General features: G+C 46.9%; 1 long non-coding RNA gene across 5 annotated transcripts; it reads right to left on the bottom strand.

Annotated features, from left to right (window-relative positions):
* Window positions 1-23588: 23588 nt before the first annotated feature.
* On the bottom strand, window positions 23589-69101 carry LOC132210156 (uncharacterized). Of its 5 annotated transcripts, none has more exons than XR_009446393.1 (5): window positions 69033-69101; window positions 68044-68175; window positions 58638-59421; window positions 54530-54849; window positions 49326-53018 (listed from the first exon to the last, which is right to left on the bottom strand). It is a non-coding gene; the product is annotated as an uncharacterized LOC132210156 (long non-coding RNA). The 5 variants fall into 5 exon arrangements; XR_009446391.1 differs by having other exon boundaries at window positions 49326-54849; window positions 58638-59202; window positions 59311-59421; XR_009446390.1 differs by lacking the exons at window positions 49326-53018; window positions 54530-54849 and adding an exon at window positions 23589-23803.
* Window positions 69102-72089: the final 2988 nt, after the last annotated feature.

Raw genomic sequence — 72089 nt, 5'->3', positions numbered from 1 at the left:
CCACTTCCCTCGCTCCTCCTCTGTACTTCGCTCCCTCCATTGCATACCTCTCTGTGTCTTTGTCCCTCCCACCCATCCTTCCCTCCTACCTCCCACCCTGTTCCTCGCACCCTCCCTGTCCCTCGCTCCCTAATCCTTCCCATGCTTCCTCGCTGTCCCTCACTCCCTCACTGTCCCTTGCTCCCTTTCCATCCCCCGTTCACTCCCTGTCTGTCCTTCCCGACACAACCCTCACTCCCTCCCCATCACTCGCTCCCTCGATGCCCATTGCTACTTCCCCATCCCTCGCTCCCGCCCCTTCCCTTGTTTCCTCTACTTCCCTTGCTTCCTTCCCGTCCCTTGTTCTCCAGCCGCCCATTGCTCCCTCCCTAGCTCCCTCTCAGTCCCTTGCTCCCTACCTGACTCCCACTCCATCCCTTGCTCCTTCCCACCCCGTCCCTCACTCTCTCACTCCCTCCCCATCCATCATTCCCTCGCCTGCTCCCTGTTCTTCATTCCTTCCATGTCCATCTCTCCACTCCCATCCCTTGCTCCCACCCATCCCTCCCTCCATGCTCCCTCTCTCCGTTTTCCCTCGTTCCCTTGTTCCCCATCTATCCCTCCATGTCCCTCACTACCTCCCCATCCCTCACTTCCTCAATGTCCTTCACTCCCTCCCTGTCCCTCGCTCCCTCACTGTACTTTGCTCCATCCCTCCCCGTCCCTCGTTCCATCGCCATCACTTGCTTCCTCACTTTTTCTCATTCACTCCCAGTCTGTTGCTCCCTACCCTTCCTTCACCGATTCCCCGTCCCTCGCTCCGTGCATGTCCATCGTTACCTTCCTGTCCCTTGCTCCCACCTCGTCTGTCACTCCTTCCGTGTCCCTTGCTCCCTCCCTATCCCTTGATCCCTCGCCTTCCCTTGCTCCCTACCTGTCTCCCAGTCTCCCACCACCCCTCGCTCCATCCCTCTCTCTGACCCCGTCCCTTGCTCCCTCTCTGTCTCTTGCTCCCTGCCTCAATCCCACTCAATCCCTTGCTCCCTCCCACCATGCCCCTCTCTCGCTCACTCCCTCCCTGGCCATCATCCCTCGCTCACTCCCGGTCTCTCACTCCTTCCATGTCCATCCCTCCCACCCCATCCCTCACTCCCTCCCTATTCCTCACTCAGTCACCTGTCCTTGCTGCCTCTCAGTCCCTCTCTCCCTTGCCATCCCTTGCTCCCTCCCTGTCCCTCACTGCCTCCAACCATCTCCCTCACTCCATCCCTGTTGCTCCCTCAATCGGTCCCTTCCCATTGCTCCCTCCCTCGCTGCCTCCCCATCTGCATCTCCCTCCCAATACCTAGTTCCACACCCTATGCATCCCTCACTCCCTATCACTCACTTCCCAGCCCTCCATCGCTCATTCCCCATCCCTCCCTTGCTTTGTCTACCCGTCTCTTGCTCTCTCCCTCTCCCTGTACCTCCCCATTTCTCGCTCGCTCCCTCGCTCCCTCCTTGTCACTTGCTCCCTCACTCCTTGTCTCTCGCTCGCTCCCTCCCTTCCCCATCACTCGCTCACTCTTCCCCATCCCTCGCTACCTCGCTCCCTCCTCTTTCCTTCATTCCCTCTCTCACTCCCCATCTCTCCCTTCATGTTCCTCGCTACCTCCCCATCCCTCACTCCCTCCCCATCTTCTGCTCTCTCTATGTCCCTCGCTCCCTCCCTATCCGTCGCTCCCTCCCTGCTCCCCTCTCCCTCCATGTCCATCGTTCCCTACCCATCCCTCGCTTCCTCCCTCGCTCCCTCACCATCCCTCTTTCGCTCACGCTCTCCCCCTGCCCCCTTGTCCCTCGCTCACTCCCTCCCTGTGCCATGCTACCTCCCTCCCCATCACTCCCTACCTCCTTCCCAATCCTCCATCTTGTGATCCCGTCCTGTCTTTCACTCCCTCACTCCCCAACTCGCTTCCTCCCTCCTTGTGCTGTGCTCCCTCCCTCCTTGTCTCTCAATCGCTTCCTCCCCATCCATTACTAACCTCCCCTTCCCTCACTCCTTTCCTGTCCCTCACTCCCTTGCTATCACTCGCTCCCTCCCTCCTTGTCCCTTGCTCTCTTCCTTCTTGTCTCTCACGCAGTCCCTCTCTGTCCATCACTCCCTCACTCCCTCCTCCTTCCCTTTCCCCATAACTTGCTCACTTCTTCTGCATCCGTTCCCACTCACTCCCTCCCCTTTCCTACATTCCCGCCCTTGTTCGCTCACTCCACGTCTCTCCCTCCACTTCCCTTGCTTCCTCGACGTCCCTCGTTCACTCACGGTCCATCAATCCCTACACATCCCGCACTCCATCCCCGTTCCTCGCTCTCTCCATGTCCATCACTACCTCCCCATCCCTCACTCCCTCTATGTCCATCACTCCCTCCCTGTCTCTCGCTCCCTAACTCTTCCTATACTCCCTCCCTGTCCTTTGCTCCCTTGCAGGCCTCGCTGCCTCGCCATCCCTCATTCACTCCCTGTCCGTTGCTCCCCACCCAACCATTACTCTCTCCATCGCTCCCGCGATGCCCATTGCTACCTCCCCATCCCTCAGTCCCTCCCCTCCCCTCTTTCCTTCCACTTCCCTAGCTCCCTTCCTGTCCCCTGCTCCCCAGCTGCCCATCTCTCCCTCCCTCGCTCCCTCTCCATCCATTGCTCCCTACATCACTCCCACTCCATCCCTTGCTCCCTCCCACCCCGTCCCTCACTTTCTCACTCCCTCCCCATCCATCTCTCCCTCGCCCACTCCCTGTCCTTCACTCCTTCAATGCCCATCTCTCCATCCCCATCCCTTGCTCCCTCCCCGTCCCTCCCTCAATGTTTGTCGCTACACCCTCATCCTTCGCTCCCTCCCCTTCCCTTGATCCCACCCTCTAACTAACTTCCTCATGCTCTCCCCGTCCTTCACACCCTCCCTGTCCCTTGTTCCCTCCCTGTCCCTTGCTCCCTGGCCGTCCCTTGCTCCTCGCCGACCCTCGTTCACTCCTCATCCGTCACTCCCTAACCATCCCGCACTTCCTCCCCGTCCCGCGCTCCCTCCCTGCCCCTCACACCACAATTCCCCATACGTCACTCCCCATCCTTGCTCCCTCACTTCCTGTCTCACCCTTTACGTCCCTCGCACTCTTCCCATCACTCATTGTTCCCCTGCTCCCCATCGCTCCCTCCCCGGCTCCTCGCCCCTCCCTCCCTATCCCTCCGCCCCTTCCCTCCCCAACCCGCCCAGCCCCTTGCTCCCTCGCTCCCTCCCTGTCGCTCCCTGTCACTCTCTCTCTCCAAATCCCTCACTCCTTCAATCGTTCCATGCCTGTCCATCACTCCCTCGCTCCATCCACGTTCTTCCCTCCCTCTCCATCCCTCACTCCCTCACTGTCCCTCCCTGTCCCACGATCCCTGCCCCCATCCCTCTCCCTGTCCCCTTCCGCTCCGTCCCTCACTGCCTATCCTTGCTCGTCTCCCTCCCAGTCCCTTGCTTCCTCCCTCTCCTTCCCACCCTTTCCCCCTCCCTGACGCTTCCTGCCCCCCTCCTGCCCCTACACCCCGCCCTATCCCTTTCACTCAATCACTTTAACTGTCCCTCACTCACTCCCTGCCCATCCTTGTCCCTGCCCCGCTTCAACGATTTTCATCCCCACCTCCCTGACCTGTCTATCTTCTCTCCACCTATCCGCTCCTCTATCCATCTTCTATCAGAGCCTCCCAATCTCTCTATTTACTTCGGAGAATCCTTCCTTTCTCCAATTTCTGTCGAAGGGTCCAGACCTGAAACATCAGCTTTCCAGCTCCTCTGATGCTGCCCGGCCTTCTGTGTTCATCCAGCTCCACAACTTGTTACCCCACACCCTGTTACCCCACACCCTGTTATCCCACACCCAGTTATCCCACACCTTGTTACCCCACACCCTGTTACCACACACCCTGTTATCCCACACCCAGTTATCCCACACCTTGTTATCCCACACCCTGTTATCCCACACCCTGTAATCCCACACCTTGTTATCCCACACCCAGCAATCCCACACCTTGTTATCCCCCACCCGGTTATCCCACACCCTGTTATCCAACATCCTGTTATTCCACACCCTGTAATCCCAAACCCTGTTATCCCACACACTGTTATCCAAAACCTTGTTATCCCACACCTTGTTATCCCACAATTTGTTATACCGCACCCTTGTTATCCCACACCTTGTAATCCCACACCCTGCTATCCCACACTCTGTTATTCACATCTTCTTATCCCACATCTTGTTATCCAACACCCTGTTATCCCACACCTTGATATCCCACACCTTGTTATGCCAAACCGTGTTATCTCACACCCTGTTATCCCACACCTTGTTATCCAAAACCTTGTTATCCCACACCTTGTTATCCCACATCCTGTTATCCCACACCCTGTAATCCCAGACCCTATTATCCCACACCTTGTTTTCCCACACCTTGTTATCCCACACCCTGTTATCCTTCACCTTGTTATCCCACACCTTGTTATCCCACACACTGCTATCCCACACCCTATTATCCCACACCTTGTTATCCCACACCTTGTTATCCCACACCCTGTTATCCCACACCCTGTTATCCCACACCTTGTTATCTCAGGCCCCAGCATCAGCAGTTCCTACTAACCCCAAAGGGTACCATCTCTCTTTTGTGTCCTCTCTCTGGACAGGGAGCTTGTTGAGCCCACCACTGGGCTGGGTACTTCCCAACACACGTTGGTACCTCAGGGTATACAATGCCTCATAGACTCCTGGAACAACATCCTGATTTATTCAGAAATGTTGCTTTTGCTTTTGGGACTGATTTTCACATCTTTTAGTGTGGGTCATATGTTTTTGGGTGTGTGCAATAAATGAAAAATGTCTCTCAGAAAATAAATTTGTTGGTTCTGAGATTGTACCCATTACAGACAGTGATGATGTTTGTAAATAGTAATTGAAAGAAAGACATTGAAGATGGGTGAGTCAAATCAAACGCCATGTCAACAACCAACAGATTTATTCAATTCATCAGGACCAGAAGGTCTCTCTCCCTCTCTCCCTCCCCATCCCTCGCTCCTTCAATTGGTCCCTTGGGAAAAAAAGCTCCGGAGTGGAGAAACTGTACACATAGTGTACTGATGGACAAGGATTCAACAGATCATCCAATCTGGAGAGATGCCAGGAGATCAGCATCATGGAATAACCGTGGAAATGTGTGGATAGTGCGAAGGGATACAGATACCCAGGGCAGCTGGAAGCTCACCGTCACAGTCACTCCAGGGAGAGACCATTCACCTGCTAAATGTGTGGGAAGGGATTTGCTCAGTCACCCAGCCTCGTGTCACACCAGTGGGCTCACACTGACAAGAGACCTTTTAAATGCTCTGACTGTGGGAAAAGCTTTAGGAGCTCTAAACTTCTGATTCAATATAGACCTGTTCACACGGGGGAGAACTCTTTAAAAACTCTTTAACTCATAATAATGAACTTTCCAACCAACTTCCTTGCAGATTAGGAACTGTTTCTGCTGTTGATATCACTCAAGGATCAGGAAAATAAATGTTCAGTCACAAATCTTACAGGAACTCTGGTTGTAATCTCCAAGAAAGACTGAACAGCTTAAAGCTCAGGAAAACAGGAGGCTGCAAATTAAGCTGATACAAACAGGGAGCTTTGACCCTGTACAATCAAATCATTGAACCTTAAAGGAAAATAAATGGATCAGCTATGAAGAAGAGTGACTCAACCCAAAACGCTGATTTCTCTCCACAGACAGTGTCAGACCTGTTGACCTTTTCCGGTAATTTCTCATATACAGTTTCTGCAGTCCTTTCAATTTCTGTTAATTGAATCCAAAGGATTTTTCATTGCCCCAAGGCACTTTAAAAATGTTCACCTCTCTTTCTGTCTGTCTATGTGAGTTAACAATCAGATAGAGATGACGCCGACTGAGCGTCTTCACGAATTTCCAATTGAACCTGTCTCCCTCACATTCTCAAACACCTCATTACTCACTGGTTCATGCAGAAGCTCTGTCAGAAATGAGAACTTCCTTAGATGCGAACTCTCCTTATGCTTCTGACCACTTCCCTGTTCCCTGCATTACTTTCAGCTGCCCCTACTTTGCCCTCACGGGGTTGTTGAAGAGCTCAAAAGGAGAGGGAGCTTAAACTGAGAAATTCAAGAGTCAAAATGAAAGAGGAAGAGGAAAATAAATAAACCTGTTTTGTGGATCACAGGGGAGTGAGAGTCCAGGATCCGCCTGTTGTAACGTTTCACACAGTAACAAGAAACAACATTCTCTTATGAGAGTTAAACCCAGGCAGCAAGAGACACAGCCCTGAATATTAACAGATTTTATTCAAACACAGGAGATTTGTTCAGCCAATAATAGCATGCAGTGTAATATAAATGGATGTGAAGTGAGTAGTGAGAGGAAATAATGCCACAAGCTGCAGATGGACAGGTTTTATTGGAACAAGAGAAGACCATTCAGCCCCTCAAGCCTGTTCTTTCATTCAATGAGATCAGTGCCTGATCTGTTGCCCGACTTTCAATTTCCAAAACCCACCAGGCCTATCAATGAGGCTCCTCTGAAACAGACGAGGTACATTCAATATTCACACAATAATATTGAAAAACCTAAAAAAAACCTGCAGATGCAGGGGAATCAGAAATAAAAACAGAAATTGCTGGAAAAATTCAGCAGGGCTGTAAAAATCTATGCATAGAAACCAGAGTTAACCTTTTGGGTCCAGTAACACTTCACGTGACCAGATGCAGCTGACCATTTCCTCTTTTCTATAAAATGCTGTGTACAATTTTTGGTGCGAGAACAATGAGATTGTCAATAACAACAGAGAAAACTGCAGGTCATGCTCAATCAGAATAAAACCGATTCTGGTTTTTTACTTTTAAATCAATTGTAATACTTTATTCATTATCATTTCAGGAACAGGGTAAGAGACCAGAAAATCAACTCAGTGCCATTGGGTCTGGGAAACATTGTTAATTCTGACCTGGCCTGACCTACATGTGAATCCATACCACATAAACGAGCTTGATTCTTAGCCATCCTCTAGGCAGTTGGAATGGATGATAAGTGCTTGCTGAGCTCTTGATACCACGTACCCATGAACAAACAAACAAAAAAACAATTACTGCAGTTACTTGAAAACCAGCTCGTGTTTCATTTAGCTAAAAGACTGGGGGATTTTTGTTCCCCACATTCAGAGCAGGTGGATGGCCGCTCCCCAATGTGTATTTATCAATGTACAGTGAGGGTTGATGATGCCCTGAACCCAAGCCCAATGTGAGAGCACCTGAACAGTCTCTCTTCAGTGTAATCACGTGGCTGGCACATCTGTCCATTTGAACTTTCATAGCATTTCCCACATTGTGCACATTTAAAGGGTTTCTCTTCAGAGCGAACCTGTTCGTGTTTCAGCAGGCTGGATGACAGGGACAAATCCTTCCCACACTCGGAGCAGGTGAATGGTCTCTCCCCAGTGTGGACCCATTGGTGAGTCAGCAGGTGGGATGACTGAATGAATTCCTTGCCACACCCACAGCAGGGAAACAGCCCCTGTCCAGTGTGGAACCGCTGTGAATGCCTTCTCACACACGAAGCAGGTGAACAGTTCCTTCCTGGTGTTATTGTGCCGATGTGTTTGCAGTTTGGATGGGTAATTGTAACTCCTCCCACAGAACCCACGGATCCATGGTTTCCTGTTGGTGTGGCATTGCTTCAGTTTCAAAAAAGTAAGTTGATCACCCGAAGCCTTGTCCACACACAGAATCTGTGCACAGTTTCTCTTCGCTGTGAATGGCTCATCTATCTCCACATTCAAAATCTGATGATATTCAGCTTACATTAAAGTGAAGCAATTCTGTCAGATCTTGTCTTTTGACTGCACAGCCGCAAATTCCAAAACAATGTGGAATTGGCCAGAAATAAAAGAAAAGGAGCATAAAATGACACAGAAAAATGAAAGGCAGCTTGTGAAATCCAGGCAAATGATCTGGTAATTTACAGGGCTGGCACAGGGGAAAAGTGACCATAGAAGCTACTGTCTTGTCATTATATCATCAACTAATTCACTCGTTCATCAGGGATGGGAACCTGTCATCCAATCAGGACCTATGGAATACTCCGACCTCAAAGGGAAAAAGAGAGCCCTGGACAGGGTCTAAGAGCAGTCTATACTTTCAGAGGGAGAGGCTGTAGCCTCTGTATAGCGACCTGAAGGGGTTCCTTCCTTGGTCTTTTGTTCAGAGCAATTAAATAAAAGCCTGCTTTAAGGGATTATGCATATCAGCAGCTTGCTAGCTTCTGTGGTGTGAGTGTTCAGTGTTTGCAGCTCGTAAGTGTGAAGTTATTGTTTCAAGGCCACAAAGGCAGGAGGAGGCGCTGTTCCCACTCTACCAGTTCTGGTTTTGCGATTCAGTTCAGTGTTTTTGATGCTGTCAGGAAAATGCTCCCCAAATGGAAATCTTATCCAGTGTGTAACCACAAAGGCATTTGGATGTTGCTATAATGCCTAATATAAAGACCTACAGATGCCGGGTATCTGAAACAAAAAACAGAAACTGCTGAAGAAACCGAACAGGTTTGGAAGTACCTGTGGGGGAACACAGTTCTGAAGAAGTACTGAAACGTTAATTCTGATTCTCTGCCCACAGATGCTGCCAAATCTGCTGAGGTTTTCTAGCAATTTATGCCATTATTTTTAAATGAATGTGTGTTCCAACTATTTGGATGAAACAACCAGTCCCACCATGGACTGAAGTTAACCCTTTGGAAATATGTGAACTGATTGGATTCAAATAAACCTAGTAATGAGTCCCTCTTCCTCAGCTCCGCTTGGAGGGATGAGTGAGTGGGTAGTGCCCTGCTGTGATCATTGCCAGGTGGTTAAGGAGATGGAGTTTGAAACCCATTGGGGTGTCCCTGGGCAGTTTCAAATCCTGCCGACTGTGGTTGAGCACTGAATGCAAATCAGAAGGGAATTTGCTACCCACCTCCCTGTTTGCAACAGCAATCACAGGAGGGGTGGGGAACAAAGCATTTCACCCATGTCGCCAATGGTGAGAATATGCAACTCAATGCCTGTCGGAGTGGAACCACATTGGAGTTGAGACACATTTAGATATACACTTGATGCTGTGAGCGAAGTGCTGGGGAATGAGTCTAGAATACTCAGGATCTTGAGTTCCACTGCTGCAGACCTTGAAGTCCTTGAGATGTCAGTTTGTGAAGTGACAGGACTGTGCCTGCAAAATACACTCCTGTCTTTGAGGCACATTATTTATTGAGACTGGGGGTAACAGTCACTGTGCATATTCCTGGAATCAGTATCTGGGAGAATTAGGAAAACGTGATACTGGTGTCTCTTTACCCAAACTCACTGTTTCTCAATGTCCTGTCTGACAATCCCTGGCCCTGCCTTCCAGGTCAAGATTGGCTTCATGATCCGCCTGCATTTGTTTCTAGCAGCTCATTGAGCTGGGAGCTGGAGGTGAGGCAGGGACAGAAACAGAAAGATGTGACATGAAAGTGTTTATAATTTGCCTTATGCTATGAATTTGGATACAGTAATTGTGAAGTGGAAGGCAGGAAGCTAAAATGTATGGTCCCTTTGATATTTATGCTTTGTCTGCACTCAGAAACTTAAACAAAAGTCTGTCTGTGAGGTGCAGCTGAAGTTGCCACGACAGGGAACCTCAAAACGTGAAGCAAATGTACCGAAGTCTGACAGGGGACAGGCAACACATGCGTCTTGTTTGCATTTGGCCAATGAATGTAAACGAAGCCCCTTGATACAGGAAGCCAATTGGATTTAAATCTGATGGTGTTTACAACCTGTAACCAATCACATGGTAAGAATATGATGAAGTCATATGCGTATATAAGACGAGGGCATTTGGACAATCGGAAAGAGTCGACTGTCATCTGCCAGAGTTGGCACCATTCAGCTCCCAGAGAAAGCACATCATATTCATCAAACGTACCACTGCATTTTAGCTCAAAGTCCTCACTGAAGAAATTATCGAGGTAAAACATTCCTGACAGCAGAATTAATGGAAGAAAAGCTGTGAAGAGAGCGGAGACAACAAAATATTCCAGAAGACAGTCTGCGAATTTGGAGAGATTATGTTATAGTTTATTGCTTCATATGAATTGAGTAAAGATTAGTGGGACTTGTTTTCACTTAAAAAGCATTCCAGAAAAAAAAGACCATTTGGGGAGCAGTTAGGATTCAAAGGGTGAATTGTTGGTTTGTTTGTAATTTTGTTAATTTATTTATTGTTTTCTAAATAAATAAATAAATTTTATTTATTACTGTTGAAGTGGAGATCAAGGATTTTTCTTCTATTAAATACCTTTTTCAATCGATTACATGGGGAAGGGCGAGCTTCTCTGGATGTTTAGGGGGTAATTATTAGACAAGAACCACTAGTCCTGTCATAAGAGGTGGGGGCTTGTGTTTTAGTTTAATTATCAGAGGGGTTTGCCCATTCTCTGTCGTAACACTTTATGTCAGTTGTCTTCAGTGAGGGATGCCTGCCGGGCGCTGTCCTGTCTGATTCCCAGGAGCTGCAGTGATTGGGACAGTGAACTGTCGAAATTGAAATTTCAACATAAGCAGTTTGTGGGTCTATTGCAGCCCAAATGTCCATTTCATGTCCCAGCTCACAGTAACGGTTGTCGTTGTCTGACGAAGTCGCTTGTGATCCAACTAAAGCTGCCTTTGGTAGATCAACTTGTGTGGGGGACAGAGAGCAGACGTGAGGCACACGGAACGGGTACAATGCTGAGGCCTCTGTTATTCTCGGAGATGTGTCTGGTATCTCCGTCTGTGGATGGAAATCACGAGGAGTTCCCCAAGCAGGTATTAACACAGTCTTGCAGCCTCAAACTTCAGTTCCATTTGTGGTCATTTGAGGTTCCAGGGATAAACTCATTGCCATTTGCCCTCGAAACGTCAACACGCAAGTCTACGGGCCAAATGCTAAAAACTAGGAATAGATTAGATGGAGGTTTGATAATCTGCACTGACACAATGGGCCGAATGGTCGTCTTCCATGCTGTACAAACTCGAGGATGGACAAACTGATCTGCAGTGAAAATAGTCATGAATGAAAATGCAAAACAGTGACAATGTGAAAATGTACCACACCTTCTATCCCTTTCACAGGTTGTCCAGTGGCTAAGATTTGGCCCTCTCCCCTCCCCAGCCCAGCTTTGATTCCTTGTCAGGGTATAGACTCTTGGTTGTGTTATTTTATCGTGGTGACAGCACTTCTAACTGGTCCTTCAGGGGATGGAACGTGAACTGTATAGTTCTATACGTTATTCAGATTAACATAAAACAAAGAGCTGTGGAAATATGACACAAAAAAGGAGTTAATATGGAAGCTCAGCAGGTCTGGCAGCATCTGTGTAGAGAAAGAGAGTTACCGTATCAGGTCCTGTGACTGTTCTTCAGAACCAGGTTAGTTACGCATTTCTGTATTATAATGTCGGGGAAATTATCGGCTTTATCTGTCAAATCAGCGTATTAATCAAAATTGCTCGCTATATCAGCTTACAACTGTCAAGTTTACAGCTCTAAAGGGATTTCATCAGCCCTGACGCTGCTTCCGTTCCCATCAGTGATGAAAGTCTCTGCTTAAATTGTTCCTTTTTCTTTTCCTTGTGTCAATTAGCAGCCATATCGAATGGAAAGTGATTATTTCAGTGTCTACCTCAATTTGTGTCTCCTGTTTTTCTCTCTGTGTATCCACTTCATCCCCTTTCACATTCTCAGTCTCTCCTTCTCCCAATATCGCTCATTTCCTATTCCTGCTCTGTGCAAAGTCAGGAATTTGAAGATAATTTGAGAGCGGACGTGCTGGAAGGCTTTTTCCTCCTGGCTGGAGTGTTCAGAACAGCGCTCACATTCCCTAGTTATTGTGTCTGTCACTTAGGACGAAATGACAGGACATTTCATCTTTTAAAAGATTGTGAATCTTTAGAATTCTAAATAAAATTCTGAATCTGCCAGGCAAACAAAAAGTCCACCACAATGATAGGATTATAGTGATGTATTTCCTGTTGGTGTAAACTGAATGGTGACAGCAGAGAATGAGGGCGATCAGCTCGTTCTGTCTGTGCCATTGCCACAAAATTCCCCGCTAAATCTGCAGATTATCCCGTCTCACCTCGTTATTCCTGCCAAACTGGGTATTAAGGGATGAGAAGAGAAGAAAAGGTGAAGCAGACGTGCTTGTGGAACAGTGGAACGGAACTTCATGATGAATCCAGCAGGAAAAGAGGAGACACTATAGCAGCCTCCTGACGATAAATGCATTTTCTTTGCCGGTAAAATTCACCGGTTCACTCAGCGCAAGCATTGAACTGAATCAATGACCGTGATTATTTTTGTTGTTTGTTCATCTTGTGCCCATCAGACTATTACTGCTCATGCCCCTGTCAGCGCCACAACCCTGCCACATGTAAGCATTGTGCTTAAATGGGCCCAGAGTCACAATGGATAACGTCTGACTATGAATCAGGTGATTGTAAGTTTGACTCCTCCTTAACTTGTGTCATTCACAAGTCCTTTACACTCCCAAATTAATCTTCCTCATTACCCTGGAAATTGAGATTCGTTTTGAATTCCTACCTGCAGGAAGGAGAATCCTCTCTGTGTCTCACATCAGAAAATGTGACCATTAGAGGAGGGGAAGCTGAAGCCATCACCCAAGCATCAGTTCAATTTCCCACACCCATTGACCCAATCACTGCATTTCCCAGGAATAGGAATGAAACCAGTCTCTGCTTTGTGACTCTTTGGGAAGCGCAATTAGAGGAGAATCAAGGTGTTTTTTTTCCAATCAGCAGAGACAGCAGAGGAAGCTTCCCCTTCTTTAAGAGGCTGGGACATTGACTCTGATGTTCTCAGGCACATTAAGTGACATGAGAAACTGAAAGGATTCCCATCAGAGACTGCTCTGTGTTTGATTTTGTTCCTGTCAAGAACAATAAACCCTGATTCCCTGACCGGAAACTGAGCCCGGGCCACAGCAATGAGAGCGCTAAGCCACAAGTACTAGATCACCAGGAATGACAGTGGAAAAACATGCTTATGTTCTTACTGACACAGCTTTTGGCCTTTTCTTGTTCACTGAAGATAAGCTTCTCCTTCAAAATAATCGAGTTACTGAGTTTGTACAGAATGGAAAGAGGCCTGACATCCCAGTTTCCAGCACTTAGCCTGTAGCCCTGTGTGCTCTGATGTTTTAAGCGTTCATCTCAAACATATTTTCCCTGTGATGGTTTAATCTCAAGCGACACAAAAAATGGGACTGAAGCCTGAGATGGTAAAACCGTGTCCACGCCCACTCAGGAGACTGCACCTCATTCTCACTCACAGAGAGAAACACACAGACACATTGACCCACGAGTGATAGCGACCTCAGGAGAGAACAACCCCCAGAAAGCAAATATTTCACACATCTAGCTTAGATTGCCCTAATTTATACTTCAAAACCATTGTCTGGTTACAGCAAAGAAAGAAAAAAAATCGACCCCTCCGCTGTCCATATTACTCCCCAATTGTTTCCCCGTAACTCTGCAGTTTATTCTGCCGAACTGGAACATTGCTCACATCAGCTGCTTTCCGTCCTTCAGAAAGATCGTTCTCAAGTACCTGATAGGACAAACAGAAATGTGATGTTTCAAATGCATTTCTGGCTGGGTGAGGAAATGACGTGGTGGTGTTAATACTATTTAATGAGAAGTAATTTCAAACGTCTTTAAAGACCTCCTTCGGATGTTGCTTGCAGAATGTGATGAAAATTCTCTCACTCCCCAGTAAGAATGCAACTCAAGAGCACTCGGTGAACCACTAAACTGCAAAGTCATTCATTGGAAACTGCAATGCAATAGGTTACGGAATAGCCTGTGCATCATACACGAAGACATTGTGACAAATCCGATACAGAGCCGAGGCTATCATGTGCAGAAGAATGGGAGGTTGTAATGCCAAATCAAACAGTGTCCATGGTGATATGAACAGAGCTCTACTCTGGTCGTCTAGTGATGAGGATTCAGTGCCTTCACTGGCATGGCCTTTTAATGTTTAACATTTACATCAATAAATACAAAATACTGACGAATCTTTAGAAACAGAATTATGCCACGGACTAGTTAGAATCACTTCACTGCATATCACAGGTTCATATCAGCAAAGCCAGATGCAATTGTCTGAAGTGCAAATGGATGAAAACAATCCATTGTGGGGACGTCAGGGCAAGTGATGGTTTGTGAGAGCTGACCGTAGGTCTAATGCAGCCAGGCCCAATGTAGGTTCTGAGGGCAGGAAAGCTGATGCTTCAGGTTCCAGAATGGAAACATTAGCTTTCCTGCTCGCCTGATGCTGTTTGGCCTGTTGTGTTCATCCAACTCTGCACCTTGTTATCTCAGATTCCCAGCATCGGCAGTTCCTACTATCTTGGGATTCTGAAGGCTGGTTTTCACTCTTTACCCTGATATATCATCACTCTGGATCGATCACCCACTATGACTCTCCTTTGCGTGCTGTACTTTGCACGTCTCACATTGGTTCAGAGCCCAGAGGGCATCCATGCATGTTAACTTGGCAAATTTCACTCAGCTCAGCCTAACAGTCTCGTATTAAGACCATAAACTTTAGAAGTAGAAAGGAACCATCCAAACGATTCAGCCTGCTCCACCATTTACTGATATTGTGTCTGATATGATAATCCTGAACTGCACTTTCTTGCCTTTCCTCATAACCCGTGATACCTTCACTGAATAAAAATCTGTCGAACTCACCGTTGAATACACTTAATGACCAAGATGTGACAACTCTCTGCTGTAAAGAATTCCATGGATTCACGACCATCTGAGAGAATAAATGTTTCCCCACCTGTCTTAAATGTGCAAGACCCCATTCTGATATTAGGCACTCTGGTGCAAGATTGCCCAGAAGGAAAACCATTTTTTGTGTCCAACATATGAAATCTCCAAGGAACCGGTAAGCTTTAATAAGGACGACGTGTTGTTATTGTAGTACTGTGTCTGAGCACGTGGAGTCATAGAACATAGAACAGTACAGCACAGAACAGGCCCTTCAGCCCACAATGTTGTGCCGATCATTGATCCTCATGTATGCACCCTCAAATTTCTGTGACCATATGCATGTCCAGCAGTCTCTTAAATGACCCCAATGACCTTGCTTCCACAAGTGCTGCTGGCAACGCATTCCATGCTCTCACAATTCTCTGCGTAAAGAACCCGCCTCTGACATCCCCTCTATACTTTCCACCAACCAGCTTAAAACTATGACTCCTCATTGGGTTTCATGACTTCCTCCTCTTTGGTTTCATGCCTGATGTAAAACTTTCACTGACACTTACAGAGCCATCCCCTTTTTGTCTTTTAATGTCAGGAATTTGTGTTCATTTTAAGAGTTTTGACAGGAGCAATAAAATCTTCATTCCTATTTCAGAATCAAACCGAGAACACAGCAGTTGTAATGGTGAATCCCAAAAAGGAAGGTGCGCACAATAGTTGCAACTTTTTGTCTTGACACTGCTTTTGGCCTTTCGTTTCATTTGCAAAATGTTTGAGATTTGGGAAGTCAGCCAGTGATGGGATCTCATTTGTTTCTCTGCTGTATTGCGGTTGGGTGTGGAAGCCTCAGAGTGTGGAAGGCAGTGTGTGGTGGGATCTTGCTGTGTTGCTGGGTGAACGTGTCGGATTCCAGAAATATTCAGCCCTTCGAGCCTGCTCCACCATTCATCGTGATCCTGGCTGATCATCCAACTCAAGAACTTTATCCTACTTTCTCCCCATCACCTTTAACCCCATTCACCCCACGTGCTGTATCTGGTCGCCTCTTGAACACATTCAATGTTTTGCCACCAACTCCTTCCTGTGGTAATGAATCCCACATCCTCAACACTATATGGGTGAAGAAATGTCTCCGCACCTCCATCCTAAATGGCCTACCCCGAACCCTCAGACTGTGACCGCTGGCTCTGGACACACTCACCATCGGGAACATCTTCCCTGCATCTACCCTGTCCAGTCTTATCAGAATTTTATGTGTCTATGCGATCCCTCCTCGTTTATCTGAACTCTATGGAAAACAATCCTAACCTGTTCAATCTCTCCCCATATGCCAGTCCTGCCATCCCTGGAACTAGCCTGGTAAACCCTCGCTGAACTCCCTCGAGAGCAAGAGCATCCTTCCTCAGAAAAGGAGACCAAAACTGCACACAGTATTCTGGGTGTAGCCTCACCAAGGCCCTGTCTAACCCTGTACTCAAAACCTCTCACAATGAAGGACAACGTACCGTTTGCCTTCTTTACCACCTGCTGCAGCTGCATGTTTACCTTCAGCATCTGGTGCACAGGGGCACCCAGGTCCCACTGCACACTCCCCCCTCCCAATTTACAGCCATTCAGGTAGTAATCTGCCTTTTGTTTTTGCTTCCAAACTGAATAACCTCACTTTTACCCAAATTAGACTGCATCTGGATGTGCGTTTGCTCGCTAAGCTGGAAGGTTAGTTTTCAGACGTTTCGTCAACCTCAACCTGAGCTACAAATCTTCTCAGAACTCGCTAGACTGCATCTGCCATAAATTTGCGCACCCACACAAACTGTCCAAATATTCTGCATCCATCTCTGCATCCTCATCACAGCTCACCCTCTCATCCAAATGGGTTCGTCTGCAAACTTTGAGGTGTTCCACTGTTCTGGAGTGAGGTGGGATCTTGCTGTCGGGGGGGACAGGTTGTCAGATTGTGAAATGTAGCCAGGGTTGGGATCTTGCTGTGCTTTTGATGCTTTTTGTACAGTTTTATTCAAATTTTATTTCAGTCTCCGTCTTTATCACACCCGCCATCCCTGAGGAGATTTAATCCAGGAGCTGAAACTCGGGACGGTACAGAGACAGAGAAAGAATCAAATTGTTCTGCCATGACGAATCCTCAGACGGGAGCTGGAACCAGAGAGAGAGATTGATAGAGAGCGACAATAAACCATTCCATCTTCTTGTGGTTCATTTCCAAACTCGTGCTCACGAGGGAAACTAACTGTGGGGTTCAGGCTGTCTCAGGGGTTTGTACCACATCGGGATGAGCTCTGGGCTGGGGACTGGTGTGGCAGAAAGGCAAAGGGGGGTTGCTGAACAGTCCGATCCCATCGTCTCCCTCTCTCTCCATATTCCCAGCCGCCGGCCGCTCCCACATTCTTCACATCAACCCCCCCATTCACTCTCCCCACACGCCATTCACTCTCCCCATCGCTCCCCCCGTTCACTCTCCCCCTCCCGCCTCATTCACCCTCCCCTCCTCACCCCATTCACTCTCCCCACACCCCGTTCATTCTCCCCCTCCATTCCCCCCGCTCACTACCCCCTCCCTTCACCCCCGCTCACTCTCCCCCTCCTGCTCATTCTCCTCTTCCCTTCCCCCAATCACTCCCCCACTACTTCCCACCCCGCTCACTCTCGCCCTCCCTTCCCTCCGCTCACTCTCCCCCTCCCTTTCCCCCGCTCACTATCCCCCTCCCTTCCTCTCGCTCACTCTCCCACTTCCTTCCCCCCCCCGCTCACTCTCCCCTTCACTTCCCCCCGGCTCACTCTCCCGCTTATCTTTCTTTGTCAGTCCTACACTAACTTTCTCTCTCTTTATCCCTCTGTCTCTCTCCCTGGGGGTGTCACTCTGCCTGCCTGTGTCTTTCTATCACTGTCCCTTTCTCTGGGAGCAGGGTTTGGACTCAATGTCGGAATTGCGGGTGCTGAATAGTTATTGGAGTGCCTTCCTCACTCTCTCCCTCTCTCCCGGTGGCTTTTCTCTCCACAGTCAATGCCCCTTTTTATCCTCTCAAATTCTCTTTCTGTCTGCCTGCCTGCCTTTCTCTCTCCCTCCCTCTCCAGCTGTCAGTCTCCCTCTCTCCCTGCCTCCCTCTTTCTGTTCCTCTCCCTCTGTCGGTCCCTGTCCCTCTGTCCTATCCCTGTCTCCCTCTCTTTCTGTTTGTTCCTGGCTCTGTCTGTCCCTCTGCCTCTGTCAGGCCCAAACCTGTGTTGGGGGGAGGAGGAGAGCAACATTTGTGAGGGCACAAAGTGGGGGCGGGGGCAGTTCCAAAATAGGGATGGAGGGCACACTTAAGGGGCAATATCTGCAGTGAATAAAAACCGGAAGAACGGCGGATGCTGTAAATCAGGAACAGAAACAAAGTTACTGGAAAAGCCCACAGGTCTGGCAGCATCTGTGAAGGAGAAAACAGAGGTAACGTTTCGGGTGCTTCCTCAGAACTGGGTCCCGGGACCCGAAACGTTTTCCTTCTCAGATGCTGCCAGGCCGGTTGGGCTTTTCCAGCAACTTTGTTATTGTTCGGTATTTGGAGGGAACGGAAATGTGGGAAATGCAATATTCGGAGCGCAATTTTGGCAGGTGGGGGCTAAATATTTGTGCGGGGGCAGTGCAGTATCTAAGGGGGCAATAGAGTTTTGGTGGGCACAAAATGTGTAGATGGGGTACAATACTGTGAAGGGGTGGCAACATTTGAAGATGCACCTCGGAGGGTCGCGAGAGGGGCAAAACCAGGAGTCAATGAAACGTGTTGAGGGAAATATCGGGGGAAATGGAGGAGGGGAGAATGTGAAATGAAAAGAGTATCGGGGCTCAAAACTGGAATACACAAAAATCTAAACGTCACGTTTTGGGGTGGGAGGTGGGGAAAGAGAGAGGCAGAGAAAAATGCAGAAAAAAAATGCAGAGAGAAAAGACAAATAAAAGTGGAGGGAAAAGACATGGGAATGGAAGGGACAAAGCGTGAGGGAGGGGCCCAAAAGAGAAGTTGCCAGTGAGAGAGGGGGAGAATGAAATAAAGAGTTGACTCTGTGAGAGACAGAGACACAGGCAAGAGTAAGAGACAGAGAGAGAAAGAGCGAAAGGGAGACAAGAGGAGAGACTTTGAGAGAAAGAGACAGGAATTCAAAGAGAAAGAAAAAGAGAGTGAGATACACGGACACATACACACACACACACACACAAACACACACACACACACACACACACACACACACACACACACACACACACTCGCCTCAGACCTGAAATACACACAGAGACAAAGCTGGAGGTTCAAACCAGCTGCAAAACACTTTTATTCAGACATGGGAACAGAATCTTCTACAACCAGGGAACACAGATTTATCCCACAGCGAAACATAGTATTTTCACACAAACCAACACGAGGTGTGAATGGTGTTGAACGTGATCAGTAAAGTCCGTGAGTTTACTTTTAATGAGCTTCTGGGAATGAACGTAAATCCACTTCAGCGACGTACATCAAATGGTGACATGGATCTGTTGTACGAGTGGACATTTGTTCATTGCACAAATTATCCCTAGTTTATTTCTCTCGGTCTGTGTATATTTGTGACTGTGTATGAATATGTCCGTGTGTCTCTGTAACTGTGTGCATGAGTGTGAGTTAGTGTTTATGAGTGTGCATTAGTGTCTGTCTCTCTGTTTGTGTGTGTCTCTGTGCCTGTGTCTCGGTGCAGTGGGGTCTCTCTTGTCTTGGTGGTGAATCCATTGAAATGTGTTTTACCTCCTCTCCTCTTTCATTCTGTCTCTACCTCTTTTGTTTAAAGTGATACACCTGTCCTGTTAATGTGTGTCTCCATATGTGTGTCTCTGTGTGTATGTATCTGTATTTCAATCTCTGGCTGCAGGGGTACTCCCTGGAGGGATGTTTGAATGAGTGAATCATGAATGAATTAAAAAGTTAGGAATTAAAAACTCATTTTCTCGCTCCCTCTTGTATTTAAAGTGATACTTTATCGTCGGCCTCCCGACGACTCTACACAAACCGCTGATTTTTTTGTTCCTTGGAAGGCATCGCAGTGTTTTAACATCTCCGGACACACAGTTGCTTCGCTCTTGAAACAATGTCTTTGGAGACACAGAGAAGTTTTGTCCAATAGATGTTGTCCCTGAGATATTAGCAGAACGAGACATGAACAAGCCCACTGCTGATCTCACTCCCTTCACATTTGATTTCTTTTCCAGCTTAGGATCTGGGAGAGTAGATTCCAAAACATGACAAATTGCAGAAAGTGTAATAAGATTCCCCATGCCTCCTCACAAAACGGTTTACTCGAAGGTACCTGAGTACATTCGCAAAGCGAATACTCTATTAAATGTATATAATGTCAGGAAAATGCCCAAAGGCAAACCATTTCCACATTTGCAGGGGGAACACAACATTTCTGAACATGAACATATTTACTCTGACGAGCATCAGTACATTTTCAATCCTCTCTGTACCAGCACATTTTGTGTGTGTGTTGCTGTTGCTGTGATCGAGCCCCTCTCTCTTTCTCTCTGATTGAACCCCTGATGCTTTTAACCCTTCACCATCCCCTGTGCAGTGGCAGGGGAGGCCAGCAGATAGTGGCGTGTTACCACTTTAACATAAGGGACAAGTCAGTGGTGAGACAGGGGAGCCTTTCTCTTTCCTTCTCTCTTACCCTGCGCTCGCACATTCTCTCTCTCCCCTCTCTGTCCCTCCCTCCTTCTCTATGTCCCTTTCGCTCCTTCTTTCTCACCCCCTCCGTTTATCTCCAACCATCTCCCCCCTCGAACAATCTCTCACCATCTCTCCCATTTCTTCCTTCCTCTCTCTCTCTACATTTTCTCTCTTGCTCTCTCTCTCTGGCCCACCATTCGGAAAGCTCATGTTTGATGTGATTCTGTTTGAATGCCACCTCCCTGCCAGAAAGAAGGTGTCTAAAATCTAAAACGACAAGCAAATTGAGACTATGAACAAAGACAGCGAACATTAGAAGATATAGAGTGTCAGTGAGAAGCTAATTGTTGAGAATGTGATGCTTGCGAGTCCTGTCCACTTCCCTTCCATCACTTCATTGAACATTGGGAGATAACTGATTGGCTGCCAATCAACTCAATTTTTTTTCTGCCTTTTGCGCTAAGGAAATTGCTGGGCAATTGCCCGTATTTCTGGGTAGATGCCAGTGCTGTGAATATACTGGCACAGATTGGCTTGGGTCCATGCCAGTTCTGGAACATGACCCTTCAGTGTTATTGCTGAAAGTCTGTCAGTGCCTACAGCTTTTGTAATGTCCAGTTCCTTCAGCTGTTTCCCGATATTCCATGGAGGGAGTCAATTAGTTCAAGATTGACATCAGGGACATTGACGTTCTCAGGAGGGGCAACAATAAGAAGATACAAAAGGCATACCTGTGTGATATGGCTGTACTGCATGCAAAACAAAACTTCTCACTGTATCTCGGTACATGTGACAGTAATAACTCAAACCAAATCGAACCGAGGGGTCATCAGCTCGACACTTCTTATTGAAGATGGAAGCAAACAGTTCTGCCGTGTCAGTGGAACGATGCCCTGTGTTCCCTCAGCATTGACTCTGGGAATATTTACGGAGATGTCTCTTCCTGTTATGGCTCGAGTTGCCCACCTCCATTCACAGCTCCCCTCGGCAGGTCTGCACAGCTCAGACCTGATCTGCTGTTTAGGTGGTCCCTTAGCTGTGTCAATCACAAGCTGCTTTCACTGTTTGTCCTTCAGTTACGCCTATGTTTAATAGCACCAGATTGACACACTCAGTCCTGGCCCATGGCAATGGCATGTGGGCCCACACCTAGATGTTTCCCACAGCAGTGTCCATTGTTCCCAACACACACAGGGATGACCTTCAGCCCCACCACAACACTGTTCCCCTGAAAAATGCCAGGGATCCTACACCCACTTTGTTCCCCTCCCACTGACCTGCTGCACCCCCACTACACTAATCCTTTAACAACAGGCGTGGCCTTCACCCATACGATGGTCCCGAGCACCATCCTATTCCCCAATCCACACTGTTCCCCCAGCCATGGGAGGTGAGAGAGGATGAGATGAAGTGAGCCATGGGGGCTGTCAAAAACCAGAAAGAGACGGAGGTTGGAAAGTCGAGAGTGTGAAGGAGAATGTGGGAGAGAGGGTCTGCAAATAAAAGAGGGGAGTAAAAAGAATGAGGAGAGAGAGGGACATGATGAGATTTGGAGGGAGATATGGAGGGAGATGTAACGGAGGTAGAGATGAATTCTGTCGAGGCCGGGTCAGAATGGGTGACACACAGGTGACTGCAAGGACAGACGGACTTAAACCCATATCCTGTGCTTGTCCCCAGTCCCCTCCCCTTCCCTGAGGACAGGACATGGGGCCGGGTCTGTCTCTCCCCACTCAGCTTCTTCAGCACAAAGACAGACGACAACATTTTTGCTCTGCAGCCTGGCTCCTGTTTATTTAATTACACAGTGAAGTAGTAGTTACAGTCAGTGGAATGGTGCCTTTTCTCTTTGGCCTGTGAGTTGAGAGAAACATTGACATGTTTCCCTGTAACCCCCTGTGGGATAAGGTTGGATGAACCAGCACTACCCTCAGTCTGTTACCATAGCGACAGGCTGCTTCATTGCTGAAACATTGAACTGAAATGAGAAAATCCTGGATGGATTGATTAATGAGTGAATTTGATTGATGGATGAATTTGGGTAAAGGGATATTTCAGCACATTCTTCAGCTGCTGCCTGAACTTAGTCTGGGTCACGGCATAAATCGCGGTGTTTGTGCAGCAACTGAGGAGCTGCAGCATGAAGCCCAGTTCCTGCACGAAGGGATCTAGATGCACAGACTGATACCCAAACCACCACATCCGGAACCATATGGAATACACCATTAACATTGACCATAACAGGATGAAATTGGCTGAGATCACAAACAGTAAAATGATGGATTTTTTTCGATTTCTCATTTCTGTGTCACACTGACCGTCCCCATTGGTGTGAGCCCGGAGTCTCCTGCGGGCTCTGCTGGTCACTAAAATGTGTCTGACGGTGAAAACATTGAGCAGCAGAATCAGGAGAAATGGGAGAGTCGGGGTTAGAATGTGGTGGAGGAACTCGATTGTGACCCAGGCACGAGATGATTCAACATCGTCTGTTACATCACAAAACCAGGGGTCGTTCTTTAGCCGATAGCGAGCTTTGAACATAAAGTACCAGAAAATGTTCTTTAAACAGCTCAGCACAGTCACTGTTCCCAGAACCACAGCCGCCGTTTTCTCACTGCAATATTTACTTTTCAGCTTCTGGCAACAAATGGCCACAAATCGATCAAAGGTGAAAGTGACGGTGAACCAGACAGAACAGTCAGTGGCTGCATAAAGCAGGACGGCGTGGATATTACACACGGGGATGGAATACAGGAATAAAAACTGTTCCAGATAAACAGTGGGAATGTGTCTCAATATCAGGTCGAGGATAATGACCAGTAGATCCGCCACTGCCATGGCCCCCAGGTAACGTCTGACATATGGAGACAATCGACAATCTTTATAAAGCAGGACGTAGATCGTCACTACGTTAACTGTGAGGAAGGAAAATAAATAAAATATATATCAGCCTGGAGGCAAAGTTACCAGTTTGATTGAGGACCCAGTGGCATTTTCAAATTTATCGCTGATTTACTGAAAAGAAAAGCTGAAACAACCCGTAGTAATGTCTCAATTTGTTTTATTTTACAAAAAAGCTAACATAAAATACAAGAAACTCTCCCTCCTGAAAGACACAAACACACATCCAGAAGGACAGATGGCTTCTAGAACATTCCCACAGACTCGATCACTCGAGAGCAGGCACAGGTCATTTCCTTACAGTTCCTGATATAGAGGGTGAAGACGTTGCTCTCCTGAAGGATTCTCTCCCAGTTCCCTGAAGACAAACGGAGGATGGAAATTTCAGTCTTTTGGTCCACATTGTGGTCAATTTTTGTTTGTGAAGAAACATGAACACAGGGAAAATGTATTCACCCCATTAACCGCCTGAGGGGAAATTGAAACAGAGTCTCCTTCTCTCTGGAATGGGATCTTTTCCCTCGGGATCTTATCTTTTATTCAATTAACTAGCATCCAACTGTTCACAAATAATGTCGGATACAGAATGTTCCGGGGAATGTCGGTTACAGAATGTTCCGGGGAATGTCGGATACAGAATGTGATGGAGTCATAAAAGATCCACATCACAAAGGCCCTTCTGTCCTTCAGTTTTGGTGAGACCCACTCAGCCTCGCGGTGGAAATCTCTCCCCAAACTCAACACAACTGGCAAACACAAATTAAAGGCATTGCCAGATCAGCTGAAGTGGTCAGTTATCTCACATTCTCAATCCACCTCACAGAATCAGCCCAGACACCACAAACCCAGATGGAATATCTGTTCAGCATGGAGCACTGTGCAGACCAGGCTAGTGTCCTGCTCAATACAACCCAGCAATCTGTCCAGAGTGGGACACTGTGCAGGCCTCACCAGCCAAATAGATATCAGTCCAGCACGGGGAGCTGTGCAGACCACACCAGTGCATTAATATATAAATCCGGACCAGGTATCTCTCCAGCACGGGGGGGTGGGGGGGCAGTGAGGTGAACACCACTGAACTGATCTGCAAACCTGGAGCAGTTACCCTCCCAGCGTGTAGATCTGTACAGACCACCCCAGTGCAGTGCTCGGTAACGCTGTGTTAAATCACCTCCCAGCCTGGGGAAACTTGCAGCCCATGCTGGAAGTGACAGGATGTGAGGCTCCCATCCATTTACAGCTCCATATCTCCAATGTGCCATGACAAGGGGTGCCATGGGTGTGAAAATCACTGCCAGAGAGAGATGGTGGGGAATCAGTTTAAATACGAACAAATGGGATGGGTTGGATATACAGACAGAGAGGGGGAGATTGAGAGACTGTGTCATGGAAAGATGTGTTCACAACTTTAGAATGCTGACATGTAGACATACTCCCCAACACTGAAGACACTGCATTGATCCAACATTGTCGACTGATTCAATCCGGACACCTCACCACTTCCCCCTCACCTACACCATCACTAACAGCAGGGCCATGCGCATTCACGTTCATTCCCTTCCTCCCTTTCCCTCATTCCAGGAGGAACAGCCTGGAATAGGACAGAAAAGGCCAAGCAGGGCGGTGGTGTTCCCCACATCAGTTCCCGAACCCACCTTCCCCCGCCGCATGGGGAGGGCCCTGGAATGAGCTGGAGAGAACCAGGACGACCTGTGTGGAGATTCCAAAATATACACATCCCACCGACTGAGTAAGGAGTAATGTTCAGTGAAGAGTAATTCTCACTTTAACCCCACTGTCAGTTCCATTCCCACCTGGCATAGCTTAGAAACCATGCCCCTGATGCCATCTCCCTTTTATATCGAGACGGTACAAATGGAATCCCCACGGTCTCGGTGGGCAGGAGGGTGGGCTCACAACACATCGTCTCCACCAGCTCCCAGGAAGGGAGCACGGAGTCTCCCTCCTACACCTCCTCCTTCAGACAGCTCAGATACTGAAACTAACCTGTAATATTTACTTGTCTCCCAACATCTTCAATAATCAAGCATTGAAAATCTCACAGAGTCACAGTCCCCATGGAACAACTGAAATACTGACACACTCACTGGAGAGAGCAAATACTGCTGTACTCGCATGGAGTGACTCAAATAAGGAAATGCTGTCCATGGAATAACAGAAATCCTGACACACACCAGATGGAATGAATGAAATATTGACAAACCACAGAGACAGAGACATTCTGATAGGCTCCCCTTATTTGTGTAAGTATCGGTGTATTTGTGTGTGTATCTGTGTGTCTCTGTGTGGGGCAGGTCTGACAGTCTCTGAGATAATGGGAACTGCAGATGCTGGAGAATCCAAGATAATAAAGTGTGGAGCTGGATGAACACAGCAGACCAAGCAGCATCTCAGGAGCACAAAAGCTGACGTTTCGGGCCTAGACCCTTCATCAGAGACGGGGATGGGGAGAGGGTTCTGGAATAAATAGGGAGAGAGGGGGAGGCGGACCGAAGATGGAGAGAAAAGAAGATAGGTGGAGAGGTAGGGAGGGGATAGGTCAGTCCAGGGAAGATGGCCAGGTCAAGAAGGTGGGATGAGGTTAGTAGTTCGGAGATGGAGGTGCGGCTTGAGGTGGGAGGAAGGGATGGGTGAGAGAAGAACAGGTTAGGGAGGCAGAGACAGGTTGGACTGGTTTTGGGATGCAGTCGGGGGACGGGACGAACTGGGCTGGTTGTGTGATGCAGTGGCGGGAGGGGACGAACTGGGCTGGTTTTGGGATGCGGTGGGGGAAGGGGAGATTTTGAAGCTGGTGAAGTCCACATTGATACCATTGGGCTGCAGGGTTCCCAAGCGGAATATGAGTTGCTGTTCCTGCAACCTGCGGGTGGCATCATTGTGGCACTGCAGGAGGCCCATGATGGACATGTCATCTAAACAATGGGAGGGGGAGTGGAAATCGTTTGCGACTGGGAGGTGCAGTTGTTTGTTGCGAACCGAGCCGGAGGTGTTCTGCAAAGCGGTCACCAAGCCTCCGCTTGGTTTCCCCAATGTAGAGGAAGCCACACTGGGTACAGCGGATGCAGTATACCACATTGGCAGATGTGCAGGTGAACCTCTGCTGAATATGGAAAGTCATCTTGGGGCCTGGGATGGGGGTGAGGGAGGAGGTGTGGGGGCAAGTGTAGCATTTCCTGCAGTTGCAGGGGAAGGTGCCGGGTGTGGTGGGGTTGGTGGGGAGTGTGGAGTGAACAAGGGAGTCACGGAGAGAGTGGTCTCTCCGGAAAGCAGACAAGGGTGGGGATGGAAAAATGCTTTGGGTGGTGGGGTCGGATTGTAGATGGTGGAAGTGTCAGAGGATGATGTGGTGTATCCGGAGGTTGGTGGGGTGGGGGGTGAGAACGAGGGGGATCCTCGTTGGGCAGTTGTGGCGGGGGCGGGGTGTGAGGGATGTGTTGCGGGAAATGCGGGAGACGCGGTCAAGGGCGTTCTCGACCACTGTGGGGGGAAAGTTGTGGTCCTTGAAGAACTTGGACATCTGGGATGTGCGGGAGTGGAATGCCTTATTGTGGGAGCAGATGCAGCGGAGGCGGAGGAATTGTGAATAGGGGATGGAATTTTTGCAGGAGGGTGGGTGGGATGAGGTGTATTCTAGGTAGCTGTGGGAGTCGGCGGGATTGAAATGGACATCAGTTACAAGCTGGTTGCCTGAGATGGAGACTGAGAGTTCCAGGAAGGTGAGGGATGTGCTGGAGATGGCCCAGGTAAACTGAAGGTCGGGGTGGAAGGTGTAGGTGAAGTGGATGAACTGTTCGAGCTCCTCTGAGGAGCAAGAGGTGGCGCCGATACAGTCATCAATGTAACGGAGGAAGAGGTGGGGTTTGGGGCCTGTGTAGGTGCGGAAGAGGGATTGTTCCACGTAACCTACAAAGAGGCAGGCATAGCTGGGTCCCATGCGGGTGCCCATGGTCACCCTCTTTGTCTGTAGGAAGCGGGAGGAATCGAAAGAGAAGTTGTTGAGGGTGAGGACGAGTTCGGCGAGGCGGATGAGGGTGTTGGTGGAGGGGGACTGGTGGGGCCTGCAGGACAGGAAGAAGCGGAGGGCCTTGAGGCCATCTACATGCGGAATACAAGTGTATAGGGACTGGAAGTCCATGATGAAAATGAGGTGTTGGGGGCCAGGGAATTGTAAGTTCTGAAGGAGGTGGAGGGCGTGGGTGGTGTCACGGATGTAGGTACGGAGCTCCTGGACAAAAGGGGAGAAAATGGAGTCCAGATGGGTGGAGATGAGTTCGATGGGGTAGGAACAGGCTGAGACAATGGGTCGACCAGGGCAGGCAGGTTTGTGGATTTTGGGAAGGAGACAGAAATGGCCCATGTGGGGTTGGGGAATAATAAGTTTGGAGGCTGTGGGTGGGAGGTCCCCTGAGGTGATGAGGTCATGAATGGTGTTGGAGATGATGGTTTGGTGCTCGGTGGTGGGGTCATGATGAAGGGGGCAGTAGCACGAGGTGTTGGAGAGTTGGCGTTTGGCCTTGGCGATCTAGAGGTCAGTGTGCCACACTACCACTGCGCTACCTTTGTCTGCGGGTTTGATGGTGAGGTTGGGGTTGGAGCGGAGGGAACGGAGGGCTGCCCGTTCTGTAGGGGAGAGGTTGGAGTATGTGAGAAGGGTGGAGAGGTTGAGGCGGTTAATGTCTCGACGGCAGTTGGAGATGAAGAGGTCAAGGGAGTGTAGGAGGCCTGGGGGTGGTGTCCAGGAGGAGGACTTGTGTTGGAAGCGGGTGAAGGGAATCAGTGGAGGGAGGGTTAGGTTCCCGGTTGAAGAAGTAAGCATGGAGGCGAAGGCGGCGGAAAAACTGCTCTATGTCCAAATGATCCACAAACCTGCCTGCCCTGGTCGACCCATTGTCTCAGCCTGTTCCTACCCCATCAAACTCATCTCTACCTATCTGGACTCCATTTTCTCCCGTTTGGTCCAGGAACTCCCTACCTACGTCCGTGACACCACCCACGCCCTCCACCTCCTCCAGAACTTCCAATTCCCTGGCACCAAACACCTCATTTTCACCATGGATGTCCAGTCCCCATACACCTGTATTCCGCATGCAGATGGCTTCAAGGTTCTCCGCTTCTTCCTGTCCTGCAGGCCCAACCAGTCCCCCTCCACCGACACCCTCATCCGCCTCGCCGAACTCGTCCTCACCCTCAACAATTTCTCTTTCGATTCCTCCCACTTCCTACAGACAAAGGGGGTGGCCATGGGCACCCGCATGGGCCCCAGCTATGCCTGCCTCTTTGTAGGTTACGTGGAACAGTCCCTCTTCCGCACCTACACAGGCCCCAAACCCCACCTCTTCCTCCGGTGTTACATTGATGACTGCATCAGTGCCACCTCTTGCTCCCCAGAGGAGCTCGAACAGTTCATCCACTTCACCTACACCTTCCACCCCAACCTTCAGTTCACCTGGGCCATCTCCAGCACATCCCTCACCTTCCTGGAACTCTCAGTCTCCATCTCAGGCAACCAGCTTGTAACTGATGTCCATTTCAAGCCCACCGACTCCAACAGCTACCTAGAATACACCTCCAACCACCCGCCCTCCTGCAAAAATTCCATCCGCTATTCCCAATTCCTCCGCCTCCGCCGCATCTGGTCCCACGATGAGGCATTCCACTCCCGCACATCCCAGATGTCCAAGTTCTTCAAGGACCGCAACTTTCCCCCCACAGTGGTCGAGAACGCCCTTGACCGCGTCTCCTGCATTTCCCTCAACACATCCCTCACACCCCACCCCAGACACAACCGCCCAAAAAGGATCCCCCTCGTTCTCTCACACCACCCCACCAACCTCCGGATACAACGCATCATCCTCCAACACTTCCGCCATCTGCAATCCAACCCCACCACCCAAGACATTTTTCCATCCCCACCCTTGTCTGCTTTCCGGAGAGACCACTCTCTCCATGACTCCCTTTTTCGCTCCACACTGCCCTCCAACCCCACCACACCCCGCACCTTCACCTGCAACCGCAGGAAATGCTACACTTGCCCCCACACCTCCTCCCTCAACCCTATCCCAGGCCCCAAGATGACTTTCCATATTAAGCAGAGGTTCACTTGCACATCTGCCAATGTGGTATACTGTATCCATTGTACTTGGTGTGGCTTCCTCTACATTGGGGAAACCAAGCGGAGGCTTGGTGACCGCTTTGCAGAACACCTCCGCTCGGTTCGCAGTAAACAACTGGACCTCCCAGTCGCCAACCATTTCAACTCCCCCTCCCATTCTTTAGATGACATGTCCATCATGGGCCTCCTGCAGTACTACAACGATGCCACCCAAAGGTTGCAGGAACAGCAACTCACATTCCGCTTGGGAACCCTGCAGCCCAATGGTATCAATGTGGATTTCAACAGCTTCAAAATCTCCCCTCCCCCCAACTGCATCCCAAAACCAGCCCAGTTCGTCCCGTCCCGCCAATGCATCACACAACCAGCTCAGCTCTTCCCCGCTCCCCACTGCATCCCAAAACCAGACCAGCCTGTCTCTGCCTCCCCAACAGGTTCTTCCTCTCACCCATCCCTTCCTCCCACCTCAAGCCGCACCTCCGTCTCCGACCTACTAATCTCATCCCACTTCGTTGACCTGTCCATCTTCCCTGGACTGACCTATCCCCTCCCTACCTCCCCACCTATACTCTCCTCTCCACCTATCTTCTTTTCTCTCCATCTTCGTTCCGCCTCCCCCTCTCTCCCTATTTATTCCAGAACCCTCACCCCATCCCCCTCTCTGATGAAGGGTCTAGGCCCGAAACACCAGCTCCTGTGCTCCCGAGATGCTGCTTGGCCTGCTGTGTTCATCCAGCCTCACATTTTATTATCTCTGACAGTCTCTGTGCTGTTTGATGTGCTGCAATGCCTCCCTCTGCTGGTCTCCACACGCCACTGCACAGGCAGCAAGAGGGGATGGGAACCATCAGGGATTTGTTCAGAGAGGGTCTGGGACGGTAGCAGCTCACAACACCATCCAAACTGATTTCTTCCCCATGTACTTATCTAAATGTCTTTTAAATGTTGTAACTGTACTCACTTCCACCATTTCATCTGGAATTTTATTCCATACACGAACCACTCTCTGTATAATAATTGCCCCTCATGTCTCTTTTAAAATGTTTGATCCTCAAAATTTGAAACATCCCCACAGCCTTGAAATCCTCCATCCCCAAGAAAAGATAACCGACATTCAATTTATTTGTGCACCTCATCATTTAAAAGCCTCAATCAGGTCACCCCTCATCCTCCTGTGCACAAGTCAGTAAAGTCCCAGCCTATCCAGCCTCTGAAAACACTCTGAAGTGGTGATGTATCCGGATTGAATCAGGCGACAGTGTCGGACCCATGCAGTGTTCTCGGTGTAAGGGAGTATGTCTACATGTCAGCATTCTGAAACTTGCGAACACATCCTTCCGTGGCACTGTCTCTCTATCTCCCACTCTCTATCTATATATCCAACCCATCCCATTTGTTCATATTTAAACAGATTCCAGACCATCTCTCTCTGGCACCCATGGCACCCCTTGTCCTGGCACAGGCAGCACAGTGGCTCAGTGATTAGCACTGCAGCCTCACAGCACCAGGGACCTGGGTTCAATTCCAGCCTCGGGCAACTGTCTGTGTGGAGTTTGCACGTTCTCCACGTGTCTGCATGGGTTTCCTCCGGGTGCTTCGGTTTCCTCCCACAGTCCAAAGATGTGTAGGCTCGTTGGAATGGCCATGCTAAATTGCCCGTAGTGTTCAGGAGGGTGTGGGCTATAGGGGGATGGGTCAGGGTGGGATGCTTCAAGGGGTGGTGTGGACTTGTTGTGCCAAAGGGCCTGTTTCCACACCGTAGGGAATCTAACCTAATCCTTATATCTCAAACCATCCATTCCCACCGACACCCTGGTAAATCTCTGCTGTTCCCTCTCCAGATTAATATTATCCTTACAATAACAGTGCGACCAGAACTGGACACAGTACTTCAGAAGATGCCTCACCTACATCCTGCACAACATGAAAATGACATCCCAACTCCCAAACTCAAAGGTCTGAGCAAAGAAGGTAACGAATTAAATGCCTCCTTAACCAGCCTGTCTGTATGTGACTCAGACTTCGAAGGATTATACCTGATGGCCTCGTCTCTGTTCTGCAACACTACCAAAGGCCCTAATTTAAATTGTAGAAGTCCTGCCCTTGTTTGTTTTGCCAAAAGCAATGTCTTGCATTTATGCAAATCAAACACAATCTGCCACACCACAGCCCAGTGAGTGATATTCCCACCCCGCCACACAACCCTGACATGTTTTGAAAGACCCTCCCAGCTCCAGAAGGCCTACAAACTCCGGTCTTTATTTTCACAAAGACTCCCTCCATCCCATTCTCTCAGTTCCTCTGTTTCCAGCACATATGTTCAGATGAGGCGAACTTCAACAAGAGAGTCTCCGACATGTCCACCTTCCTCCTCAACCAAGGATTCCCCAGCTCCTTTGTTGACAGGGCGCTCAACCAGGTCCAATCCATCTCCCACACTTCTGCCCTCACTTCTTCCCCTTCCTCCCGCAACAGCGATAGGGTTCCCCTTAGCCTCACCAACCATCCCAACAGCATCCACATCCAGAAGATCATCAGACGCCATTTCTGCCACTTTCAGTGAGATGCCACCACCAGACCACCTCTCCCTTGATAACAAAGTGTGAAGCTGGATGAACACAGTAGGCCAAGCAGCATCACAGGCCTGCCTTCCGCAGGGACCGTTCTCTCTGGGACACCATGGTACACACTTCCTTCACCCCCAACAATTCCCCACAGCCCTACGGCCCGTCCCCTGTAACCGGTGAAGGTGCAACACCTGCACATTTACCCCCTCCCTCCCCAGTATCGCCAAACATACCTCCCAGGTGAAGCAACACTTCACCTGAACTTCCCAGAATCTAGGCTACTGCATTCGCTGCACACAATGTGGTCTCCTCTGCATTGGGAAATGAAGTGAAGACTTGGTGAACGCGAGGTAGAACATCTATGCTCGGCTTGTAAAAAAAGTCTCTGAGCTGCCTGTTGCCTGCCACTTTAATGCACCACCCTGCTCCTGGCCAACATCTCTGTCTCTGGCTTGCTGCAGTGTTACAGTGAAGCCCAAAGCAAGCTGGAGGAACAACACCTCATTTTCCACTTGGGGACTCTGCAGCCCTCCGGACTCAATATTGAGTTCAATAATTTTAGGGCCTAAACTCTCCCATGTCCCAGCACCTCACCCCACACACCAGGCCTTGTTACCACACAGCCTGCCATTACACACTCCCTGTTGTTAGTCACTAACAGTCCCTATTAGCAACTACTCACCCTTCCAGTCTGATCGTTATAAACTCCTTTGTCTGTCCAACTTCTTTCTCTCTCTTTGGGCCCTAGCATCTCGGTTACTCTCTACCCCATCCACCTCCCTATTCTCAGCATATGAACGGACATTTTCTCAGCCACCATCAATTCTGAGGAAGGGTCACTGAACCCCAAACATTGACTCTGTTTTTTTTCCTTCAAAGATGCTGCCAGATCTGCTGAGCTTTTCCAGCAACTTTGTTTTTGATTCGAGAATATAATTTGTTGCTGTGTCACATTTAAGGCTTTTAGGAGGAGGGCAGTCACACCTTAGAGGTGGGAAATAGTGATCTGCAATATGATCTTTTGGGGTTGGAAATTATGCTCTTTTGTTGTGTCTGGTGTTCAGTAATGTCTACTCGAGATTCTTCATAGTGCAGAACATGTCTGCAGAATTTCTTTCCCTCACATTGCAGTCTCCAGATATAGTAGGAACTGCTGCTGCTGGAGAATCTGAGATAACAGAGTATCGAGCTGGATGAACACAGCAGGCCAAGCACCATCAGAGGAGCAGGAAAGCTGACATTTTGGGTCTGGACCATTCTTCAGAAATGGGGGATGGCAAGGGGATTCTGGAATAAATAGAGAGAGAGAGGGGGAGGTGGATGGAAGATGGATAAACGAACAGATAGGTGGAGAGGAGACAGACAGGTCAAGGAGGCTGGGATGGAGCCAGTAAAGGTGAGTGTAGGTGGGGAGTTAGGGTGGAGGTTGGTCAGTCAAGGGAAGACGGACAGGTCAAGGAGACAGGGATGAGACTGGTTGGTAGGAGGTAGGGGCGGGGGTTGAGGTGGGAGGAGTGGATCAGTGGGAGAAAGGATGGACAGGTCAGGGAGGCAGGGACAAGCTGGGCTGGTTTTGGGATGCAGGTGGGGGTCGGGAGATTTTGAAGTTTGTGAAGTCCACATTGATACCATTAGGCTGCAGGGTTCACAAGCAAAATATGAGGTCCTGTTCCTGCAGCCTTCGGGTGGTATCGTTGTGGCATTGGATGAGGTCCAGAATGGACATGTCATCCAGGGTGTGGAGCGTAGATGTTCCACAAAGCAGTCTCGAAGGCTCCGCTTGTTTTCCCCAATGAAGAGGAGGCCACATTAGGAACAGGGGATACAATATACATCAGCAGATGTGCAGGTGAACATCTGTTTGATGTGGAAAGGTTTCCTGCGGCCTGGGATGGAGGGTACGGAGTGGTGTGGTCGGGGCAGGTTCCGCACTTCTCGCAGTTGCAGGGAAAAGAGCCGGGTGACGTGGAGCTGGAGGGGAGTGTGGAGCGGACAAGAGATTCATGGAGAAAGTGGTCCCTCCGGAAAGCAGGGAAGAGTGGCGAGGGAAAAATGTCTTTGGTGGTGGGGTCAGATTGCAGAAGGCGCAGGTGCTGGAGGATGATCTGTTGGATCCGGAGGTTGGTGGGGGTGGTCGGGGCAGGTGGGGTACCTCAGGCCGAGAAGATTCTGTTTTGGTTTTATTGAGGGGAGGGGGTGTGAGGGATGAGTTGCGGAAAACATGAGAGATGCGTTCGAGGGTATTTTCAAACACTGTGGAGGGGGTGTTGCAACCCTTGAAAAACGAAGACATCTGGGATGACTGGTAGTGGAATTCCTCATCTCAGGAACAGATGCAGAGGAGGCGGAGGAATTGGGAATAGAGGATGACATTTTTGCAGGAAGGTGGGTGGGAAGAAGTGTATTCTAGGTAGCTGTGGGAGTTGGTAGGCTTGAAATGGATATTGGTTTCCAGGTGGTTTCCAGAGATGGAAACACAGAGGCCCAGGAAGGAGAGAGATGTATCACAAATGGTCCGGAGAAACTTAAGGTTGGGATGGATGGCGTTGGTGAAGTGGATGAACTGTTTGCGCTCCTTGTGGGAGCACGAGGCGGCACCAATACAGTTATCAATATAACGGAGGAAGAGGTGGGGTTTAAGGCCAGCGTAGCTTCGGAAAAGGGATTGTTCAAAGTAACCTACAAAGAGGCAGGCATAACTTGGGCCCATGCGGGTCCTACGGCCAACCCCTTTGTCTGTAGGAAGTGGAAGGACTTGAAGGAGAAGTTATTAATGATGAAGACGAGTTCAGCTGAGCGGACAAGGGTGTCAGTGAAGGGGGACCGGTCGGGCCTGGGGGACAGGAAGAAGCAGAGGTCCTTTAGGTCATCTGTATGGCCATTACAAGTATACAGGGATTGGAGGTCCATGGTGACGATGAGGTGTTAGGGACCAGGAAATTGAAAGTTCTGGAGGAGTTGGAGGGCGTGGGTGGAATCATGGACATGGGTGGGGAGTTAACCAGCAGTCTCGAGGGTCCAATTGGCCGACGGCAGCTCGTATCCTGTTTGTTGTTGTCTCACTCCACCCTTCAAAGCTGTTACAGAGGAAAAGGATGTCCCCATTCAAACAGTCATGGTTGCTCTCATAGAGACACTGAGATATACAGCATGGAAACAGACCCTTCGGTCCAACTCATCCACACCATCCAGATATCCGAAATAAATCTGGGTCCATTTGCCAGCATTTGGTCCATTCCTCTCTAAACCATTCCGAAACATATACCCATCCTGATGCCATTTAAATGTTGTAATTGTACCAGCCTCCACCACTTCCTCTGGCAGCTCATTCCATAAACACACCACCCTCTGCATGAAAATGTTGCCCCTTAAGTCCCTTTTAAACCTTCCCCCTCTCCCCTTAAAGCTGTGACCTCTCGTTTTGGACTCCCCCACCCTGGGGAAAAGACCTTGGCTGTTTACAGTTGGCTGTGTCCCTTATGACTTTGCAAATGTCTGTAAGGTCACTCGTCAACGAAATTTTATTTTATTGTGTACCAATACTGACAATTTTTCCACACAACACCCACAGCCAAAAATGAAATTAACCATAAGCTCATCTATATTTGTGATGTTCTTAAAGGGACAGATGTTAACCAGACTGATAGGAAACCTCCCCTTCTCCTCGATACATTTCCGGTGAAAATTGAACACCTGATTGAGAGGGCAGACTAGATTTATTGCTGCATCTAAAAGACAGCATTTCTGACCTTACAGCATTCTACTCAAATGTCAGTCTATATTCTGTGCTTGTTTTTTAAACACTCAAGGATCAGAATCATTGACAGTACAACCTCTACCTGATGATCTGACAACAAATGGCCCTAATGGTGTGTTGCTGAGCTCAGATACTTCTCGACAACCAGCTACGCACCACAGGAGAGGCCCTGCAACCTTTCCCAGCTGCTTCACAGCGAGTCCTGGTTCACCAACAAGAAATGCAGAGTATAGATAATTATTTAGTTTCAGGTTGGAAAGCAGCGACTAATGGAATTCCTCAAGAAATGTTGTGAGTTCATCAACAGTTTACAATCCAGATTAATGATGTTGATGAAGGGCTGATAGGATTGGAGCTCAATGTGCTAGTACAACATTATAGTCACCCAATAAGATGACAAGTGGAGGGAGGCGATCTACACTGGTGTGTAGACAGTGGGTGTTTGGGAGCAAACTTCCGGCAATGCAAATAAAACAGTACAGTGTGGGTTATGGGACATTTGTGTTTTGGGGAAAGGATAAAACAGCAATAAATTATATGACTGGAGAAGTAACACAGAGATCGGTGCTACTGAGTGATTTGTGTGTCCTGGTACAGAAATCATACAAAGTTAGTCTGAAGATGTCGCAAGTGATTTGGAAAGTAAATGGAATAGTGCTGTTTCTTGAAAAGGGTGCTGGGTATGATGTTAGGCATGTTTCCCTGCTTCTGTACAGGGCGTTGCTGAGAATCCATCTCATGTTCTGTCTGTAGGTATGATGCCCAAAACTGAAAAAAATCACAATGGCCTTTGACACTTTTCAAAGATGGTTCTCTATACACTGTCCTGTGATGAAGGCATTATGTTATGGAGGATTAACAGTTTAGTTCTGAGAACCAAAAATATTCTTGACTATATAAGAACTTGAGGAGAGTGTAAATGGTGAATACCTGACGGATAATTTGTCTTGATTGGGAGAATACAACTGGGGAAATAATTTTAAAAATAAAACAGATTCTGAGGAAGGTTCACTTAACCTGAAACATTAATTCTAATTTCTCTTCATAGATGCTGCCAGACTGCTGACCTTTTCCACTATTTTCTCTATTTCTTTATGAGTAAGACACAATCATTTTAATATAGATGTTGTGAAGACATCAAGGCTTGTTATTTTTAAATTATGCAGGCACATATAAACATGTCTTTAAATCAAGTAGGCCCTTTCGTTGCTCAGGAAATGACTCTGTGTATGTCAGCAGCAATGATGCATCAACATGGAGCAGGGAATGTGATGGAAACAAATAGCTCGGGCAATGTTCAAGAGGACCTCACATGTTCATGTTTGGGGGTTGGATAGCATTATTGCGTGATTCAACTCAGAGAGGGGAAAAGAAACGCAACGTGCCTGAAAAGCAACAGCGTATCTCTCCCTCTCTATTTCCTTGTTCCTCATCGCATCAATGTATGAGAGCTGAAAGCGCACCAATCATCTTTACCACTCATGGAGGATTCATGATGAGGATTAATTGGAATCTCCCACTGCCTGTAGCAAAGGGAATTCAGCCAAATCTAATAGTTCCAGGAAATAATCCCATTGCCAACAACTTGTGCGAGCAGAATAAATTTGGAAGCAGAATAACATTTGGGACAATCTCTCACATTTTTCCTTTTATCATGAGTTCAACTGTTACGTGGACAAAGTTCTTTCAAATTAATATTTCAGCTTGTCACAAATATACGTATGTGTGTGTGTGTGTGTGTGTGTGTGTGCGCGCGCGCGCGCGCGCGTGCGTGTGTGTGTTTCTTCTTTGCATCATAGTTTGAGTAAAATTGGTTTGGTCATAAATGTGTCATTTTAGCAGATTAAAGAAAACTGTCTGACTCTTTCCTTACACTGACCCTGACCCAGTCTGAGACCTATATTATAAGCCAGGCCAAGGAACCATAGACCAGTGAGCCTGACATGAGTGCTGGGGAAAGTGTTGTGGGTGGGGGGATTCTGAGCTATCGGATTTACATGCATTTGGAAAGGCAAGAAGTGAATAGGGACAGTAAACGTTGCTTTTTGCAGTGTAAATCATGTCTCACTAACTTGATTATTTTGAAGAGGTGATAAAGAAGGTTGATGAAGGCAGTGTGGCAGACATTTTCCAAATCGGCTTCAGAAAGGTGTTGCATAACGTTCTGAATGGGAGACAGATTAGTAATGGGTAATCACATGGGATCCAGGGGGAGCTAGTCAAATGACTTCAAACTTGGCTTGAAGGCAGAGGATTGTTTTACAGACCGGAGACAAGTGACCAGCGGTGTGCCACAATTATCAGTGCTGAGTTGCCTGCTTTCCATCATTAATATAAAGGGTTTGGATGTGAATATCAGAGACATGATTAGTAAGTTTACAGATGATATTAAAAAGTGGTGCGGTGGACAGTGGTGAAGTTTATCTCAGAGTGCAAAGCGACATTGATCAGACGAGCCAATGGGCCAAGGTGTGGCTGATGGAGTTTAATTTAGATAAATGAGAGGTTTTGCGTTTGGTAGAGTAGAGCAGGACAGGACTTTGGGCCCCACACCTCAGGAAGAACATACTCGCCCTGGAGCGTGTCCAGCGGAGATTCACACGGATGATCCCTGGAATGGTAGGTTTAACGTATGATGAACGGCTAAGGATCCTGGGATTGTACTCATTAGAGTTTAGAAGGTTGAGGGGAGACCCAATAGAAACTTACAAAATAATGGATGGTTAAGAAGGGGTGGACGCTAGGAAGTTGTTTCTGTTAGGCGGGAGACTAGGAGAGACTAAGTAGTTTCTGTTAGGCAGGAGGAGAGCGAGAGCCAGACAGAGAGAGCGCCAGGGGGCTGCCGGGAAGGTAACGTTTTTTGTTCCCACTTTAAAAAGCTTACCTCGAGCGGGGGCCGTCTTCATCTATCTGGGCAGAAAAAAGAGTGGAAGGGCGATAGTCACTGGAGATTCAATTGTAAGGGGAATAGATAGGCGGTTCTGCGGTTGAAAACGGGACTCCTGAATGGTATGTTGCCTCCCAGGTGCATGGGCCAGGGATGTCTCCGATCGGCTGCAGAACATTCTGAAGAGGAAGGGCGAACAGCCAGTTGTCGTGGTGCGTATAGGCACCAACGATATAGGCGGAAAACGGGATGAGGTCCTACAAGCAGAATTTAGGGAGTGAGGAGCCAAGTTAAAAAGTAGGACCTCAAAGGTAGTAATCTCAGGATTGCTACCAGTGCCACGTGCTAGTCAGTGCAGAAATGAAAGAATAGCTAGGATGGATGCGTGGCTTGAGAGATGCTGTAGGAGGGAGGGGTTCAGATTTTTGGGACTTTGGAACCGGTTCTGGGGAACGTGGGACAATTACAAATTGGATGGTCTACACCTGAGCTGGACTGGAACCAATGTCTTTGGGGGTACTTTTGCTAATGCTGTGGGGGAGGGTTTAAACTGATGTGGCAGGGGGATGGGAACCAAATATTGGACAGAAAAGAGGTAGAAATGAAAGCCAGTAGGGAACTAGTTAATGGAGTCAGTGTGGCTAAAGGGAATAGTAGTCGAGAAGCAGATGATGAACACAAAGGGACAGGTGGTCTGAGATGCATTTGTTTTAATGCGAGAAGTGTAGTTGATAAGGCAGATGAGCTTAGGGCTTGGATCAGTACCTGGAAGTATGATGTTATTGCTATTACTGAGGCTTGGTTGAGGGAAGAGTATGATTGGCAACTAGTTGTCCCAGGATATCAATGCTTCAGTGGGGTTAGAGAGGGAGGTAAAAGGGGTGGAGGAGTTGCAGTACTTGTCAAAGATGATAACACAGCCGTACTGAAGGAGGGGCCCATGGAGGACTCAAGCAATGAAGCAATATGGGTAGAACTCAGAAATAGGAGGGAGGCAGTAACAATGTTGGGGCTGTACTACAGGTCTCCCAACATCGAGCGTGAGATAGAGGTACAAATATGTAAACAGATAATGGAAACGTGTTGGAGAAACAGGGTGGTGGTGATGGGAGATTTTAATTTTCCCAACATTGACTGGGATTCACTCAGTGTTCGGGTTCAAGATGGAGCAGAATTTGTAAGGTGTATCCAGGAAGGTTTTCTAAAGCAGTACGTATGTAGTCCAACTCGGGAAGGTGCCATACCGGACCTGGTGCTGGGGAATGAACCTGGCCAGGTGGTTGATATTACAGTGGGGGACTACATTGGAAATAGCGACCACAATTCTGTAAGTTTTACACTACTCATGGACAAGGATGGGAGTGGTCCGAAAGGAAGAGTACTAAACTGACTATACCAAGTTTCCGCAGGATGTGAGGAATGTAGATTGGGAGAAACTGTTTGAAGGTAAATCCACATTTGGTGTGTGGGAGGCTTTTAAGGAGAGGTTGATTAGTGTGCAGGAGAGACATGTTCCTGTGAAAATGAGGAATAGAAATGGCAAGATGAAGGAACCAATGATGACAGTTGAAATTGTGAGACTAGCCAAGAGGAAAAAGGAAGCATACATGAGGTCAAGGCGACTGAAGACAGACGAAGCTTTGCAAGAATATCGGGAATGCAGAGCGAAACTGAAATGAAGGATTAAGAGGGCTAAGAGAGGACATGAGATATTGCTGGCAAACATGGTTAAGGAAAATCCCAAAGCCTTTTATTCATAAATAAAGAGCAAGAGGGTAACTAGAGAAAGGATTAGCCCACTTAAGGACAAAGAAGGAAAGTTACGTGCTGATTCAGTGAAAATGGGTGACATTCTTAATGAGTATTTTGCATCAGTATTCACCAAGGAGAGGGACATGACAGATGTTCAGGTTAGGGATAGATGTTTGCTTACTCTCGGTCGAGTTGACATAAGAAAGGAGGAAGTGTTGGGTATCCTAAAAGTCATTAAGGTGGACAAGTCCCCTGGCCTGGATGGTATCTATCCCAGGTTGCTGAGGAAAGCGAGAGAGGAAATAGCCGGGGCCTTAACAGATATCTTTGCAGCATCCTTAGACACGGGTGAGGTCCCGGAGGACTTGAGACGTGGTAATGTTGTCCCCTTGTTTAAGAAGGGCAGCAAGGATAATCCAGGTAATTATCGACCGGTGAGCCTGACTTCAGTGGTAGGGAAGCTACTGGAGAAGATTCTGAGGGATAGGATCTATTCCCATTTGGAAGAAAATGGGCATATCAGTGACAGGCAACATGGTTTTGTGCAGGGAACGTCATGTCTTACTAACTGAATAGTATTCTTTGAGGACGTGACAAAGTTGATTGATGAGGGAAAGGCAGTAGATATCATCTACATGGACTTCAGTCAGGTGTTTGATAAGGTTCCCCATGGCAGGCTGATGGAGAATGTGAAGTCACATGGGGTCCAGGGTGTGCTAGCTAGATGGATAAAAAACAGGCTAGGCAACAGGAGACAGAGAGTTGTAGTGGAAGGGAGTTTCTCAAATTGGAGACCTGCGACCAGTAGTGTTCCACAGGGATCTGTGCTGGGACCACTGTTGTTTGTGATATATGTAAATGATTTGGAGGAAGGTGTAGGTAGTCTGATCAGCAAGTTTTCAGATGACACTAAGGTTGGTGGAGTAGCAGATAGTGAAGGGAACTGTCAAAGATTACAGCAGAATATAGATAGATTGGAGAGTTGGGCAGATAAATGACAGATGGAGTTCAATCCGGGCAAATGCGAGGTGATGCATTTTGGAAGATCGAATTCAAGTGTGAACTATACAGTAAATGGAAAAGTCCGAGGGAAAATTGATGAACAGAGAGACCTGGGTTTCAGGTCCATTGTTCCCTGAAGGTGACAACGCAGGTCAGTAGGGTGGTCAAGAAGGCAAATGGCATGCTTTCCTTCATTGGATGGGGTATTGAGTACAAGAGTTGGCAGGTCATGTTGCAGTTGTATAGGACTTTGGTTTGGCCACATTTGGAGTACTGTGTACAGCTCTGTTCGCCATATTACCAAAAGGATGTAGATGCTTTGGAGAGGGTGCAGAGTAGGTTCACCAGGATGTTGCCTGGTATGGAGGGTGCTATGAAGAGAGGTTGAATAGATTAGGATTATTTTCATTAGAAAGACAGAGATTGAGGGGGGACCTGATTGAGGTCTACAAAATCATGAGGGGTATAGACAGGGTGGATAGCAAAAAGCTTTTTCCCAGAGTGGGAGATTCAATTATGAAGGGTCATGAGTTCAAAGTGAGAGGAGGAAGGTTTAAGGGAGATATGCGTGGAAAGTTCTTTACACAGAGGGTGGTGGGTGCTTGGAACGCGTTGCCAGTGGAGGTGGTAGATGCAGACAAGTTAGCATCCTTTAAGATATATTTGGACAGGTATATGGATGGGCAGGGAGAAAATGGACCCAGATCGTTAGAAAATAGATGACAGGTTAGACAGAGGATCTTCTGGATGTGAGTTTGCTCGCTGAGCTGGAAGGTTAGTTTTCAGACGTTTCATCACAATTCTAGGTAACATCATCAGTGAGCCTCTGGTGAAGCGCTGGTGTTATGTCCCACTTTCTATTGATCTGTTTAGGTTTCTTTGGGTTGGTGATGTCATTTCCTGTGTTGGTGATGTCATTTCCTGTTCTTTTTCTCAGAGGATGGTAGTTTGGCTCCAAATCAATGTGTTTGTTGATGGAGTTCCGGTTGGAACGTCATGCTTCGAGGAATTCTCGTGCGTGTCTCTGTTTGGCTTGTCCCAGGATGGATGTGTTGTCCCAATCAAACAGGACAAATAGGCAGGCAATCAAATGGACAAACAGGCAGAAATCTAGCCACCAGGATACATGAACATCAACTAGCCACAAAACAACATGACCCACTATCACTCGTATCCTTACATACAGATGAGGAAGGGCACCACTTTGATTGGGACAACACATCCATCCTAGGACAAGCCAAACAGAGACACGCACGAGAATTCCTAGAAGCATGGCATTCCATCAACAAACACATTGATTTGGAGCCCATCTACCATCCTCTGAGAAAAAGAACAGGAAATGACATCACCAACCCAAGGAAACCTAAACAGATAAATATAAAGCGGGACATAACACCAGCGCTTCATCGGAGGCTCACTGATGATGTTACCTCAAATGGTGACGAAATGTCTGAAAACTAACCTTCCAGCTCAGCGAGCAAACTCACATCCAGAAACTCAACTTGAGCTACAAATCTTCTCAAAACTCACTGACAGAGGATCTTGATTGGCGTAGGCTTGGAGGGCCGAAGGGCCTGTTCCTGTGCTGTAATTTTCTTCGCTCTTTGTTCTTTGCCCGTGGCACTGCCTTAAAATTAGAGGCGATAAATTTAAAACTGAAATGAGACGAACTTTCTTCCGCCAGAGAGTGGTGGGCTTGTGGAATTCATTGCAACGGAGTGCAGTGGAGGCCAGGACGTTGGATGCCTTCAAGGCAGAGATCGACAAATTCTTGATCTCACAAGGAATCAAGGGCTACAGGGAGAGTGCAGGGAAGTGGAGTTGAAATGCCCATCAGCCATGATTTAAAAGGCAGAGTGGACTTGATGGGCCGAATGGCCTTACTTACACTCCTATGTCTTATCGTCTTATGGTCTTATACAGTTATTGCTGGGGCGCTGGGGAAAGTTGCTGCATAAAGAGACCTTGGGTGCACACACATAGTTCCTTGAAAGTGGAGGAGCATGTGAGACAGGGTAGGGAAGGACACATTTGTCATGATTGCCCTAATCAGTCAGAGCATTGGGTATAGGGGTTGGGATGGCATGTTGCTCCTGTACAGGACATTGATGAGGCCACTTTAAGAATACTACGCACATATCGGTTGGCTCTGCTAAAGGAAGAAAGTTGTTATTTTTGAGAGGGTGCAGAAAAAAGATTGACAAGGATGTTCCTCGACTGGAGGGTTTGAACTGTAGGGAGAGGCCGAAGAGTTTGAAAGGTTTTCCCCTGGAGTGTCAGAGGCTGAGGGGTGACATGACAGAGGTTTATAAAATTTCAATTCCATGAATATTCTGAAGAACCAAGGTCCATTTCTCAGGGGGAGGGGAGGCCAAAAGTCAAGAGCTAAGTTCAAAGCTGAGAGGGGAACAACTTAGAAGGGAACTTACAAAGATCAAAGAACAAAGAAAATTCGGCCCTCCAAGCCTGGTCAAGCCCAGGCAGGTGTGACTAGGATAGTTTGGGATTATGTTTGACATGGACTGGTTGGACTGACGAGCTGACTGACCCTGTAACTCTTTCACTCGCTCTATTCCCACCTCCATGTATTCGCTGGGACGTACCAGAGCAAAGTACCAAACTTCAGGCAGCACAAATGACATTGAACATATTGCAGCTCAAAACTGGGCATTCATGTGGTGGTGTAAACCACAGCAGCAGCAGAAGCAGAATTGTGTTCAACCACAATCTGTATCTTTTTGTCCCAGAGAATCCCTCAGTCTATGGTTACCATGAAGCTGATCAATGTTCAGTGACGAGCGCAGGCAAACACGCTGGGGTCAGAACCATCTGAACCAAAAACTGATGCCAGCCCATTATAAATGCCAGATTTGGCTGCTTGCATTCCAAACTGCAGAACTAACACATTACAGACAGGGCAAAGTGATTGCAAGACCAACAGACCAGAAGTCCTGCCACAACCAGTCATAAACGGTGATTGATAGTTAAACAACACACTGGAGGAGAGGGCTCCACAAATATCCCCAACCGAAACAACGGAACAGCCCTCCACATCAGTACAAAAGTCAAGGATGTAGTATCTGCGCCATCCTCAGCCAGAAGTATTGAGTGGATGACTTAGCTCACCCTCGACATGATCTCCTACAAAATCACAGATGCCAGTCTTCAACAAATTCAATTCACTGCACATGATACCAAGAAAAAGATGATAAACTAAAGACACGAAGAAGATAACTGGCCCTGTCATGATCCCCTACAAAATCACAGATGCCAGTCTAAAACAAATTCAATTCACTGTACATGATACCAAGAAAAAGATGATAAACTAAAGACACGAAGAAGATAACTGGCCCTGTCGCCATTCCTGCAATGGGACTGAAGGCTTGTGCTGCACAACAAGCCGTGCCCCTGGGGAAGCTGTTTCATTCCAGCCACAACTCTGACACCTACCTGGCAATGTGGACATTCACTCAGCTGTGCCCAGTCCCTTAAGAGGAGAATAGTTACAATCTGACCAACTGCCACACCCTCAGTCTCATCAGGGTGGTCGAATTGTTGGAAGTTGTTTTTGACAGAGCTGTCAGGCAGCTTAGAAATAACCTGCTCAGTGTGGTTTCTGATGGGTCCCCATGTGGAGATGGTGCTGTTGTGGATATATCATTAGATTACTAATCCAGACCAGGCCTATGGTTTGGCAGCCAAGGAATGTTCAGACAATTTACAAAATACCAAAATTTCAAATCTGGTGTCAGTAAAAGTGGGCCTTGAAACCAATATCAATTGTAAACACCAATGTGCTTCAACAATGTACTGTCAGGATGCAAATCTACTGTGCTTTCCCGGTATGTCCTAAAAGTGACTCCAGACCCGTGTTGAACTCTTCAATGGTCTCTGAGACAGGACAGGCTGCAACATTACCTGCCATTTTTTATACTCAATGCCCAGGCCAATGAAGGTCGGCATGCCATATGCCTTGTTGACTACCTTTTTCACCTGCGTAGCCACTTTCAGTGACCTGTGTACCTGGACACCCAGATCCCACTGCCTATGAGTGCTCTTCAGGGTTCTGCCATTTACTGGATATTTTCCAGCTGGATTAGACCTTCCAAAATGCATTCTCACATGTTTCCAGATTGAACTCCATCTGCCATCTCTCTGCCCAAGTCACCAACCTATCGATATTCAGCTTTGTCCTTTGCTGGTCCTCATCGCTGTCTGCAATTCCAACAACCTTTGTGTCATCACCAAACTTACTAATCAGACCAGTTACATTCTCCTCCAAATCATCTACAAATATAACAGATAACAAAGGTCCCAACACTGATTCCTGAGGAACGCCACACTTTTGATCTCAATATGACCCAAACTATCTCCACACCCTTCCCCAGACTCATCATCCACCACGTCCTTCTCTATGGTAAATACTGACACAAAGTGCTCATTTAATACCTCGCCATATTCCTCTGGCTCCACATATAAATTTCCTTCCCTGTCCTTGAGTGGGCCATCCCTCTGCCTGGCTACCCTCTTGGTCTTTGTATGTATATATGGGATTTTCCTTAATCTTGTTGGTCAATGACTTTTCATGACCCCTTTATAGCCGCCCTGGCTCCTCGTTTAAATTTCTTTCATCTTTCCTTATATTCCACCTCTGCTTCGTATATTCCCAGCCTCCTGGCCTTAATAAATTCTTCCTTTTTCTTTTTAATTAGGCTCACAATATCTCCCATTATCCAAGGTTTCCTAAACTTGCTGTACTTTTCCTCATCCTTACAGTAACGTACTTGTCCTGAGTTCCCAGCAACTTACACTTGAAAGCCTCCCACATACCATATATGAATTTGCCCTCAAACATCTGTCCCAATCTACATTCTTCAGTTCCTGCCTAATATTGTTATAATTAGCCTTTCCCCAATTTAACACCTTCATTCGATAACTACAACTATCATTATCCATCAGGACCCGAAGCTTACTGAATTGTGATCACAGTCTTTGAGCTATTCCCTTATTGAGACATCAACCACCTGGGCGGGTTCATTCCCCAATACTAGGTCCAGTACGGCCCCCTTCCAAGATGGACTGTCTACATCGTGATTTAAAAAGCCCTCCTGGATGGTCTTTACAAACTCTGTCCCATCCGAGCCCCAAGCACCAAGTGAGTCCCAGTCAACGTATGGGAAGTTAAAATCACCCACAACAACAAACTTGTTACTTTTACATTTTGCCAAAGTCTGGCTACAAACCTGTTCTTCTATCTCCTGCTGACTGTATGGAGGCCTATAGTAAACCCCAAACATTGTGACTGCACCCTTCCTGTTCCTGAGTTCTACCCATATTGCCTCGCTGTGTGAGCCATCCGAGGTGTCCTCCCATGGTACAGCTGCGATATTCACCTTAGCAAGTAGTGCAACTCCCCCACCCATTATCTACCTGCCTCAATCCTGCCTGAAACACCTGTATCCTAGAACGTTAAGCGATCAATCCTGTCCCTCCCTTAACCAAGTCTCTGTAATAGCAACAACATCGTAGCTCTAAGTACTAATCCAAGTTCCAAGTTCTTCTGCCCTACCTGTCCTACACTTCTTGCATTGAAACAGGTGAACTTCAGTCTACTAGATCCGCTTTGATCAGCAACCATTCCCAGACTGTTCTTTCTCTGAGTCTTACTGGCCCTATTCTCCAGTTCCCTTTCAGTCCATTCACTTTGCATTGATTCCCACACCCCTGCCAAGCTAATTTCAATCCTCCTGAGTGACACCAGCAAACCTCCCAGCCAGAATATACACCTAACATTTTCAAATCCCGAAACATCAGCTTTCCTGAACCTCTGATGCTGCCTGGCCTGTTGTGATCATCCAACTCTCCACCTTGTTATCTCAGATTCCAGCATCGGCTGTTCCTACTATCTCTGAGGAAGTTCTGGAATGAAGCCAGTTCACTTGATGACCATTGTCAGTACTGCCCTCTCCCTGGTGCATACATGGCGCACTCTCTCAGTGTTGAAAATGCCTTCCTCTCCTTAGTTGATTTTCCTGGCTGATAAACCGTTATATCTCTGCGCGGTCACAATGAACTGAAATTTTAATGTGCCCACATTGAATAGAAGCAGTTGACATTGTAATTGCACAATTTTCTGTACCACAGTCACAGTAACAGCAACACCACTATTGCTGCTGGAGTTGACAGGGGATGTTGGGGATGAGATGGCCTTGTGGAATTATTTCTAGACTATTAATCCAAAGACCAAGGTAATGACCCACACCACAATTCAAATCCCGCCGTGGCAGATTGTGGAATTTGAATTCATTGAAATACCTGGAATGATGAAACTATGACGCCATCATTGATCATTGGGGAAAAAAAAACACCTGGCACACTAATGGCCTTCAGGGAAGGAAATCTGCTGTCCTTACCTGGCCTGGCCTACATGTGACTCCAGAAAAACAGCAATGTGGTTGACTCTCAACTGCCATTTGGAATGACCAAACCAGCCACTCAGTTATATCAATCACCACAAAGTCTCACAGAAATGACACAGGACAGACCTATTGACAGCAATATACAGCATGTGTACGGTAGAGATGCAAGAAAAAAGCTCATAAACACCTTCTCAAGGGCAACGAGGAAAGGGAAGTAAATGCTGGCCCAGCCAGTCACACCCACAAACCATTAATGCATAAAGAAGATGCCCACATTCAGGAAAGACAGACTGAGGTGACACAGCTTACTTTAAGCAGGGACTTAGAAGTATATCTACATGGGCATAATATTCAGGAATATGGGAAAAGGCAAACAAAAGTAATTAATTTCACATTTTATTTCCATCCCACCTGATCATCAACAATCCCTTTTTTTGCTAATATTTTTCTCTCGCTGTCTCTTTCTCAATTTATTCAACTCATTTCTTCCCCCTTCAAAACAAATATCCCTGTCACCACCATAAATCACAATATTTGCCAGCAGATTTCAGTTCTGATGTTTGTTCAGTCGACTTGAAATGTTAACTTCGCTTTTATTTCATCAGAGCCTGCCAAACTGTTCACTCTCCTCAGCACTTTGATTTATTTTTGTTTCAGATCTCTAACATATTTCTTTCTTTGGTTTTACTTTTTTTTAAATAAATTTCACGGGATGACGAAATCATGGTCATCAAATGCTTCTTTTGCCAATCATTAATTACCTTTAGCTGTGACCATTCTACACGACAGTTTGAAGCCAGAAACATTTTGTGGGTCTGAATTCACCCTTAATCCAGCCCGGGTAGTAACGTTAGATTTCTTTACCAGAGGAGATCAGTGAAATGAGATAGGTTTTTTTGACAAATTGCTGCTGGTTTTATGGTTGCTATTAGTGAATTTGGCCTTGGTTACAATTCTTATCATTAGAATGAAAGTCCTACCACCAATTGTGGTAGGATTTGAAACAGTATCTATCATGTAATAACCAGTGTCTCTGCATTACCTGCTGAGTGATTTAACTACTCTAACATGGTGTCCCTATCGCTAGTTACTTTGAAAACAAGAACAAGGGTGTGATCAAATTATTTGTAACTTGGAAGACTGGTCAGAAGACAGCTGGAACCATAAAGTCTTAATTTTACCAAGGCATAGATAACGTTTTATCCAGCCACAGCGCAGAGGCAGAGGGGGAGAGTGCAGATATTATGGAGCTGGTGTTTGACAAATTTGTTGATGGATACAATAGTAAAACATAAATCAAAAAACGCCCTCAATGTTGTGAACAAGCCTTGTTCTCAGATGCTTGTGAAGGATGAGTCGAAAATTCATGGACAATAAAGCGAGGTTTTAATTGAAACTGAAGATAGTTGTTGGCAGCTTTTCCAAATACAGGTAACAGAAACGGCAACAAAGTTGTATATGCCTTTCAGCAGTAGTGACAGGACAGAGATAGAAAGGCTTACCAGGAACACCAACAACAGCGAGAATGGGATAGTAACCAGCCTGAATAATCATCAGTACACCTAGTATTCGAAGTGGTAACGTTGACCAAGATGCGGTAAGATAATAAAGACCCGAGGATAAACCCCTGCCCATTGTTGTAACATTCCAGTCTATTGTTCTCAGATTCTGATCCATTGTTGTAACATTCCAGTCTATTGTTCTCAGATTCTGATCCATTGTTGTAACATTCCAGTCTATTGTTCTCAGATTCTGATCCATTGTTGTAACATTCCAGTCTATTGTCCTCAGATTCTGATCTCTCCACCCCCTCTCTCTGCAGCTGCCGATCCCTGTTAGTGCTGTCGCTGATGCTCCCGCTTATACTATGGGATAAGTCATTGAATAGAGCGCCTTAGTTATAGGAGAGGGAAAGCTTCCTGTGACGCAGTTAGAATCCATAGAGACTGACATCAATCATAGTCACTGAACAAATAGTTCCAGTTAACCCCTTTCAATACACCTTCAGTGAACCTTTGGTTCACAATTGAAACTGGGCTGGATCGGATGTTAACATCATTGGCTATTTGTCGTATATTCCATCACCAATTGCTCTAAAGATGTAGTGGTGAGGGAGAATGATGGATGTTTTCATTTTGCAGGTTAAGTGGCTCTGCCTTGCTGTCCACGTGCAATGCTGTAACCACCTGCATCAATACACTACCTGCCCACAAAAAAAATGTCATTACTGTGCTGATTGTACAAAAAAAATGCTGAGCAAAATTGGGTTGGCCTTGCAGAGAAAGTGTGGATTTTTCACTGCTGTAATAAAACAACATTGTATTGTTGAAGATACAAAGTTCTTCATTGCAGTTTATGTGCTTCAAAGCAGTAACATTTACATTTCTTGATTCAATTGACCAAAACTAAAATCAAATGTGGTGTGTACAATGATGCTGTTCATTAAAGCCCATGGACTAAAGAGCCAGGGACAGAATGAATGTGACATTGGTTCGGAGACAGAGAGGAATGGGGGCAGTGGCTGTAGAGACTGGAGAGGAGGACAGTGATATCGCAATGTCACCAGTATTTAGCTAGCACTTATTCTGACAGATGGAATGAAATGTAATGCAGAGCAAGAAAACAGATTATATTTGAGAGATGGAATGCCAAACAACAATCTGAACACACCATGATAATTTTAAATGTAATAGGAAACTATATTTTTTGTAAACACTGTTTAATCATGGTGTATGCAGAATGATAAAATTGTTCATATACGCACAGGATATTCAGAAATAAAAGCCGACAAAGATTTCAAAATAACAAGGTTTCGAGCTGGATGAACACAACAGGCCAAGCAGCATCTTAGGAGCAGAAAAGCTGACATTTTGGGACTTCAAAATGTTAGGTGTATCGGGATTTTACAGGATAATTATAGTAGAGATATAGTTCACCCCCAGCTGGTGCAGAGATGATGGGCTGAGTGACCTCCATCTTTGCTGTAATTATTCTGAGATTTGTATGAAAAGTTTTCAGAGCCTGAGGGGAAACACTTTCAGTGAAGGGCACGGATTGTGCCGTCATGAATAATCTATTTCTGTTATCTCATGAAGTGCAGCTGCCTTGGAAATTTATTTTCAATCAAAATCGATTTCCTGAAATTGCTGCATTGAGGACGACATTCACAGAATGTTTTTAATAAAGAAACAGACACTGGTGTAATACACCTGTAGCCAGTCCAATGGCTCTCTCAGAATCAGGGATGGACGATATTGTCCAAATATAACCAAGTTCAACATCTGGACCTATCATCAAGAAAAGCAACATTCCGGAGATTAAGGAAACCTGAAAGAGAAGTTAGTGGAGAAACGCAATATATGAGGCAACATCTGGAGACAGATTTTGAGTTAACAGATCTGGTCTGTTATGAATCTGTTCTGAAAAAGTCATATTGCAGATGCTGCTAGACATGATAATTTTTATTCCAGCATTTCTTTTCTTTCTTTTGGACTGTCACAATTTGTCTGATCTGAATCAGAACAGTGAAGCCGCCATTTGAGTTGACCTTCAAGTATTTGTGAAAGGTCATTAAAGGAGACATTGCAAAGTTTCTTTAATAATGTTCCCAAGTATCGATGGCATGTTACATTGAGATAAATTGCCATGAAAAGTTTGAACTCAGTGGCACTGATATCGCACAATCAGTCTTCTTATTGGAAACGATGAGGATCCTGAACTCAATGTCATACCATGCTCCTGATGTCGCTGGGGTTACACTCAAACAGAAAAGTCTTTCCTTTCTGAGACTTTGGGCTCAACTTTGAAAACATAACAAACCTTGATATTTTTAATAGGACACACTCAACCATGGGTTTTAACAGGCACTAGCAAAGGCTGAGTTTATTTGTCGTCACCAATAGCTCTGGAGAAAGTAACAGCAAGCTACCTTCCTGAAACACTTCCAATCCAAATGCTGCAGCCGTGCACACAGAGCTGTTTGTTAGGGATTCCAGGATTTTTTTTTCAATACATTACAGTCAAGGAACAGCAATTTAGTGCCTATCCAGGATGACAAGTGGCTTGAATGACAACTTTCAGAGATTGATTTTCCCATTGTCCAGTCGAGGACATTACCAGTGCAGGATTGTCTCCAATTTACATTGATCACATTTTTGTTCAGGGTCCTTGATGCCACAATGAGTGAAGTAACATGGTTGGCATGGTAAGTTACTCTGATCTCACTTCAACTGATGTTGGAATGCACTGCTTAGGAGGGTGATTGAGGCAGGTAACATCCCAAACTTTCAAAGCATTTGGATCAGCACCTGGTGGTGCAGTCTCAATGGGCCTTTTCTCAATTAAATGATTCTATGCGGGAGCAGCCATGAAAGGTCTGATATATTCCAAAGTACGAGCCAATGGCACTTGTTTGTCTGTTCCATCAACTGTGTTCAGAAAGTTTTTCAAAATAGCATCACTCACACAGTATGAGCACTTACTCAGCGTTGGACAGCCCAGCTGTCTCTGAAAACATCCAGGATTTTTCACATGGTCAGTGCAAGATTATTCCAGCTGTTTATCGCCATTATTTTAACAAAACCAATAAAATGGATACAGCTTTCTCTTCATTAGAATAAAGTATTTTAGCTGTTATGGTGTCATTCCTCAAAAGAAGAATAAACTCCTTCTTCCCATGTACACACTTTGAGAATGTATTTGTTTTCCTGCCAGTTCTTAATCCCCACTCCCCTCCAATGCTGTTTCCATGATCTGGTTCCATGTTTGTGCCACTCGAATATGCATTTCCAAAGAGAATGTTTCTGTTTGAACCAGGATTGTGAATGCTCACAAACAATCAGGCCATATTGACAGGGGGCTAAAATATTACTGATCCAACTGTACTGAAACCGATTCCTCAGCACCGTTTCACAGTCCTCAGTTCGTGCAAAAGTCTATGTCGTTAATCCAAAATGTGGCACCATTCAGGTTTAGATGATGAATGGCTAACAAGAATAGTTCTTCAACGTTGTCCGGCAGGAGTTATCTCCAACAGGAGGAAATCCAAAAGCACCACCTTGATATTCAATGAGACAATCAACTTCCAGTGACAAATATCCTGTGTGTAACTATTCATCAGAAATTCATCAAATCATAGAGTCAGAAAGTTGTGAAGAATGGAAAGAGGCGTCAGCTCACTTCATCCATACCAATTACATATCCCCAATAAATCTTGTCCCATTTGCTAACTTTTGACGTGTATCCTTCTAAACATTTCCTAATCATATATCCATCTTTTCAAACGTTGTAATTGTACCAAACTCCATTACTTCCACTTGCAGCTCATTCCAAACTCTCACCTCCCTCTGTGAGAAAAAGTTACCCCTCATGTTCCTTCTAAATCTTTTCCAGCTCACCTTAAACATGCACTCTCTAATTTTGGACTCCCCCACCCCGCTGAAAACACCTTGTCTAGATACCCTATCTATTCTCCTCCTGATTTTATAAATCTCAGTAACGTCACCCCTCAGCCTCCGAATCTCCAGGCAAAAGCCTATTCAGTTTCTCCCTGCAGCTCAAACTTTCCAACCCTGGCAACATTCTTATAAATCTTTTCTGAACCTTTTCAAGTTTCACAACATCCTTCCGATAGCAGGGAGACGAGAATTGCATGCAATATTCCAAAAGTGGCCTAACCAGTGTACAGCCGCAACAGGACCTCCCAACAACTACACGCAATGCACTGGCCAAGAAAGGCAAGTTGTACCAAATGCAACAGGAGTAGACTCCCAACTTTAAGGGCATTTAAATGGTCATTGGATAAACATGTGGATGATAATGGAATAGTGTAGTTTAGATGGACTTCAGATTGTTTCACATTTCAGCTCAACAACGAGGGCCGAAGGGCCTGTACTGCACTGTAATATTCCATGTTCTATGTTAAATGCTTTCTTTACTATCCTATCTATCTCTGAATCCACTTTCAAGGAACCAAGCACCTGCACACCAGGACTCATTGCTCAGCAATACTCCCCAGGGCCTTACCATTGAGAGTACAAATTCTGCCCTAATTTGATTTCCAAAATGCAACACCTCAGATTCATTCAAATTAAAGCTACCTACCATTCCTTGGTCCATTGTCCCATATGATCAAGATCCCATTGTACTCTGAAGTAACCTTTTTCAGTGTCCACTACATTTCCAATTTGGTGAACTTCGAGCTGCAAGTTTTCAAGGTCAAATAACGCCGGTCCAGCTACACTAAAATCCCAAACGAATTAAAAAGAAAGTCTGATTTACCAGAAAAAAATATTGATCTATAGAGCAAATTGCTGTCTTTGATGCTGTGGGATATATTTGCAAAATGCAGTTCATGCATAATGTGAAAGAAAAAGACAAATCACAGCTCACATCACAGATAATTAAAGATAACGCAGCATTTTTTGAAGCAGCTGGAGGAGCACTCAAAATGCCATGCCTGGTGGGTGTCGACTTCAAGGTAAGTGTGATTAATGTAGTTTTGTTTTTTTGATTGGAATAGACATGTTGAGCTGAAGGTCCTGTTTTTATGCTGAATGGCTCTCTCACCTTAATTTTTGAAAACAGAAAAAGCAGTCTCACAATTTCCATAACATGTCAGCTTTTGTGCTCCTGAGATGCTGTTTGGCCTGATGTGTTCATCCAGCTTCACACTTTGTTATCTTGGATTCTCCAGCATCTGCAGTTCCCATTATCTCTGATCACAATTTCCATATGTTGTGAGCATCAAGTGATGAGGATTACAATCTCCAAGACCACACAGCATCCTGGCTTGAATCTATATCATTGTCCATTCACTGACACTTCTTCAGAATCCTGAACATCTCCATGAAACATATGTTAGTGTCCCTGGGTTTCACCATCATATTCTGAATGGAAATTAGACAGAGGCAATAAATGCTGGTCTTGCCAACAAAAGTCATCTCAACAGTACAAATAAAAGTAATCTATACTATTAAAGACATATATTCAGCCCAATCTGTTTACTAAAGCAGTTTTATTGAGATTTTAGCTTTGTTCTATGTCTCTGATCTTTCTGAAAAACCATGAAGCTTTCCTGAGCATTTTCATAGTGTCGTTTAAAAACCGTATTTGGAAGTTCTACCCATCGTTCTGAAAGGCAGAGCCTTCGTGGCCATGTGAAAACTTGGATCAGGAGTAAATGATTAGAAAAATCAAACCAAGTCCGCCATGCGGTGAGCTCTTGAATGATGTGGCCTCAAATAAACGTTCCTCTCCACCCCTTATAACATTGGTATGTTATTCTTAGTCAAGAATCTGTCTGCCTTTCCCTTAAGAATATTCAATGATTTATCCTCCATCTCTCTCTGGAAAGACTTCCATAAGCACACAATCCTTTGAAAGGGTAAAAGAAATCAGTCACCATTGTCTAACTGAGATATTCTCCAGTTTATAGTCCATCCACTGGTGGTAATCTCTTGCACAAATAGAAATAACGTTTCAGCATTCAACTTGAAAAGACTGCTCGGAATATTTTGCATTTAAACAAGATCATGTTTCATTCGCCGAAAGTTCAATAAATCCAGGGACAGTCTGGTCATGATTTCCTCTGAAGATAAATACTTCTCAAAGGAATCACTTCAGTCAATCATCTCTGGATGGCTTTGGATTTCATCATGCACACAGACTAATACAGTCTCACCATTACCCTGGAAAAGTGTCCAAAAACTGCCCTCTTCAGCCTTGAAACTGCTCGACCATGTCCTGCAGCAAACCAGGTACTCCAGCCACATCACCTTTCTTAGTACATGCCTACGGAACCAGATCATCCCCGATGGACTACAGTCCACATTCAAGCCTTCCCAATTTGGCCCCAAACGTGACAATGTCTACATCCAGAACATTAAGACTCTTCAGAAGTGTTTCTCCCTACGACTCCTGAAACACACACTCGCAGCAATGTGACGGCAACTCCATGCACTGCAATCCAGCCCAACTCAGCTCACAGCCTCCCTCTCTCAGGCATGCAAAGGAACTCTCCTGTTTTTTATTCTTTGTGGCATCCAGAACCTGAACTCACAATTCTACTCAGCTTTAGTGGGCACAAAAAACCATAAGTACAGTGAACTTACTGGTGCCTACCATCCAAAACGGGCAACCTACATCTCCCAAAACCCCAACCCTGCCCAGGAACTCCCCCACAATGTGCCCGCCAACATTGGCCATGTGGCCACTCTCAGAGCAACCAGGGATGACGTCACATCCTCCGCCGTCGGATACACGGTTTCCGGGACAGCGAATGCCACCGCCGCCATTTCCGAGTCCAACACCACAGACACTGAGGATACTCCTACCGTCACTGCTGCTGCCGCCTCCTCCTACGCCGCTCCTCCCACCACCAACGCAAACGGTGCTCCACCCACCACCGATGCAACTCCGCCCATGCCAATGCAACTCTGCCCACTGCCGACGCAACTCCACACACAACCATCTCCAACGTCACTCCACTCACAGGCAGCAGCTCCAGAGGAGACAGAAACACTGAGCCCTGTCGAGTCTTCACCATCCCCACAGACCTCCCCCGTACTTAGGGCAAACGATCAGTCCCCAGTAAAGGGCTCACCCTTGTCCCCCTCCACCCACACATCAATCAATTAGGTCACGCTTGGACATTGAGTAGTTTTTCCGCTGCCACTGCCTCCATGCTTACTTCTCTAACCGTGAGCCTAACCCTCCCTCTGCTGATCCCTTCATTCACCTCCAATGCACCCCCTCCTCCTGGGCACCATCCCAAGGTCCCCTACCCTCCCTCGACCTCTTCATCGCCAACTGCCATCGTGACATCAAACGCCTCAACCTCTCCATCCCTCACACTCACTCCAACCTCTTCCCTGCAGAACGTGCAGCCCTCTGCTCCAATACCAACCTCACCATAAAACCCATGGACAAGGGAGGCGAAGTTGTAGTATGGCACACTGACCTCTACATCGCTGAACTTACACGCCAACTCTCCAACACCACCTCCTACTGACCCCTTAATCATGACCCCACGCCCAACCACCAAACCATCATCGCCCAAACCATCCACAACCTCATCACCTCAGGTGACCTCCCACCCACAGCCTCCAACCTCATCATTCCCCAACCCTGCAACGGCCGCTTCTATCTCCTTCCCAAAATCCACAAACCTGCCTGCCCTGCTCGACCCATTATCTCTGCCTGCTCCTGCCCCACCGAACGTATCTCCATCTAACTGGAATTCATTTTATCACCCTTAGCCGAGGAACTCCCTACCTACGTCTGTGACACCACCCACGCTCTCCGTCTCCTACAAAACTTACAATTCCCCAATCCCCAACACCTCATCTTTACCATGGACATCCAGTCCCTATACACCCGCATTCCCCATACAGATGGCCGAACGGCCATCCGCTTCTTTCTATCCCGCAGACCCAACCAGTGACCCTCCGCTGACACCCTCATCCGCCTTGCCAAACTCATCCTCACCCTCAACAACTTCTCTTTCAATTCCTCCCACTACCTACAGACAAAGGGGGTGGCCATGGGTACCTGCAAGGACCCAAGCTGTGCCTGCCTCTTTGCAGGTTATGTGGAACAATCTCTCTTCCATACTTACAAAGGCCCTAAACTCTACCTCTTCCTCCATTACAAAGATGACTATATCGACGCCACCTCATGCATCCACGAGGAGCTCAAACAGTTCATATACTTCACTGACACCTTCCATCCCACGTTTAAGTTCACCTGGACCATCTCTAATGCCTCTCCCTCCTTCCTGAATCTCTCTGTCTCCATCTCCGGCACGCACCCAGAAACCAATATCGATTTGAAGTCCACTGACTCCCACAGCTACCTGGGATACACATCCTCCCACCCACCTTCCTACAAAAATGCCATCCCCTCTTCCCAATTCCGCCGCATCTGCTCCCAGGATGAGGAATTCCACCCCCTGTGCATCTCAGATGTCCTCGTTTTTCAAGGACCGCAACCTCCCCCCACTCAGTGGTCAAAAACTCCCTCAACCGTGTCTCCCACATTTTGCACAACTCATCCCTCACACCCCGTCCCCACCCTTATCTGCTTTCCGGATGGACTACTCTCTCTGTGACTCTCTTGTCTGTTCCACACGCTCCTCGAGCCCCACCACACGCGGCACTTTTCCCTGGAACTGCAGAACGTGCTCCAGCTGCCCCTAACCCTCCCCCCTCACCTCGATCCCAGGCTGCACATCTGCTAATGTGGTAGACTGCATCCGCTGTTCCCGTTGTGGCTCTGCTACATCGGAGAAACCAAGCGGAGGCTTGGGGACAGCTTTGCAGATCACCCATGCTCGGTTCACACTCAACAACTTCACCTCCCATTCTGCAAATGACATGTCCATCGTGGGCCCCCTGAAGGTTGCAGGAACAGCAACTCATATTCTGCTTGGGAACCCTGCAGCTCAATGGTATCAATGTGGATTTCACAAGCTTCAAAATCTCCCCTTCCCCACTGCATCCCAAAACCAGACCAGCTTGTCCCCACCTCCCTAACCTGTTCTTCCACTCACCCGTCCCCTCCTCCCACCTCAAGCTACACCCCCATTTCTTAACTACTAACCTCATCCTGACCGCTTGACCAGTCCATCCTTCCCGACTGACCTATCCCCTACCTACCCCGCCCCACCTACACTCACCTTAACAGGCTCCATCCCTGCCTCCTCCCCACGTATCTTCTTCTCCGCAGTAGCAGCTACGCACTGATGATGACTTCTCGACTGGAGACGAAACGTTTGCAATTCTTTTGCCAAACTCGGCGAACAAACCAACAGCCAACTACCTTCTCCTCTCTCTATCTTCAGTCCGCCTCCCCCTTCTGACGGAGTAAACACAGTTGACGTTTCGGGTCCGGTGATCCTACTTCGAAATGGGCCCCGCCCTTGTCCTCTGATTGGTTGGAGAAGCATTTCCGGTGCCTTTTCTGTCCCGCCTCTTGCTTGCTATTGGTCGTTCGATGTCAAACCGGCGGATTCAGCTATGGAGCATGCGTACTGGGAGGGATATCCGGAATGAAACGTTCCTCCATGAGAGCCACAAGCGGTGAGTACAGGTTAAAGGGGCGGGCAGCTTCGGTGCTGTATTCCAGTAAGAGGGCTGCGTGATTGCTCAGTTTAGGTCTCAGGTCTCAAACAGGGGTCTTCTGGTGCGCGTGTAGGTTGCAGAGAGCCTCAGGCTTCCTCCCTGAAACAGGCCTAGACTGTCCTGTGAGAGGGAAAGTCCTGTCAGCTTTTACCCTGTCAAGCCACTTCAGAATGTGATTACAGCAATGAGAGGTGTTCTCAGTAAAGCAGAACTCCAATGTGCACTCACTGGTCTTTCCACTGTGTCCTGTGTTAGCCCCCTCGCTGAGTTTTTAAAAATAATTTTTGGCTTGAATCTGAGAGTTGAACGGTGACGTCTGGACTGTGAGCAGCAGTTCTGCTAAAAAAAAATACAAAATCAATTATTGGTTTCTGAGGCCAGGCCTGGAAGTTAATTGCAGGTTGTTCCTTATTCAAAAACTGTGTCAACTCTTTTGGCCATTAATAAGGTCAGCGTCTGAGAACTGGTGCCAGCAAGTTTGGGAGAGCATGTGGTCAAACAGAAGGACTTTAAAACTGGGCCAAATGCACATCTTTGACGCTGAGCTGGCTGCTGGTGTGACAGAGGCTCAGAGAAAGACCACAGAGTGGAGGGAGAGCACTGAACAGGGTGGGACCGTGCGGTTTGGATATTGGGGTTATTCTTCGCCCATCACCCCACCACAAAATCCAGCCAGTTGTTTCTCTCATTGTCACTCTTCCCCAACACTACCCACTTCTGTACCTCCAGCCCCTATCCCACCCCTCGCTTCCCCGAGTATCAGCAAACTTCCAAAGATATTTCTGACATACTATGTTCCTTTTCTCAGGGCATTCAACAACTTGAAAACTGGATTGAAAATGAGAGACAGAGCAGCCACTGCAGAAGCTTCCAAAATCACTCTGCACCTTCTTGAACTGCTGCAATCTGCATAGTGAAGCAGCTCCCATGTTGCAAATTGATAAGGAGTTATAGGATCGTCATCCAGTGGTGATAAGGCCGTGCTGTTTTTTGTGTCTGTTGTCATCATTTTGTTCTTATTCCACCTTCAACAGAATAGAAACATAGAAAATAGGAACAGGTGCAGGCCATTGTAGCTTTCGATCCTTCTCCGCTAGTCACTTTGATCACGACTGATCATTCTACTCAGCCTCTTCCCACTTTAGAGCCAGACCCTTTGATCCCTTAAGCCCCAACAACTACACATATCATCATCTTCTTGGAAACATCCAGCGTTCGGCCTTAACTGCTTTCTGTGGCAGCAAATTTCACAGGGTCACCAGTCCCCGTATTTTTTTTTTGTTTCCTCATTTCAATCCTTTAACAGCCTAGTCCATGCCCCTAAGCTCCGACTCCCTGGTCATTGACAACATCCTTCCTGTATTTACCTAGAATTTTATTGGTTTCTGTGAAATCTTTCCTTGTTCTTCTAAACTCCAGTGAATGTCATCCTAACCAATCCATCCTATCCTTATATGTAAGTCTTGCCATCCCAGGAATCAGTTTGATCAACTGTTGTGAACAGCCTCCATAGCCAGAAGTTCCTTCCTCAGATAAAAATTCCAAATTTACACATAGCATCCCAGGTGTGGTCTCATTAAGATCCTGTACAATTTCAGTAAGACATCCCTGCTCCAGTACTCAAATGCTCTAACTCTGCAGGTCAAAATACCATTTGCCTTCTTCACCCCCTGCTACACCTGTATCCTTACTGTCAGTGAATTGTGTGTTCCTAGTTTTGTAATCCAACTGGATAATCTCAAACTGAGACACATTCCTCATTTAAATAACTAATTGATTGTATGAATACCTGGGATCCACCATGGGCCACAGTTACACACTGGTCACTGGTTGGTATACAAGAAGTGACTGTTTATTCTGACTGTTTCTGTGTGCCAAACAGTTCTGTATCCCTGTGAATACCCAATCTCTCATGCTTTAAATTGACGTGCTAATCTCTTCTGTTGAATACTTTTTGAATGCCTTCTCAAAGCCAACATAAGCAACATCCACTGCCTTTTCAACTCTAAATGGCGCATTCTTGAAACATTCCGGCAGTTTTGTCCAACATGATTTCCCTTTCTTAAATCCATACCTACTCTAACTCTGTCCCTGTTTTCCAGTGTTAGGCTAAGGTTTATAGTTCTCAGGCTTCTCCCACATCCCTTCTAAAACAAAGGGATAATATCAGCCACTCTCCAGTCATCTCACACCCACCCATATTTATAGATGATACGAATATTTCTGCAATTTCCTCCCTTACTTCCCACAATGTCCTGGAATACACTAGATCAGGTACTGGAGATTTATCCACCTTTATATTTTCTGAGACATTTTGCACTTCATCTCATCTAATATGAACTACTTTCAAAATATCAAAAATTTATTTCTGAGTTCTTTAGCCTCCTTCGTTACAACTTGTCCATGTCGACCAGGCTTCCCAAACTGAACGAGTCCCACTTGCTTGAGTTGGGTCCATATCCCTCTCAGCCTTTCCTATTCACGTACCTGTACAAATGTCTTTTAAATATTGGAAGTATACCTGCATCTTTCACTTCCTTTGGCAGTTCATTCCACATAGAAACGACCCTCTGTTTGAAACAGCTCCCCCTTCCTGCCCTTTAAATCTTTCTCCTCTCCCTTTAAAAAATACCCTCTAGTTTTGGACTCCCCTATCCAAGGGAGAAGACCCTTGCTGTTCACATTATACCCCTCACGATTTTATAAACCTCTCGAAAGTCACTGCTCAACCTCCTATTTTCCAGTGAAGTCCCAGTCTCTCCTCATAACTCATACCCTCCAGTACTGGCAACCTATAGATTGTAAGTGTAGCATGAAGCCACCCAGAGTAGAAAGTTAACCCAGCCACGAGAAGCATCACCTAACCTCCACCTCTTTGGCCCTACGTCAAATAGTCTGGCAATAAGAACCGTCAAGATTCAGACATGGAGAGTGAACATTTCAGCTGGCTTTCTCCAGCCCCCCTAGTCCTGAAATCACCATCCCAAATGAAAAGGGACCTTCCATTCACCTTATCAGTACTCTTCATGATTTTATAAACATATAAATCACCCCTCCATTCTTAGACTGCAGTGGAAAAATGCCTCAACCGATCATGCCTCTCCTCATGATTCTCAACCTCCATTCCTGGCAACTTCCTGCTAAATCTTTGCTGAATCCTCCCCAGGTTGATGATATCCTTCGAAGAACAGGAGATCTGAAGTGGACACATTACTCCTGAAGAGGCCTCACTGATGTTCTGCACGATTTCAACATAACATCCTAACTCCTGTACTCAAAAGGTCTGAGCAGTGAAGGCAAGCAGGCTAAACACCGACTTAACCACCCTTTCTACATGTGACGCCAACCTCACTGAATTAAGGGCCTGAACCCTGAGGTCTCTCTGTTCGACAACACTAACCCCAAGGCCCTACTTTTAATTGTACGAGTACAGATAATGTTTGTTTTACCAAAATGAAATACCTCGCCTTTATCCAAATTAAACGCCACCTGCCATTCATCAGCCTCTTAACCCTATAAATCAAGATCTCCTTGTAATCTTGGACAGCCTACTTCGCTGTCCACTATCCTGCCTATTTTGGTGTCATCTGCAAACTTACTGACCATGTCTCTACTATTCTCATCTAAATCGCTTTTTTATATAAAGTCAAACAAAATTGGAGCGAGCACTGATCCCTGTGGAACACTTCTGGGAACAGGCCTCAGGTCTGATAAACAACCCTCCACCACCAGTCCCTGTGTCCGGTCACGAAGCCATATTTGTATCCAGTTGACAAGCTCCCCCCGAGTCCCATACGATCTAACTTCCTACTTAGTCCACCTTGTGGAACCTTGTCAAAGGCTTTACTCTTGTCAAAATAAACTACATCAACCACTCCGCCCGCAATCATCTTCTTTGCTCCTTCTCCAAAAAACTCAATCAACTAATCATTCCTTGACTCTCCAAATACATAAATCCTACCTTTCACAATTACCTTCAACTACGCACCCAAAACTGAAGTCAGGCTCACAGGTCTGTATTTCCCAGGCTTCTGCTTATATCCCTTAAACGAAGGCACAATTTTAGTCACTCTCCAGTCATCTGGCACCTCACCCGTAATTATAGATGACACAAATATTTCTGCAAAGGGGCCCCATGTTTTCTCTTTAACTTCCCACAACATGGTTTGATGCACTAGAGCAGGACCTGGAGGTTTAAAGTCAGAGTGTAATACAGAATGGAAACAGGCCCTTCGGCCCAAACTGGTCTGTGCTGACTATGGTGCCCACTCAGCAATTTCTAACTGCCTGCATTTGGTCCATGTCCACCTCTAAACACTTTCCATCCATGTACCTACCCAAATGTGTTTTAAACGTTTCTATTGTGCCTGTCTCAACCACTTTCTCTGGCAACCCATTCCCAATATGCACCACTGTCTGTGTGAAGAAGTTGCCCCTCACGTCCTTCTGAAATCTGCCCCCTCTCAATCTATACACTCCAGGTTTCCATTCCCAATCCCTGGGAAAAAGGCTATATGCATTCATCCTATCTATGCCCCTCATGATTTTAATTCACCTCAGTAAGGTCAGCCCTCATTCTCCTCCATTCCAAGGAATGAAGTCCAATCCTGGCCAACCTCTCCTTAGAACTTGCATACTATTCCTAGCAACATCCTTGTAACTCCTCTTTGCACATTTTCCAGTTTAACTATGCCTTTCCTGTAACAGGGTGACCAAAACTGTACACCACACTGCAAGTGTGGCCTCACCAATGACCTGCACATCTTTAACATAACATCCCAACTCTTATATGCAATGCATCGACCGAAGAAGGCCAGCATGCTAAATGCCTTCTTCACCACCCTGTCTACCTGTGATGGTGCTTTCCACCAACTATGTACTTGTGCTTCTTGGTCTCTCTGCTCCACAATATTCCTCAGAACCTTACCATTCACTGTTTAACTCCTACCTTGGCTTAACTTTCCAAAGGCCAACACCTCACGCTTAGCTGTATTGAATTTCATTTGGCAATCCTCAGCCCACTTCCCCATCTGATCACAATCCGCCTGTAATTTTTGATACCTCAGCGATTCCTCTTAAGTTTGCAGATGATACAAAATTACTAATCATGCCATATACGTTCACATCCAGATCATTTATGTTCGGGACAAATAACAAAGATCCCAGTATTGACCCCCGTGGCACACCATTAGCCACAGGCCTCCAGTCCGAGAACCAACCTTCAGCCATCACGCTTTGCTTCCTACCATCGACCCAATTTCGAATCCCATGAGCTAGCTCTCCCTGGATCCCACACAACCGAACCTTCATGACTAGGCTGCCGTATGGGACCTTGTTAAGGGCCTTACTAGAGTCCATATAGACAGCATTCGCTGCCCTAACCTCATCAATCCTCTTGCTTACCTCCTCAAAAAACTTGAACAGATTTGTCAGACATGATTCCTGTGCACAAATCCATGCTGACTATCCCTCATCATATCTTGAATATCCCAGCTTTGGTTGATGGACTCCCTGAATATCATCTTCAATACCTTGTCTACCACTGGTTCACTGGCCTGTAGTTCCCTGGCTGGTCTTTGCTACCTTTCTTAACCAATGGGGCAATATTAGCCACCCTCCAGTCTTCTGGAATTTCAGTCATGAGAAAAGATGAAGGGAAAAATCTCTGCAACGGTCTCTGCAATTTCTTCCCCAGCCTCCCACAGTGTCCAAAGATGGACTTCTTCAGATCCAGTGGACTTATCAACCTTAACGTGCTTTAAGGCTGCAAACGCCACCTCAATGGTCCAAAACATCCCCACTTGCTTCCCTTGTTTCCTTAGCAGCCATGATTCTCTGCTTAGTAAACACTGAGGAGAAATATTCATTAAAAATCTCCCCCATCTCCGTGAACTGTTTTCAAACCAAAATATTTCTACCCCTGACTTGTCCCCCCTCCATTTCTTTCTCAACAGTAAAACCTGATGCAATATATTCCATTCAAATCTCTCTCCTCCCCTGATGCTAAACACAGAGTTGACCTCTTTTATCTTTATGGAGCCCTGCTTGCTCTCTCGGTGCTCTCTTGCTCTTAATGCACTTGCAGAAACTCTTGGAATTATTCTTAAGCTTATCAACCAAGGCAATTTCATGTTGCCTTTTTGCCATCCTGATCTCCTGTTTAAGAATGCCCCTGACACTGTTTACACTTTCAAGAGATTCATTTGAGCCGAGTTTTTATTTATATCTACTAATTTATATATTTTTTATTCGTGACTAAAACCTGAGTATCTTTTTTCACCCATTGTTCTCTAATCCTACCAGCCTTACCTTTCACTCTAACAGGGACATAATGACTCTGAATTGTCACATTTTTGAAAGCCCCCCCACTTATCAGACATCCTTATACCTGCCGTCTACTCATGTCAACTTTTGAAAATTATAAAAACAGAAGCTGCTGGCAAAGCTTAGCAGGTCTGGCAGCATCTGTGAAGGACAAATCAGAGTTAATGTTGTGGGTCTGTTAATCCTTCCTCAGAAGTGTTGAAAGTTCTTTTCTTACAGCATTAAAATTTGCCTTACTCCTGTTAAAGCTTTTTCTTTTTCTGGAAGGCATATCCTGTTCCATAATTGTTTTAAAACTGACAGTAATTCCGTCACAAGACTCAAAGTTTCCCTGTACTGTCACTTCAGTCACTTGCTACGCCTTTTCCTTTCATAGGAACATCGATTTTATGGATAAAGAGAAAATTCTTTAACGCATTTCAGAAAATACTCACCATCTAAACCTTTAACACTATGGCAGCCCCAGTAAATGTTTGGAAACTGAAAATTACCAACTATTATAACCTTATTCTTACACATATCTGAGATCTCTCTGCATATTTGTTCCTCAATTTCCCTCTGACTATTAGGAAGCATATGGTACCATCCCATCAGATGATTGTTCCTTTCTTATATCTTATTTCTAATTTCAACATATGTTTTCATGGGATGATTTTTCAGAAACATCTCTTCTAGTGATAGCAGCAATGTTTTCCTTATTTAAAAAAATTCCTGCAATTGGCCCATATTCGCTCTAAACCATTCAAATTCATGTCCTTATCTGAATGTTTTTCAAACATCATAACTACCCACATCCATCACTTCCTCTGGCAGTTCATTCCACACACTGAACACTCTATAAAACGAAAAGATGCCCGTCATGCCTTTTCTAAAATCTTTCTCCTCTCATTTTAAAAATATGCCCCTGGTTTTGAAATCCCCCACCTGAGAGAGAAGACCTTTGTTATTCCTTATCTGTGTGTCTCATTATTTTATTAAACCTACATAAGGTCATCCCTCAACCTCTTACCTTCCCGTGAAAGAAGTTCCCGCCAATTCAGCGTATTTTTATAACTCACCCCTTCCATTCCTGGCAATATCCTGGTAAGTTTTTCCAAACCCTCTCCAGTTTAACAATATTCTTCCCACAACAGGATGACCAGAGCAGCACACAGTCCTCCAGAAGAGGACTCGCCATCATCACTTCCCAACTCCTGAGCAATGAAGACAAGTGCGCTAAATGCCTTCCGAACCACCCTGTCTACCTGTGATGCAAATTTCAAAGAATGATGTACCTGAAACCCGAGGTTTTTTCCTGATCTGCAACACTACCCAGAGCCCAACCATTAATTGTGCAAGTCCTGCCCTTGTGGAGTGTTGCGTTTTGATAGAACAAACATTTATCCAAATAAAATTCAATCTCCCATTCCTCAGCCCATTGCCCCAATTGATCAAGATCTCTCTGAAATCCAGAAAGCCACTAGGCCATCTCCCTTATTATGACAACAAATAATCATCAATGAAAAGATGTTCAGCTTCATTTGTACAAGGAAGGGGTCCGACCAAATCTCGAATACCACATGCAGGTTTTGGTCTTCTGTTCGTTTATTCAAAGTGGCTCAGAGGAGGTTTACAAGATTGAAACCTGGAATCAGTGGGTTGTCTGAGGAAGATGGATTGGGCAGGAAAGAGGGAAAAGGATTTGTCAGGAGCTGCTGATTAAAACAGGAAACTGATGTGAGCCAGGATATAGGGTGCATTGAAGTAGAGTCTGTTTGGGTTCAGCTGGGAAACACCAATGGACAGAAAATGACCTTAGTGCTGCATATGGACCCCAAGCTGCAGTAATATTAGGGAAGGCATTAGGGTGGAATTGAGAGATATAAGGCATAAAGGTATGGCTTTAATTACAGGTGACTGCAACCTACTTATAAATTGCCCAAATCACAACTGTTGCAGTACAGTGCAGGAGGGATCCTTAGTGTCTATATGGTACAATTTTATGAATCAACATGTTGAAGAAGCAGATGGGTTTTGTACAATGAGGATGGAATAACTGACAATCGAGTTGAGTACGGGCCCTTAAGGATGAGTGACCACAATAGTATAGAATTCTTCACCAAAGCTGAAGGGTGATATTGTTGTTTCTGAGACTTGGGTCATGTAATTAAATGAAAGAAGTTAAAATGGTATGAGGCACCAGCCAGTTGTGATAAAGGGTGAATCAGTGTTTAAAAACCAATAAAATCCTAGGTAAATACAGGAAGGATGTTGTCAATGACCAGGGAGTCGGAGCTTAGGCGCATGGGCTAGGCTGTTAAGGATTGAAATGAGGAAATAAAAAAAAATAGTCTGTGACCCTGTGAAATTTGCTGCCACAGAAAGCAGTTAAGGCCGAACACTGGATGTTTCCAAGAAGATGATGATATGTATAGTTGTCAGGGCTTAAGGGATCAAAGGGTCTGGCTCTAAAGTGGGAAGAGGCTGAACAGAATGATCAACAATGATCAAAGTGACTAGCGGAGAAGGATCAAAAGCTACAAAGGCCTGCGCCTGTTTCTATTCTGTTGAAGGTGGAATAAGAACAAAATGATGACAACAGACACAAAAAACAGCACGGCCTTATCACCACTGGATGACGATCCTATAACTCCTTACCAATTTGCAACATGGGAGCTGCTTCACTATGCAGATTGCAGCAGTTCAAGAAGGTGCAGAGTGATTTTGGAAGCTTCTGCAGTGGCTGCTCTGTCTCTTCCTTTCAATCCAGTTTTCAAGTTGTTAAATGCCCTGAGAAAAGGAACATAGTATGTCAGAAATATCTTTGGAAGTTTGCTGATACTGGGGGAAGCAAGGGCTGGGATAGGGGCTGGAGGTACAGAAGTGGGTAAAGTCGGGGAAGAGTGGCAATGAGAGAAACAACTGGCTGGATTTTGTGGTGGGGTGATGGGCGAAGAATAACCCCAATATCCAAACCACACGGTCCCACCCTGTTCAGCTCTCTCCCTCCACTCTGTGGTCTTTCTCTGAGCCTCTGTCACACCAGCAGCCAGCTCAGCGTCAAAGATGTGCATTTGGCCCAGTTTTAAAGTCCTTCTGTTTGACCACATTCTCTCCCAGACTTGCTGGCACCAGTTCTCAGATGCTGACCTTATTAATGGCCAAAAGAGTTGACACAGTTTTTGAATAAGAAACATCCTGCAATTAACTTCCAGGCCTGGCCTCAGGAACCAATAATTGATTTTGTACTTTTTTTTGCACAACTGCTGCTCACAGCCCAGACGTCACCGTTCAACTCTCAGATTTAAACTAAAATGATTTTTTAAAAACTCAGCGAGGGGGCTAACACAGGACACAGTGGAAAGACCTCTAACCAGTGAGTGCACATTGGAGTACTGCTTTACTGAGAACACCTCTCATCGCTGTAATCACATTCTGAAGTGGCTTGACAGGGTAAAAGCTGACAGGACCTTCCCTCTCACAGGACAGTCTAGGCCTGTTTCAGGGAGGGAGCCTGAGGCTCTCTGCAACCGACACGCAGCACCAGAAAACCCCTGTTTGGGACCTGAGACCTAAACTGAGCAATCATGCAGCCCTCTTGCTGGAATACAACACCGAAGCTGCCCTCCCCTTTAACCTGGACTCACCGCTTGTGGCTCTCATGGAGGAACGTTTCATTCCGGATATCGCACCCACCACGCATGCTCACAATCACAATGAGCTGTGCGCATGCTCCATAGCAGAATACGCCGGTTTGACATCGAACGACCAATAGCAAGCAAGAGGCGGGACAGAAAAGGCACTGGAAATGCTTCTCCTCCAACCAATCAGAGGACAAGGGCAGGGCCCAGTTCGAAGTAGTTACCAGACCGGAAACGTAAACTCTGTTTACTCCGTCACAGAAGCTGCCGGCCCCGCTGGGCTTTGTTTTTGGTCACGTCATTCGTGCGTCGGGTGGGCGGGGTTATTCTTCCACCAATCAGGGGGAGACAATGGGAACTGCGGATGCTGGAGAGTGTGAGATAACAAGCTGTGGAGCTGGATGGACACAGCAGGACAAGCAGCATCTCAGGGGCACAAAAGCTGGTGTTTCGGGCCTAGACCCTTCATCAGAAAAGGGGGATGGGGAGAGGGCTCCGGAATAAATAGGGAGAGAGGGGGAGGCGGACTGAAGATGGAGAGAGGAGAAGGTAGTTGGCTGTTGGTTTGTTCCCCGAGTTTGGCAAATGAATTGCAAACGTTTCGTCTCCAGTCGAGAAGACATCATCAGTGCGTAGCTGCTGCTGCGCAGGAGAAGATAGGTGGAGAGGAGGCAGGCAGGTCAAAGAGGCGGGGATGGAGCCAGTAAAGGTGAGTGTAGGTGGGGAGGTAGGGAGGGGATAGGTCAGTCGGGAAGGAGGGACTGGTCAAGCGGTCAGGATGAGGTTAGTAGGTATGAGATGGGGATGTGGTTTGAGGTGGGAGGAGGGGACAGGTGAGAGGAAGAACTGGTTAGGGAGGCGGGGACGAGCTGGGCTGGTTTTGGGATGCAGTGGGGAAGGGGAGATTTTGAAGCTTGTGAAATCCACATTGATACCATTGGGCTGCAGTGTTTCCATGCGGAATATGAGTTGCTGTTCCTGCAACCTTCAGGTGGCATCGTTGTGGCACTGCAAGAGGCCCAGGATGGACATGTCATTTGCAGAATGGGAGGTGGAGTTGTTGAGTGTGAACCGAGCATGGGTGATCTGCAAAGTTGTCCCCAAGCCTCTGCTTGGTTTCTCCGATGTAGCGGAGCCATTAACGGGAACAGCGGATGCAGTATACCACGTTAGCAGATGTACGGCTTGGGATCGAGGTGAGCAGGGAGGTGTAGGGGCAGGTGGAGCACTTTCTGCGGTTGCAGGGAAAAGTGCCGGGTGTGGTGGAGCTGGAGGAGAGTGTGGAGCGGATAAGAGAGTCACGGAGAGAGCAGTCTATCCGGAAAGCAGATAAGGGTGGGGACGGGGTGTGAGGGATGAGTTGTGCAAAATGTGGGAGACACGGTCGAGGGAGTTCTCGACCACTGAGTCGGGGAGGTTGCGGTCCTTGAAAAACGAGGACATCTGAGATGTACAGGGGTTGGAATTCCTCATTCTCAGAGCAGATGTGGCAGAATTGGGAATAGGGGATGGCATTTTTGCAGGAAGGTGGGTGGGAGGAGGTGTATTCCAGATAGCTGTGGGAGTCAGTGAGCTTGAAATGGATATTGGTTTCTCGGTGGTTGCCGGCGATGGAGACAGAGAGGCCCAGGAAGGAGGGAGTGGCATTAGAGATGGTCCAGGTGAACCTAAGGGTGTGGTGGAAGGTGTCAGTGAAGAGGATGAACTGTTTGAGCTCCTCGTGGATGCATGAGGTGGCATCGATGTAGTCATCACTGTAATGGAGGAAGAGGTGGAGTTTAGGGCCCGTGTAAGTATGGAAGAGGGATTGTTCCACATAACCTACAAAGAGGCAGGCACAGCTTGGGTCCATGCAGGTACAGTTTTGGTCCTTGCAGGTACCCATGGCCACGCCCCTTGTGTGTAGGTAGTGGAAGGAATTGAACGAGAAGTTGAGGGTGAGGACGGTTTCAGCAAGGCGGATGAGGGTGTCAGCGGAGGGGAACTGGTTGGGACTGCGGGATAGGAAGAAGCCGATGGCCTTTCGGCCATCTGTATGGGGAGTGCGGGTGTATAGGGACTGGACGTCCATGGCAACAATGAGGTGTTGGGGACTGGGGAATTGTAAGTTTTGTAGGACATGGAGAGTGTGGGTGATGTCACAGACATCGGTAGGGAGTTCCTGGGCTAAGGGTGATAAAATGAATTCCAGGTAGGTGGAGATACGTTCGGTGGGGCAGGAGCAGGCAGAGATAATGGGTCAACCAGGGCAGGCAGGTTTGTGGATTTTGGGAAGGAGATAGAAGCAGCCCTTGCAGGGTTGGGGAATGATGAGGTTGGAGGCTGTGTGTGGGAGGTCACCTGAGGTGATGAGGTTGTGGATGGTTTGGGACATGATTGTTTGGTGGTCGGGTGTGGGGTCATGATTAAGGGGACAGTAGGAGGTGGTGTTGGAGAGTTGGCGTGTAACCTCAGCGATGTAGAGGTCAGTGCGCCATACTACAACTGCGCCTCCCTTGTCCATGCGTTTTATGGTGAGTTTGGGATTGGAGTGGAGGGCTGCACGTTCTGCAGGGAAGAGGTTGGAGTGAGTGTGAGGGATGGAGAGGTTGAGGCGTTTGATGTCACGATGGCAGTTGGCGATGAAGAGATCAAGGGAGGGTAGAGGACCTTCGGATGGTGCCCAGGAGGAGGGGGTGCATTGGAGGTGAATGAAGACATCAGTAGAGGGAGGGTTAGGCTCACGGTTAGAGAAGTAAGCATGGAGGCAGAGGCGGCAGAAAAACTACTCAACATCCAAGCGTGACCGGTACTGATTGATGTGTGGGTGGAGGGGGACAAAGGTGAGCTCCTTACTGAGGACTGACCGTTTGTCCTCAGTAAGGGGGAGGTCTGTGGGGATGGTGAAGACTCGACAGGGCTCAGTGTTTCTGTCTCCTCTGGAGCTGCTGGCTGTGGAGGCTGTGGGCAGAGTGACATCGCAGATGGTTGTGGGTGGAGTTGCGTCGGCTGTGGGCAGAGTTGCATTGGCATGGGCGGAGTTGCATCGGTGGTGGGTGGAGCGCCATTTGCGTTGGTGGTGGG

Source organism: Stegostoma tigrinum, chromosome 11, assembly GCF_030684315.1.
Source record: "Stegostoma tigrinum isolate sSteTig4 chromosome 11, sSteTig4.hap1, whole genome shotgun sequence".
In the NCBI taxonomy this organism is placed as follows: domain Eukaryota; kingdom Metazoa; phylum Chordata; class Chondrichthyes; order Orectolobiformes; family Stegostomatidae; genus Stegostoma; species Stegostoma tigrinum.
This window is presented reverse-complemented; position numbering and strand designations above follow the sequence as displayed.